This window comes from Hylobates moloch, unplaced genomic scaffold (assembly GCF_009828535.3).
Source record: "Hylobates moloch isolate HMO894 unplaced genomic scaffold, HMol_V3 SCAFFOLD_5, whole genome shotgun sequence".
In the NCBI taxonomy this organism is placed as follows: Eukaryota; Metazoa; Chordata; class Mammalia; order Primates; family Hylobatidae; genus Hylobates; species Hylobates moloch.
In genome coordinates, this window is record NW_026652280.1 from 102484076 (window position 1) to 102556164 (window position 72089).

Genomic DNA, 72089 nt, shown 5'->3' on the forward strand with positions numbered 1-72089 from the left:
CATGCAAGCAAAATGAAAACATATATCCACTTAAAAACTTGTACATGAATGTTTCAAAGCAGCACTATGCACAATAGCCAAAATGTGAAAACAACCTATGCATCCATCAACTGATGAATGGATAAACACAACATGGTTAACCTATATGAGGGAATATTAATTCACCATAAAGAAGAATAAAATTCTGTTACACGCTCCAACGTGGCTGAACCTTGAGAATGTTATGCTCAGTGAAGGAAGTCAGTCACAAAAGATCACATACTGTATGATCCCATTTATAAAAAATATCCAGAATAGGTAAATATGTAGAGATGGAAAATAGGACTTGGGGGAGTGGGGTGTGACTACTTTGGCTACAGGATTTCTTGGGGTGAGGAAAATATTCTAAAATTAGATTGTAGTGATGATAACACAGCTCTGAGAATACACTAAAAACATTGAGTTGTATACTTTAAACTGATATGTGAATTATCTCAATAAAGATTATATATGTGTGTATACATATGTGCATATACATATATGTTGTATGCATAAGTACATATATATCTACACACACACATATATACACACGTCTGTGGGAATATATCTATAAATCTTGGTGAAACCTAAATTACATTTATGAACCATAGAATCACAAACTCCTTGAGATCCAACCTCTCTGCCATACACAATTCCCTCTAAAAGATGGGATAAGCCTCTGTTTGAACCTCAGTTAGAAATCTTTCCCAGTCGTGCTGGGGATACTAATCACCTACATTGACATGTTCACAAGAGGTCAACCCATAATCCAGGAAAACTGTGTATTTCCTTTGGTGATTACTACATTTTAAAGGTCTTCCCTATTAATAGTCATTATCTCACACACTCTGCCTGGAATAGAAAAGATCTTAGTTAATATTTACAGATCACCTACCAGGTTCCTCACATTGGATTAAGAATAGTCACCATCATTTACTCCACAAGCACTCCCTGAGCACGTATTCACTGCATCTTCCCCAGGGATCTTACAGTCTAATCAGGAAAGCACAAAGATACACAGACAAGGCACTACCTTCCAAAGACTTTGCCATCCACTCTGGAGAAACAGCCAACCATGTCAAGCAGTGAGTGACAGGATGGGCTGTGAATCTCCAATTATGAAGTTGGGTAGCCCACAGCACAAAAAGGCCAATGTGTGGGGCAGGATTTCCAGATTTAGCAAATAAAAATACAATATTCAGATAAATTTGAATTTTAGGTAGACTACAAAATTTTTTAGTATATATGTGTCCATGGGACACGAAGAGTTAAGAAAGATATTTCAATACTAATAATGATGAAAGGATGATGGTGATAATGGTGAGGATACTGATTCAATCATTCATTCATTCATGCAAGTATTCACTCAACAAATATTTATTAAGCATTTACTAAGTAAGAAGCACCATGCTATGCCCTGTGGAGACAGTGGTAAGATATGCAAACTATTAAACACAATTCCAGTGCTGAATGAGCTTTTGGTCAGCAGGACAAACCCAAGGGTCACAGAGACAAATAGTCAATGATAACCTTGATCAATATTTGACAGGAGAGGTCCACAGAGCAGCAAAAGCTCCCTAGGGACAGGTGCACAGAACAGGGGAGAGCTAACTGGGCCAGGGAGGGCTTTCCTGAATAAGCAGCTATGGGGCTGAGATCTGAAGGATAAGTAGGAGCAAAAGAGTGGGAAGAGCATGCTAGAAAGGGAACTCCATGTGCAAGAGGAGTGTGTGGGGGGCAGGAGGGATCATGGCACCTTCACAAAACTGAAAGAGTGTGGTAACAGCAGGCGGAAGGGGCTAGTTGGTGCCTGGTTTTAAGAACCAGGTCTATGTCCTTAGACTGATAGCAAGTATTTTAGGTAGAGATGTGATAGGACCAGTCTCCAGGTGCCCTGTGAGGGATGGTGTTGGGAAGTTGAGCGGAAGCAGAGAGACAGGGATGGAGACTATTTGTTTCAACACAGGAAATGAATCGTTGACCCTATACTAGCACTAGGGATCATCAGACATAATACTCTCTTGTTTGAATCTCAAGAAGCGAAAACCGCAGTTAGGAGGCTGAGTGGCCCAAGGAAACAGCAAAGTCTCCAAGTCAGACACATCTGTGCTTACCCTGTTGTTTTCCTCCAGCAAACTGTGTGTCACACCAAGTCACGTGTTCTCTCTCAGCCTTTTTAATTTCATCATACATACAATGTAAACAATAGCTGCCTCATAGGTGGTTGTAAAGGCCAAAGAAAAGATATGTGAAGAGTCAAGCCATGAACAAGCCTTCAATAAAGGTAATTATCATTATTGCCATTATATTATTATTATTGCTTAATCATAGCCATTTTTGTTACATCATGATGCCACCTAGTGGAAAAATAATCATTTCCGAAACAGCTTACAATGAGCCAGAATTATTTGGAGTGTGAAATCACATAGGCTGATCATGTGACATGAGGTGTGATTGAAAGGGAAACAGACTGGAGCTTCAGGCTAAGGTTCCAGCTCTCATATGTACTCTCCAGGTGGGCACTCTGCATCTCTGTCTTCATCTCTCAATTCTGTTGGTTTTGTTTTTCTTGTTTATTTATCAAAGAATGCTATAAAAATAAAACGGAATAAATACTACAATTTTCTCTAAATTAATATGTCAACATAAGCATAGCAGTGTCTTCCCCTAGACACATGTGGCATTTCTAGTCCCTAACCCTGGGACTGGCAGAAGGGAAGCAGGTACTACTTCCAGATTACATGATGAGGTCACTCTGAGGTTGTCTGGACAAAGCAGTGTGTTTTCCGGGATGTCTGGAGACTGAGTTGGGCCACCTTCCCTGGAAAACACTAATCAGCTTGGAGGAGTGGGTTACTGGGGAGGCAGTGTGTGTGTGTGAGGATCAAAAACAAGGAGCAGGTGGTACTGGAAGAAGAAATTTTGTGTGATTTAGGATCTGATGTTCCACAGAGGGGTTTTGCAGGGGCATGGGGTTAGGAGCTCGGGGAGTTTGTACAGAACACAGGGTTGAGTCCTCTGAGAGGAGTTTGTCTTAGCATCTCTAGCACCACAAGAGAAGAAAGAATGTGAGGGGGCAAAAGCTCAGAAAGGGAGGTCCATGTTTAGTTGGGTCCTCCCATCACTGCTCCTCTGCAGAAAGGGCCCAGGTCAGCAGCAGCCCCTAGAGCTGTGGCAGCAGCCAGAGCCAGAGCCCTTAGTGGGCTCACACTCAATCTAGGTCTGGTGTCAGTGGAAGAGACGGCCTGTGGTGGCTCAGTCAGCAGTCACCAATCGGGGCTGCAGCGGCCCCCAGAGCTAGGGCCACAGCAGCCCCCAGAGCTGACACTGCAGCAGAAAAAGACTGGAGGGACACATGGGGCTGGGCACTGGGGTGCCTCACTCAGAAGTGAGGCATTTGGAGGGCACTTGAAAAGGGGCTGGCACTGCTGCTGGTTTTAATGGCAAGACATGTTGGGAAAGGTTCAGTCAACCTGAAAGAAAAAAAAGAAATCAGTGCACAATATCAAGAACTATTATTTTTTCTCCCGGATTTCATAGAAACCTACCCCCTACAAAAAGCTGGTTCATGAACCAACTTCTACAAAAGAATTTGGAAACTGACTTAGAGGAAAGTAAGCCTAATAAATACTCTCCCTGTCTTCAGTCCACTTTGCCTCAACTGAGGTATTCTGGCCTTCTCCCTCCATGCCCTTCAAAGTCAGCCCTACATAAGCCTTCTTGTCCCCAAGGGAAACAAGGTAGTTTAGTCATCTTCTGACTCCTAAACTCAGGGATTTCTGGTGGGAGGATGACATATCCAAGAACATTCATTTTCCAGTAAATAAATTGGAAAGAAGTACTACTAAAAACCACAATGCCTGTAGGTTTCAGCATCCTTCCCCTCCTCCCTGGCCCCCAGTGATGACTTCGTCTTTGCCTGCCTTCTTCTGTCTCTCTTTTCACACAGTCCTATTACCCCTGGAGCCGTCTTTGCCAAGCACTTACATGGCTCAGTGGAGGATGCAGGAGCTGTCAGTAATAATTGACAAGGTAAGGACTGAGAAGCCCTGCACTAGAGCCCTTCTGTCCTGGGCCTGGTGTCTCCCTGGGAGTGAGGCACAGCCTGTGTATGCAGAACAGTCACTTTCACAACTTGGGAGCAGGATGACTCTTGTCACACTCCTAGCCCTGAGGCTCCAGGATCTCCCTGGACAGAGGCCAAGAGGAATCCCAGGAACCAGAGATGGCCCAGGTATCTGCTCCACAGGCCTGCTGTGAGCCAGCCATTCCACCTTCATGCATTCACTCGTTCATTAATTCTGTAAATATGTATTATCTGTCTTGGGCTTTGGTTTTGTAAGATGCTCTTGTCATAAATATGAGCCAAGTTGCCTTGAGGACATAAATGTAAACAATGCACTGTGAAACATTCTATTGCGTGCTGTAAGAGGGCAACGTGACCCAGCGATGGGCTCCTAAAAACTTTTAACACCAGGACAATGTCATGTCCATTTGTATGTCTTTCTGCTCTTGCACATGGATAGCATGTTGAAGGCAGAATCTAGACCAGACTTTATTCATCTTCATGTCTCTAGGAATAACCATAAACACAGAGGGTAGCCTTGAAGAATAAATGAGTTAAAGGTTGACTGACTGAATAAAAGAACAAATGATTGGCTGCTTTATAGACACATGGGCAGAAGATGTGCATTAGGATAACATTCTTTGGGCTTCAGAAGTGCCCTGAAGACCGGCACACACTAGGTTAAATGAGACATGACCCTTGGATGTGATTATCTGTCGATGCCTCCGTAATATTCCATTAACAGTCCTACAGGGATACCATTCAGATGGGACATGAGGATGTACAAGCAGGTCAAGAAAGGGAGTGAAGCTCAAGTCACTGATTAGGGAAGAAAATCCAAGGGGCAGTGAAGCAGGGACTAGGAGACAGCCTAAGGCATTATACGGTCATGGTGGGACAGTGCTATGAGAAGCTGTGGGGGTGTAGAGGGGGAAGTAACAAATGCTGCCATTTGGTCACAGGAGATTCCATTGGACTTTGCTTTAAGGGAGGGTACAAGGGTAGAGAATACTGTGATACGTGAAAATCCATATTCTTGCCTTATTGATACATCTGAAGCTGGAGACAAAATGACTTAATTTGACAGATAATTTGTTCCACCTTGGCAGAGGCACTCTACTAAGTATTCAATATACAGGGATAATTATTCCTTTCTGGAAGGATTCACAGGCCAGTGTGGAAGACAGAGAATACACAGGTAATTTCTGTTAGATAAGCCCTGAGAGCCACTGGAGTGTGGAGGGTGCATAACTCTGCCTGGAGCATGACATAAGGACCTGGCTGATGTCAGGAGCAAGGAGGAGGGCACCACAGTCATTAGGACCAAAGAGGTCCCAGGAGCCCAGGCTTTCATAGTTAGAAGGCATGAACACTGCATAGAATGGTCAGCATTAGCCAAAGAGAAGGCAAATATTAAGGAAAAGTGGTGCATTGTTATGAAAGATAGAGAAAATTCTATGAAGCAGATGATCTCCATTGTCAAATGTTCCAGTAAGCCCACTCCATTTGGCTGTTTGGACATTAATTGTGACCTCAGAGAGTCTGATTTCAGAGAAGTAGAGCAAAAGTCATGATTTAATCTTTCTGTCAATGAATGGGCTTACACGATACAAAATCAAGAGTTAGAAGACAACTTTATAAGGACTTAGAAAGGACGAATATGAGAAAACCACCCCTGAGAATTAAGAAAACAAAAATCTATTGGGACACAAAGCAGTATTCAATTGAGTGTCAAAAATGTGGAACTTACTGAAAGAATTTCAGATGTTTACAAAGGAAGTGAATAATAGGGCTGGACCAGTTAAGGGAGGTTTGCTCAAAGGATCAAGGTCACTGATGGGAGTGGCCGTGATCACAGTGATGACGTTCTTGTTAGTGATGAAGGTAAATTTAACCATGATGGTGATGGCAAAAGAGCTTCACTGCATGAAATAAATGTATTCCTGAGGGCTTTGTGTTACAATGATGGCCATGGTATTATAAAAAATATGTATTTGGACTTTGTCCCTAGTTCCTGACGCACAGCTCCTAAAACCCTTGGCAGGGAAACCCTTTTTGTTTCTCATAACAAGCCTCTTTAGGCCACACCTGAGTTTATGCTAATGAGATGACTTGTGATGGACCCCCTAGATAGCTTCAAGATTGAGGGTTGGTCACCAGAAAGGCCAAACACATGATTAGAGAGTAGGAACTTTCAGCCTCACCAATAGCTGGTGATTTACTCAATCATGCCTACATATGGGACCTCCATGAACACCCCTGAAGGACAGGTTCCATAAGCTTCTGGCTACCAACCTAGAACATACTAATTTTCTGGAAGTAAAGTGTTCCCAGAGAGGACTTAGAAGCTCTGTGCCTCATATCCATACATACATTGCCTTATGCATCCCTTCCATTTGACTGCTACTGAGGTTCATTTGTTTTACAATAAACCAGTAATCATAGATAAAACACTTTTCTGAGTTCTATGAGTCAGTCTAGCAAATTATTGAGCCTGAGGAGGGGGTCATGGGAATCTCTGAGTTTGTAGTCATTTGGGCACCCCACCTGCAACTGGCATCTGAAGTGGGGGCACTCTTGTGAGACTGACTTCTTAACCTGGGGTGTCTGTGCTAGCTCTGGGAGTTAGTGTCAGAATTGATTTGAACTGTTGGACACTCAGTTGGTGTTGAAGAATGCAGAATTAGTGCAGAAAACAACCATGCATTCGATGTTGAAAGAAAACCATCCAGCTATCCTAAACTCATTTCATCCTCACAACAGCCCTATAGTTAAGGCAACAATTTTAGTCCTCTTTTTACAAAGTCTATACTAAAGCACAGAGAAGTTAATAACTTACTTCAAGGTCACACAACCAGAATTTTATTGAGATAATATATAGATTTCTAATTCATTTGTATCACCAATGAAAAATCATTCTCAATGATGTCATAAAACACCTAAAATGACCTGTGTAAGTAAAAATAATTATTCATTTATATAAAAATATTCTTAGGCAGTGGCCTGAGTGTCATTTGGTTTAATGAAATTTCAGCCTCTTCTTGGCCTAAGCACACCCACGGAGACAGAACTAACCATACAGAAAGATGCCCAAAGCACAGGCAGAGCCTGAGAAGTCCTGCAGTGAGGAGACACAGCTAGAATTACAGCCATAATGACAACTGTTTGATATCACTTTATATCTCCCTTGCAATGCAAATAAAATCTCCTTCTTCTGGAAGAGAAGCCTGTGGTTATTTATTTATTTATTAGGAAGGCTTAAGCAACATTGCTCCCAGGGAGAAGAAGAGCTCTATCACCATGGGTCAAAGACTTTGTTAAGGACTGCAGGCTGCTGTCCTATGTTTCTCCCATAGGGGCTTCTTGGCTCTCCTCTTGGGGCATCTTCATAAGGAGCTGACATATAAGCTGTGTGTCTGGTGCTTGTCCCCTTCAGATATTCTCAGTTATGTCCAGTGGGACCTCTAAATCTCCAAGCGAGAGCATATAACACAGCACAGGAGTTGATCACATTGTGGTCACTAGGGTTCCCAATATTTCTCTGATTTTTTAATGAGAGGAATATGATTAAGTGGAAAAGTATTGAACTCCAAATATTCCCTGGGGAGCAGCAATGAGTCACAAAGAACACCCAGAGATCCTGACACTGGAGCAATAGAGGATGCAAGGTCTGGGACTGACGAGTTTAAACTTGCATTTTGGAAATGTTATGAAGGTTGCATTGTGAAGAGCAGATTGGAAAAATGTAGGACTAGGCCAGGACTAGGACAGTTAAGACTTGGACTCAGATAGTAACAACGAAGATGGAGAAAAGTAGAGGGATATAAGACATAGCATCAGTAGCATTTGGTGTTTGATTGTTTAGATTAGGGATGGGTTACAAGACATTAAAAAAAAAAATAGGGTGTTTTTGAGTTCAAAAACGAGCAGATAATGATGCTATTTACTAAGTTGGAAATCAACAGGAGGTTTGTTGAATGGGGGGCTGGGTGTTGAATTTCATTTTGTAAGCTTTGAATTTGAGATTAGAACGGAATCTTTGGTGAAATCCAACAGACAGCTAAATATATCAATCAGGAGCTCAGGAAACACACACGGACTTCATATGTTGACTTGGAAGTCACTCAGCAAAAAATAGCTCTTGAGAATCCACAGTAAGCCCATTCTAGGTACTGGAGAAACAGCAGCTGGCAAGAGGAGAGCAAGGTCCCTCATCTCATGAAGTTTATGTTAAAGTGGAGAGAGCTGAACAAAGGAAAAGTAAATAAATAAAAGACCATTTGTCAGTGATAAAATAAAGCCAAGTGAAGTGATTGAGAGTGACACAGGGCTATTTTAATTTAAATGATCACTGAGGCCTCTCTGAGAAGGTGCTCCTTGGCCATCAACATGGTGATGTTAACTGATGCCAGGGAGTAGAAGAGATTGCCCAGGAGAAAGAGGGAAAAGAGAAGACACGGGGCAGGTGGCGAAAGGCTCAGACACTGACAGGGACCTAGTCTTGCTCTTACTGTGTGAACTTGGGGAAATTATTTAACTTCTGAATCTCAATTACCTAATCTATAAAATTAATAGAGGATCAAAATAATATAGAGAGTTGTGAGAATTAGCAAAGTAGACATTGTATGCTAATGCATATAACACACTGTTTGAAAAAAAAAAATAGGACCTTAGATGTTTAGTATTGGAGAAATAAGAATATTTGGACCAGGACACATGGTTATCACTGCTCCAGGCATGATCTCCTTAATTGCTAAGTTGGTTGATCTACCAATATGTGGATTCACTCATTCGTTTGAAAATTTTAACAACGTACAAAGAACAGAAATCCACCAAAATGAAAGCCAGGATCTTGACAATAACCTACCTCCAACCACATGGCCCAGCTCCCCCTCCCACCCCCTGCTCCTCTCTACCCAAAGGATGGGTGATTCTAAAACAAGGTTTCATCCATACCTTTCTTTTCATACAGTTTATTTGTAACCATATGTATACCAAGCCTAAAAGAATATGCTTTGCTGTTTTGAAATTTATGAATAGGCTATTATGTTGTAGATAATCTTTTTGGAATTTCTTTTTTCATTTACTCATATATTGTTTTGTGTTGATTTAGTTCATTCATTTTGAATTTAGAATCTCAGCACACTGAGTGACTATCTAATAATGAACCATGTACCTTTCATGTAGGAGGCATTTGGCTTGTCCCCAGATTTTACTATTTTGAGGAGTGCTAGCAGTTTTAAATTTTTCACTTCATATCAGCTGTTAGAAATATTATCATGGTTGTTATATTGAGAAAAGTATAGCAGGATAATAGATATAACACCAGAGAAAATGCACAAGCACCCAGAAGAGAATGGGCGCCCCAACTGGCAACTAGAAAGCCAAACTGAATCTGACTGCAGGAAAGGTCAACCCAGAGTTTTCTACCACACCCTGTGAAGGGAGACTGGCCACATGGCCTGCACTCTTGAGCCAGCCTTCTGCCCCCAGCCAACAGGGCTGGGCCCCACATAGCTAACACTGACCTATGGGGGGATACAGTGAGAGGCTGGTGAGGCTTAGTAGGGAGGAATTTATTATGTTGAAGAAGAGTGAGCCTGCCCATCTGGAGTAATACTCAGAACCTTCCTCATGAAGGTTTCAGCATCTCAGAGTCCAGGACCAGGAAGACAAGAAAAGGAGGGAGGAGCAGCAGCAGGGCTGGGTAGGTCTTCCACGTCTTACTTCCTCCAGTACTGCTTGTATGAGGTCTTCATGGCCCAGGTCAGCAGCAGCCCCAGAGCAGCAGCAGGAGCCCCCAGAGCTGTGGCAGCAGCCAGAGCCCCCAGACAGCTGGCTGCTGCCACTGCCACAGCAGTTAGAGCTCTGAGGTTAGTGTCAAAGGGACCAGTGGGGCTTGTGGTGGCTCAAGCAGCAGCCACCACCTACAGAGTTGCAGCAGCCCCCAGAGCTGGAAACACAGCAGCCCCTGCAGCTAACATTGCAGCAGGAAGAGACTGGAGGTGGGCATGAGGCTGGGCACTTAGGGGGACATTTTGGGGGACACTTGGGAGGACACTTAGAAGTACACTTGGGAGGGCATTTGGAGATACACTTGGGAGGAGGCTGGCACTGCTGTTGGCTCTGCTGGCAGGACATTTAGAGAGGAAGTCAGGAAACCTAAGGAGAAATTTCATAAGCCATTAGCACAAATGTCAGGCAGATATGTATGTTGTAGACAATGAATTTTATTGAATCCTCACTCCCAAACAAGGTATTTTGTGAAAATGATCCATAAATTGAATTTGGAAACTGATATGAAATGAAATTGAGTGCAAGAAAAGCTTTCCGTCTTGTGTTTCTTTCTTTGTTTTTTCCCCAGTGAAAAATGCTGACCATCTTTCTACATGCGCTCCAAAATCAACCCCATAGAAGGCTTCCTAACTTGGAAACACAGCTGGCCACATGTTTCAAAACAATCCTTTAATGGATCAATCATTCTTCTGCAAGTCAGATGGGTGTCTCTGAGAACATTTTTTGGAAGAGGATTAGAAGGAAAGAGATCAGAGGCGTAAACTTGAGCCCCTCAATTCCTGTGACTACTCTTGCTTTGTTCCTTCTCCTCTTCCTCTACCCCACTGTTCATGATGCATTTCTTCTTGTTACTCTCCTTCCCTAAGTTAGACATTCACAGCCCCATGGTCTGCTTCTGGCACATATTTAGCAAACCAAGAGAAGTGGAGGGAGGTTGTCACTAACAAGGATACATAAAAACAAGCCCAGACCTAGGTCAACTGAAGGTTGAAGAATTCTCACACTTGTCCCTCCAAACCCAAGTGACTTCTTCCTCTCTCCCTGCCTTTTTCTGCCCTCTCTCCATGCAGTCCTGTCTGGTACCCATGAATCACCATCCAGAGGCTTCTTTGCAAAGCACTGGCCTGGTTAGTGGAGGAGCAAGGCTGTCACTAACAAGGCTAAGGACTGAGGACCTTGGCACTGGAGGCCTTTTATCCTGGGACTGGTGTCTCCCTGGGAGTGAGGCACATCCTGTGTATGCAGAACAATCACTTTCATTGCCTTAGAGGAGGATGAACTCTTCTCACACTCCCAGTCCCAGGGCTCCAGGATTTCCCTGGACAGGAGCCAAGAGGAATCCCACAGGCTAGAGACTACTCCATAGAGGCTCCATAGATCTGCTGCAGGCCAGCCGTTCCACCTTCATACCGTCACTCATTCATTATTCCAATAAATATGTATAATCTATCTTGGGCCCATAATTTTGCCAGATATCAATGACACAGATGATGTAGATTGCTCTGAGGACGTTATGGTCCCAGAGTACAAATGTGTAAACAATGATTTGTAAGTTTTGTACCATGTGATCTTGAACTCTTGTTCAGGTCTCACACAGCATTTCCCCAAGGGAAATTGTACATGTCTGTCCAATCTATGAACAGTATGAAAGTACGGCATGTTTTGTTAGCCTCCATATCCCATGCGCTTTGTACAGTATCTGGCACAATAAACAGAGAAAAAAGATTAAACATCAGGAAAGAGGAAGGCAGATGTTTAGAAAGCACTGAGGCAGATACTCAGGCCATAATGGTGCAGCCTCTTGGCTCTTAGAATCCCTTGTATGAAGATAGATTCCCAGGAAGGTATAGTGTTATTTCACTAACACAGAATACTCATTTCTGAGAGATAAGTTATTTCAGAGCATAGCTCTCTGGAAATGAGACCAGGTTGGCAGAAGGTGGACCTAGAGGAATCCACGTGAGCACGGAAGTAAAGGCTTTGGGGAGCCTAATGGCCCCTAGAGGGCAGTGGGCACATGCAGGGCTGGTGTTGCCATCAGAGGAGGGAAGGGGCTTGAAATGTGAATAAGTTAGAATAGAGACAGATATCATGTTGAACTTGGAAGTTCTAACAGACTTTTTATTTGGGGGTTGAAGGTAAGGGCTGAAAGTGCTTGAGAATTAGAATAATTGCATTATTGAGCATGTCTATAGGTAGATATCTTACAGAGATGGGAAATAAAATAAGACATAAGTGGATTTAAGCTGACGTTGATTGCACCTACTAGTTAGTAAACACATGGTTAAATTGCTGTGAATAAGGAGTTAGCACTAACTTAAAGAGCTCCTACTGTAGTTAAGGTGCTTTTTTTTTTTTTTTTAATAGAACAGAGCAATCCTGTAATAGGGTTTTGCCAGGGCTCAATATAATAGGCAGATAGAGGAGAGTGTCACCTAACACAAACTGGATTGCCTCCTTGGTAATTAAATAACCACCGAAGACATGCAAGTGGAGAAGTTTACTAAAAAAGAGTATGCATGCTGAGAGAAAAAAAAAAAAAAGACAAAAAAGAGAACCAGGCACAGAAACTTAAGGGTATTCCAACTTTTAGTGGGTAGGCAAAGGAGATGTAAAAATTAAGGAGTCTAAGAAAGAAAGTTGAGGCACATAGCTGGAAAAGTAAAGAGAAAATTGTGGTATTTTGAAAAGAAATGGGAAAAGAAATTTCAATAAAGGACATTATCTTACATTATCAAATGCTAGGGAGACAGAATCCATAGCGACATTAGAAACTGTAGTTTCATAGTGAGGGCTAAAACTGCCTTATAATAATTTTGGAAAGAAACAGGAGAGACAAGCAGAGATCACTATTTCAAAGAGTTTAAGAGATAGATAAACAATGAATTTTTTAAAGATGGAGAAATCACAATTTCTATATGTAGAAGTAAGGTCACAATGGCAAATTGTCCATGTGATGTGTGATGTTGATTTAAAGAACTACAGCAGTTCAGAGAGATTGATTTTTAAGAAAAATCCTTGAATTTTTAAATAAAAAGCTCTAATTTGAGGGCGGGGGTTTTAAAGAAAGAGCCACTTAAAAGCCAATGACAATTGATGAAAGTGATGATGATACTGACCCTAATTATGCCTCTGGTGAAGAGAAGCTTGAGCTGACATTAGAGACACAGAAGGTTGAAAGAAAAGCGGGAGCAGGGCACAGTGGCTCACTCCTGTAATCCCAGCACTTTAGGAGGCCGAGGTGGACAGATCCCAAGGTCAGGAGTTCGAGACCAGCCTGGCCAACGTGGTGAAACCTTGTCTCTACTAAAAATACAAAAATTAGCGGAGCTTGGTGGCAGGTGCCTGTAATCCCAGCTGTTGGGGAGGAAGAGGCAGGATAATGGCTTGAACCCAGGAGGCAGAGGTTGCAGTGAGCTGAGATCATGCCACTGCACTCCAGCCCGGGTGGCAGAGCAAGATTCCAACTCAAAAAAAAAAGAGAGAGAGAGAGAAAAGAGAGGGAGGTGACTAAAACAAATGGGAGGTATTTCAGAGTATTCATATAAAAGGATAGTTTTGGGGTCAGTGAGACAGTGAGACTTAAATTGGCATTCCTGCTTCTTGAGAAAGTTGTGCAAACTTAAGCAAGTTACAGTTAGGGTACTGTTTCATTGTCTTCAAAATAGTGATCATAGTTCTGCTCATTTGTAAGCATTAAGTGAAATATTACCTATAAAGCACGAGTGCAGGACCACGCAGGTAGCTAGAACTCCAAAGGTGGTGCCAACTTCTACGGCTACTATTCTTACTACTCTACTGATTATTATTCTTTCACCTGCTTTGGTATTTTAATAGGCATTATTCTGCCTACTAAGGCTCCTTTGTCACAAAGAAATGATATTACCTGATATAGTTAGAACTGTTGATTTTGTTCTGTTTTTCTTACTGGACTCAACTAAGGCCATATGTGAATATTTATGAAGGTACATATGGCCAAAAAAAATGAAGGTTAGGTGTGTCTCATTCTATGTCACTTATTAAACATATTTAATGTGCAAAGTATTGCAGCAGGTAATATGGAAGATTCAGAGAGACTTGGAAACCACACTTATCTTCAAAGATGTTCTTATAAAGTTTACCATCTAGAAGACCAAACAGAGAAGTAGTCCACTATTCTCTACAAAATCAAGATGTGACTGGAGATAGAATCTTAGCAATGAAAATAAACAGGCGAATGTAGAGATGTAGAGCTCTACACTGATAGCTGCAGTGTGCAAGAATGAGACACAGAGAGGTGCAAAATAAGAGGATTCTGGCAGGAAAAACTTCTCCATAACTGGAGAAATAATAATTTGAGAACAATGAAGAAGAGATGGTTGTATAAGGTAATTCAGAAAGAGATATACATCTCCTTGCACTTAACATAGAACTAAAGGACCACACATTATGCTGTAATTGAATCAATGACTCTAAATGTTGCAAAATTTCAGAAAATAAAGTTTTTCTTATGGGCTGAAAAAATTAAAAGTTGTTTTTAGCAGAATTATAACTACTGAATATTACAATGAGATTGATACCAGTGTTGGTTGCATGATCTTAATTCAGTGGACACAACCATTGACAATGACTGAGTCAAATAAATCTATTTTCACCTGAGTATTCCCCATTATTTCTTATAATACTAAGAACTACCTTCTTCCTAAACTATGTATTTGCCAACCTCACAATTAAAAGTAGAATAGTTTATCTAAAAGAGTGATTTTAAAAGTTAACTATGATAAAAGTCTTCTAGTTATAATAAATGAATTTGGTTTTCTTTTACATAGTGAGGCCCAACTTACTCTTCTTAAGATTTTGAGTTCATGCCTGTAATCTCAGCACTTTGGGAGGTGGAGGCAGGCAGATCACCTGAGGTCAAGAGTTTGAGACCAGGCTGACCAACATGGAGAAATCACATCTCTACTAAAAATACAAAATTAGCTGGGCGTGGTGGCACATGCCTGTAATCCCAGCTACTTGGGAGGCTGAGTCAAGAGAATCACTTGAACCCAGGAGACAGAGGTCCAGTGAGCCAAGATCGTGCCATTGCACTCGAGCCTTCCAGCCTGCTGGGTGACAAGAGTGAAACTCAATCTAAAAAAAAAAAAAAAAGCTGGGTGCGGTGGCTCACACCTGTAATCCCAGGGCTTTGGGAGGCCGAGGCGGGCAGATCACGAGGTCAGGAGATCGAGACCATCCTGGCTAACGCAGTGAAACCCCGTCTCTGCTAAAAATACAAAAAAATTAGCCGGGCGTGGTGGCAGGCACCTGTAGTCCCAGCTACTCCAGAGGCTGAGGCAGGAGAATGGCATGAACCCGGGAGGTGGAGCTTGCAGTGAGCCGAGATTGCACCACTGCACTCCAGCCTGGGCGACAGAGCAAAGACTCCACCATGGAATACTATGCAGCCATAAAAAATGATGAGTTCATGTCCTTTGTAAGGACATGGATGAAACTGGAAACCATCATTCTCAGCAAACTATCGCAAGGACAAAGAATCAAACACCATGTGTTCTCATAGGTGGGAATTGAACAATGAGAACACTTGGACACAGGAAGGGGAACATCACACACTGGGGCCTGTTGTGGGGTGGGGGGAGGGGGAGGGATAGCATTAGGAGATATACCTAATGTTAAATGACGAGTTAATGGGTGCAGCACACCAACATGGCACATGTATATATATGTAACAAACCTGCACATTGTGCACACGTACCCTAAAACTTAAAGTATAATAATAATAAAATTTAAAAAAGAAAAGAAAAAGATTTTGAGTATGTCTTAAAGAAGTGTTGAGAATTCTTCTCCTCACCTCGCTCTCTTTTCAAGATGCCTGCAGGCATATGGATTTGTATTAGGGCACGGACATAAGGACTCAGGGGAATGAGGGAAGGGCACAGGGCAACATTTTTACTTTGTCCTTGTTCCAGAGGAAGATAGAGGTTTGTCCTTGCTGAGGAGATGTGGTCAGATATTTCCACCTGGAAATAAAGAATACAGATTCCTTTTCCATAGATCTCTTCATTCATGGCCACACACTTTCCAGGAAATATGCAACACTTTCTGATCTGTTAGGGTAGGCAGCAAGTCTAAGAATTGACTTATAATAGGAAAGAACACAGCTCTATTCATACCTGCTTTGCAGAGAAGCTGGGTCTGAGAGAGAGGTGAATAGAGAGATAAATAGGTTAAGGGCAAAGGTAGGTACTCAGTTACTTCTGAGCTCTTCTCCACTTCTGTATCCATACTGGATGACTGGATTGAATGGACTCTTAGCATTTTGTTCCAAAGGCCTGACCCACTCTTTTCCTCAGTTTTAGGCAGTAATAATTAAAGATAATATCTATGGAACATCTACTGTGCACTAGAGACTCTGTAATCATTTTATGTACCACATCTCATCTAGTCTCTACAGAAGCCTATATGCTAAATAGTGATAATAATTATTATCATCAGCTTTGTTTGCTTGTTTGTTTGTTTGTTTGCTGAGATGGGGGGTCTCACTCTGTTGACCAGATGGGAGTGCAGTGGCATAATTATAGCTTGTTGCAACCCCTGACTCCTGAACTCAAGAAGTCCTCCTCTATCAGCCTCCCAAGTAGCTGGGACAACAGGTGTTCATCGCCATGCCCAGCTAATTTTTGTATATTTTGTAGAGATGGGACCTCACTATGATGCCCAGGCTGATCTCGAACTCATGGGCTCAAGTGATCCTCCAATCTCAGCATCCCAAAGTGCTAGGATTACAGGCATAAACCACCACATCCAGCCTATTATTCAGACTGGGGACATGTGAAGACTGAGGCAAAAAGAAGTTAAATAACTCGCCCAAAGTTTGAGAGTTATTAGTGGACTAGTGACTTAAACCCAGGTATTCTAACTCCAAAACCATAAAACATTACCACCCTGACTCTTTTCCTGAAGTTTTTCTTATTAGTTCATTTTCTGCTACTATAACTGAATATCTTAGACTTTGTGATTTATAAAGAACAGAAGTTTCTTTGGCTCATATTTTTAGAGGCTGGGAAGTCCAAGAGCACAGCATCGGCATCTGACAAGGGTCATCCCATGGTGGAAGATGGAAGGCAGAAGAGAGCACATGAGACAGAGTCACTAGGGGCTGGACCAGCTTGATTTTCATTTTGAGACACGGTCTTGCTCTGTCACCCAGTCTGGAGTGCAGTGTCATAATCACAGCTCACTGCAGCCCTAATACCCTGGACTCAAGTGATCCTCCTGCCTCAGTCTCCCAAGTAGCTGGGACCACAGGTGTGCATCACCACACCTGGCTAATATTTTTAAATGTTTTGTACAGAAGAGGTTTCACTATGTTGCCTAGACAGGTCTCAAACAATCCTCCTGCCTCGGCCTTTCAATGTGCTGGAATTACAGGCGTGAGCCACCACGCCTGGCCCAGATTCACTTTATAACAACCCACTCTTGAAATAATTAACCCACTCCCATGATAACAACATAATCCATTCATGAGGGCTCTGCCATTCACGAGCCCTCATGACCCAATTTCCTCTTGTTAGGCCCTACCGCTCAACACTGTTGCATTAGGGATTAAGTTTCCTATACACAAACTTTTTGGGAACACATTGAAATCATAGGGCCTTTCTTCAAAATTTGGCTTTAGGAAAGAAGGCTGATTCACTAGACACAACTATTTTTCATAATCAAGTACATGGGCCCTTTGTATTCTGAAGGAATGTGCAGCCATCAGAGTGCTGTAGAAATCACACACAATATACAAGGCACAAAAACCCAAGAAATTCCCATGAGAAGAGTTCCTGTGCTTCATGAAATGTAAATTAATTTCTATCTTTCTTCCTCCAACTCCCAGTCTCAGATACCTGAGCAAGCTCCTCTCCCCCAACTCCCTTCCCCTGTCACACAGCCTGTATTTTAATCTTTAAATTGTGGAGTGAAGCTCACCTCACCCATAAAGCATATATATATATACAGACATACACTCCAGGAGAAGCACCACCCCGGGGCCCGCACCTGCAGAGCAGATGTCCTGACTGGTGATGGCCAAGGAATGGCCAGGCCATGGCAGGAAAAGCATGAGTATGAGAGCAGAGAGCATCACCCCCACCCCACAGAGCAGCAGGACCACCCCAGCCGATGCCCACTTCTAGGGTACTCCTCTCTAGTGAGCCTGGGACCCTAGGGACCTGGGGTAACAATGAGAACGTTGATAGGTCTGCATAGTTTAAATCTTAGAATTCTGTGCTTCTTTTCTGACTGCCGACTCACTTTCATTTTTGTAGTGAGTTTAATGTATGGCACTCTCCAACAATACTCAGAGGCTAACGATAATGATGCACAAGTTAGACACATTGTGACATTTACTACATTTTTGAAACCTTTTTCAAGAAAACATTATTTGAAATAATGTCCACAATAGCTCAGATAGTCTACAATTATTAATGTCATTCAGTCCTTAAAATAACACTACAAGGCTGATAACAATATTTGTCTTTCACAAGTGAAAAAATTAAAACTCAAAGAAGTTAAAATATCTTGTCTCAGTGCAGTAAACTAGTAGGTGGTAGAAGTAAAGTTATAATTTAGAGGCATTTGACTCCAAAGCTTGCGTTCTTTTCACTCTGTCACACTGAGAATTTAGAAGGATAAACTTTATACAATATATCTTATACTACGAAGGGATTGGCATTAGGATTGCTGGCACTGGAAATATGCCTGTCAGTTGCCTTCTGTGGAGATGTTGATTATAATTGAGTTAAAAGGTGGGAAAGCATGTAGCCAATGTCCAACACATATTAGATCCTCAATGGTTTTTACGGGCATCTATGATAAACATCAATAAATATTCTCATAGGTGTGTCATGAGATGGCTCCATCAAACACCCAATGGCCCAGAACTAGCCCAGGAATGTGGAACTGCATAATAATTAGAAGGGCATAGACACTGGAAATATGTAGATTCTTTTTCTTATCTCCATGAGAAAGTAGCTCAGATCTTTAAAGATACAGTGCTTCCTGATGCCTACTTTCTTAATGATATGAAAGATGAAACTGATGGAAATGGAAATGTTCTTTTTAAAAAATATACTCCATAGTTGGTGTATATATTTAACATAGCATTTCTGTAAAACCAGCTCTTTTGTGTGTGTGCAACTGTCTATTTGCATGTGTGTGTGCATTTACACACACTCACACTAGTTAGGAATAGGAATTACCAGGGAAAAACTAAAGAGAAAATGAGAGAAAACAGCAACTACAGAAGAGTAATTTGCTTTTGCTCTAAAGATAGAATCAACATAATCAGCCTTCCTTTTGGTCACCTCACTTGATGAGGACAGAAGTCAGAGCCCAGTCCCCTGACGGTGTGTAAAATTGAATAGCAGACCACCATGGAGTCAGCTGGACTCACTCTCAGGGGAGGCTGAGCCTGGAGAAACCGACTGCAAAGGCTTGCTGCTGTGCTCCAGACACCCCCAGCTGTGGACTTTGTCACAGGTGGTCCTAGAAGAGGAGACCCTCTGGCCTCTGGCAAAAGCAAAAACAAATCATCCCTGGTGGGAGGCACTTGTGTCCTAGGCAAGTTGTTTCCACAAGTACATTTTCAGGTCAGTGACCCCTCACTCACTGTCCTCTCTTTGGCTGAGGAGCTTCTCATCTCTTAAATGTTGTAATAGACTTTTCATAGGTTGTCCTGACCTCCCGCAGACGTTGAGCATCTTTCCTCTCTTTCATAATGTCTGTTTTTGTTATCTGACATGCTGGTTCAGCCAGGAGACTGTGAGCTCCTCAAAGGCAGAGACCATGCCTTCTTCATGTTGGTGTTCCCCGCACCCAGCACTGAGTTCAATACCTGTTACCAAGTGAATATATAAGCACTTCCTGAGGGTCTGGGTGAGGAGTGGTCCTGTGTGTGAACAGGCAGGTAACTTCTGAGATGTGTGGCCACACCCACCTCAACCTGGGCTTTCCAGAGCCCTCTTGGATTATCCCCAGGACCTAAGTCTCCAATCATGGGGATGATGCCTATCATGCCTTCAGGAAGTCTGTCATAAAGGGAGCAGCTTATTCTGAAGAGCTTTTGCGATATGCAAGGAGGAACATAAGGCTCCAGGGGGACAAGGAAGAGAAGGATGAGGAAAAGAGGGATGCAGTGGAACCAAGGGGCACCAGCTGTCGCAGACACAAGAATGGGATCTGTGTACAAAACTCCTGTTCTGGGTTTTGTCCTACCACATACTAGTGACCTGGATCAATTCACTTAACTTCTCTGAACCTCTGTTTCCTCACCTGTTATAATGGAGCAGTTATAAATATTTACTATTGCATATGGCTGCTTTTTAAATGAAACAATGGATTTTAGATTGCTCTATAACACAAAAAGAGCATGTGAAGTAGATTTTACCTTGCAGTTTTTTGTTTGATTTTTGTTTGTTTGAGATGAAGTCTTGCTCTGTCGCTCAGGCTGGAGGGCAGTGGCGTGATCTCGGCTCACTGTAACTTCTGCCTCCTGGATTCAAGAGATTCCTGCCTCAGCCTTCCTAGTAGCTGAGACTACAGGTGCTCAACACCACACCTGGCTAATTTTTGCATTTTTAGTAGAGATGGGTTTTCGCCATGTTGGCCAGGCTGGTCTCAAACTCCTGACCTCAGGTGATCTGCCCACCTCAGCCTCCAAAGTGCTGGGATTACAGGCGTGAGCCACCTCACCTGGCCTACCCTGTAGTTTTTAGTTATCATTACTAGTAGTATTTAAAAGGAGACCTGGAGAGAAAAGGATGCACAAAATGAAGAGAGGTTGAAGATAAAAGACTTTGTTCCTTTGATAGGAAGCAGATTCTCAAATGTCATGAAGGCACAGAAGCCTTAGGCAAGTTAGTTAACCCTAGGAGGCTATCCTTAGCTATAAAATGAGGATAAAGCTTATATTAACTTCTTGGATTATGAATGAGAATCCATCACTCTTCCAATAAGCATGCAATAACTGTTTTATGTTATGATGTTATGTTAATGCCAGACATTGCTCTTGGCATGAGGATACAAATGGTGAATAAGATACACAGGACCCTTGACTTCAAGTTGCTTCCATCCTAACAGGAAAGGAAAAACAATAAACAAATGAATATATAATGTATCAGGCAATAAAACAGTCTAGGAAGAAAAATAAAACAGGGTAGGGTGAGGAATTGGACCATGTACTCTCTGAGACAGGGTGGTCAGAGGACTTGGCACTGTGACAGGCTCAATGAACAGTAGGTAGTATTTAGCTGACATTTTCCAGTCTGAGAAATCCACAGAAGCCAAACTCATGAGTCCTTTCTGATGCTCCCTGAGTAATTAGACTGGATTTACACAATACAGGAAATCTCCATAGGATAAACACATACAGGGGAAAATTTATTCCTTTATTTGACAAGAATATATTGAGTGCCATCGTGTGCTTGGCTCTGGGGACATCAAAGCAAATGAGGCAGGGTGCCCAGTCTAGTAGGTTAAGACAAACAGGTCTCCCAGCAGAACGTCCATGTAAGCTGAGCAAGAGCGCTGGCCATGAGGAGCTCTGAGAATATTACTCACTGCCCGCCTTTCTCAGCCCTTTGGTGCTGCACATACTATCCTGCCTCCTCTTTTTCCCCCATGGCCCAGCCCGCCCCAACACCCATTTGTTTCACACAGCAGACATGCTAAATCAGGCCATACACTGCCATCAGCTGGGTGGAGATCCTTACACAGATGACAAAGAAACATATCTGATCATGACATTTTCTCCAGCCAACTTCTGTCTGAAGACCTGGTAGAGATTTTCCTTTTTTTCTCAAGCTTTGGCTCCAATCCAGAAGCTATTATCTGCATGCCCCACTTCTCATGCTCCATTACGGGGTACAAGTGGTAATCTCTAAGACCACTGCCCCATTTCTAGTATCTTAGGGAGATACTCTCTCTGGACTTTGAGGAAGATTCAAAGAATGGGAGCTACAGAGTATCAGAGGTAGAAAAGGCTCTTAGTGATGGTCGCACCCAAATTCCCCATTTTACAGAGGAGGAAACTGAGGCCCAAATAGGTAAAGTGGCTTATTTAATGTTACAAAAAGAATTTGTGGCAGAATTGGGAGAAGAACGGAGGTAGGAGAAGCTGGGAGACAACAGTCACTTTTGACATCAGGTTACACATTTTCATAACTTTGTCTGTAATGAAAACCTTCTCTCATTACATTTTGCCATAGAGCTAAAAATTCAAACCATAAAAACCCCTTTAATACTTTTCATATAATGTGACTGTCACCCTCTTAGCCTCTAAGTTGCCTTTCATATTTACTGCCAGAGCCCCTCCAACCAGGAATAGGAAAATGGCTTAACATATTCTGCACCTACTATGAGGAAGGCATTATCTTAGGCAGTTTTATCAGACACGATCTCTCTGAGCAGAGAGACCACTCACTTGTCTGGAGTTATAGGGTCAGTAAATACATGTGTCTGACTCAAAAGTCCAGATCTTACCACAACACTGGCCTTCTCCCAAAACCTGCCGGCAAATTCAGATCAGTGTTCCCATTGCTCAGATAAGGGGAATATCACATGCAGAGTGACTAACACAGTGCCTGGCACACATAGTAGGCCCTCAATAAATAAAGGGCAATTCTCTGTCTTTTCCTTTAGGTGTCAAGAATAAATAGATTTGAGTCATTTTTCTTATGGGTCTTTACTAATATTGGCTGTACTTTCACAGTATATGTATAATATACGTGTAATTGGACACAGGGTAGGGAACATCACACACCGGGGCCTGTCGTGCGGTGGGGAGAAGGGGGAGGGACAGCATTAGGAGATATACCCAATGTAAATGACGAGTTAATGGGTGCAGCACACAAACATGGCACATGCATACATATGTAACAAACCTGCACGTTGTGCACATGTACCCTAGAACTTAAAGTATAATAAAAAAACCTAAATCTTAAAAATATAATAATAATAATAAATATGTGTAAGATACAACATTTAGATGTACATGACTATATTTTATTTCTTAATTTTGGGAAATATTACAAAGTCTCTCTGCAGGTATTAGCCTTACTTGTCGGGAAATTTGGCAGTATTTTCCTGCAAGAGAAATCATCATAAAAACTATCTTACCCAGGCAAGTGGGGTTAGGATTCTACTCAGTAGACTTTTCTTCTCCAGAAAAATTATGGGAAAGAAGATTCATAAGAGATCCCAGGATAGCAGCATCTCGGCCTGTTCAAGGAATCTCTGTCCAATTTCCCCAGGGTTTCGTTCCATGTTTTAGACTTGCCATTCTCTCTAAATCGTTTATAGTTAAATCTCCAATAAATATTGTAGAGGTATTAAGAGCCAGGAAATTGGCCGGGCGTGGTGGCTCACGCCTGTAATCCCAGCACTTTGGGAGGCTGAGGTGGGCGGATCACGAGGTCAGGAGATCGAGACCATCCTGGCTAACACGGTAAAACCCCATCTCTACTAAAAATACAAAAAATTAGTCGGGCGCGGTGGTGGGCGCCTGTAGTCCCAGCTACTCAGGAGGCTGAAGCAGGAGAATGGCGTGAACCCAGGAGGCAGAGCTTGCAGTGAGCCGAGATCGCGCCACTGCACTCCAGGCTGGGTGACAGAGCAAGACTCCATCTCAAAAAAAAAAAAAAAGCCAGGAAATTTGGATTATCTTACATTAGAAACAGTGGACCAAGATTTTTTAAGTTATGAAAAACACAATATAGTAGAACTTTTGGTTACAAAAAATGTCTTGAAACTGAATATTCTGAAGGCCACATTTGTAACTCATCGGTTTTAAAATGAGACCCTGAAGTCCCTGTACCAGGAGGCAAAGATCACCTGATGCTGGTGCTGAAATGCACCCTACTCATCTTATGGCCCAAGCTGCCATCTTACAGACATGAAAACCAGACCCAAAGAGGGGAGTTATGCATGGCAGGGCTAGGAGAGAACCAGGTACACTAATGCTATTGGGCAATTGTTTTAGATTCTCCTTTATATGCTCTAAAAGTATATCTACTTTTTTTCTGCAGAGAAAATTAAACTTTAAAAGGCACAAATCACATGACCTGCTTGCAACCTGTCAATGACTGCTGGGATGCCCCACACTGAGGCTGCCCTTAGCCCCCAGGCCCTTTTTCCCCTTTCTGCTTTAATTCTCACTGTCCCACCACTAGCCCCTTACACTTTTTGTTCTCCGCCCCTGCCCCTCCCCCTCCCCCCAACAGAGCCCTGCCTGTGCTCTTGCTTCTGCATGCAAAAGTCTTCCTTCACTGTTCTGTTATTAACTCCTACTCAACCTTGGGGTCAAGCTACACTTTCTCAGGGAAGTCTTTTCTGATCTTCCTGACCATGTAAAATGTGCATATTACAGAGTATTTGAAACACTTTCTTTATAACTCTAGTCCTAGATGCAGCTTACATTTGTTTATTGAATTACTTGATTTTTTAAATTCTCCCTCTCTGCTGTAAACTCCAAAACAATAGAGATGGTGCCTGGAATGACATAGAAGTTCAATAACTGTGTATAAGATAAATGAATTATAATCTGACAGAAAAGTTGTTATAGACCCTTCGCACTGGCCAGGTTACTGAGGATTTCTCAAGCACAGGTGTCAGGCTGCTCAGTGTCCTCTGCTTTGTGTAAGAGCAAGGTCACACTGCTGTGTGGTGGCATCACCGGTAGGTGCTCTCAGAACTCACCTGGATGCCTGGAGGACCTAGACCCCAGGGTTGATGCTTCTCTTTACATTGTCTTTTGTACATATCTACCTAACACACAATCAGGGCTCCTGAGAAGATTTGGGGTTATATAAAGCTATTTCTGCTCTAATCCATTTCATATCTCCAAATTCAGTCTCCTAGTTCATGGTAATCAGGGACTTTATTTGTTTTCAATATGACATTAGCTTTCTGGGGTCCAGATGGTGGTTATACATGTGTGTTTAGTGAGTAGTACACTTCTAATTTGTATACTTTTCTAGAAGTATGTTCCATCTCAATAGAAAATTTGAAAACATTTGAAAAAGGCCTTAACAGAAACATATAGTAATAATAAGAGACAAACAGAGACAGAGAGAAAAACAGAAGAGAAAAAGAGAAATCAAAAAGGGCAGTCCTAGGGGGTGGTTAGATAAATCATTGAGCAGGCACACTAAGGAAATATTAAAAACCAAACAACAAAAGGAAAGAAGATACAACTATATGCACTAACCAAAATTTACGTTCAACATTCACGTATTAAATGAAAACAGCTACTCATAGGGCAACATGTATTATGATCCTATATAATAAAACAGAAAAGTCTAAGATATGTAATCAATTGAGATGTATTAATATGTAGATTTTTGCTCCTTGATTTTTTCTTCCACTCACATGCCCTATTAAAGAAAATTATATTTTTGCCCTTTGAGCTTTATACTTCTGATACTGAACTAGATGTGTGCTGCCTGTGCACTGTAAGCCAGGGCAGCCAACAGATCTCAAATGCACCTTTCCAAAGATATGGTTTCAGAGACATTTATGGGATAGAAGAGCAAGGTAGTTCAGTGCCTGGGGAAAGGCAGTTGGAGGCAAGGAACAGTGAGGCAAGTGGCTATTTGCACATGCATAGTCAAGCTTCACGGCTCTTCGTAAGAAACATGTTCAGAAAATGGTGGTATTAGCATGCTCTGAGGGAGGAGCTTTTGACCCTCTGACATGAAAAGGTCACCTCTCAGCCATTCTTGCAGGCCCAGTTGAAGGGTCTGGTTTCAGCTTGGACTAGAAAACAGCCAACACCAAGTTCTTAAAAAACAGCAAGGAACCATCAGCATGGTAACTTATATGTCGGGGATGTTCTCTAAAAGGAAGCTAGCAGATTGCTTAGCTGTGTGACTTTTAGCTACAAGGGTTTTAAGATTAACTAGAAGTAAGTGACTAAAAGCAAGCAAGGCAGGTTGAGTTTGGTGAGCTTTGTCAGGTTAGCTCTTGGTTTCAACTACTTTCCTCCCTTCTGTACAAAATCAATAGAGTGGGTTAGAGAGAGCATTAGAACAGCTGGAGAAAAGAGGAGAGGTTTTATTCCTAGGTTAATTCCTATGGAGCAGAGAATACTAAGATTGGGTAAGTATAGAGAAAATTAACAAGGGATACAGAAAAACTCAAACCATCTACATAACCAGGACCAGAACCAGGTGGGATTGAGGAGGAGAGTGAGCAAGGAGAGAAAGAGATGAAAGAAGCCACAATGTCTGGATGTTAGGAGCATTTGGGGGAGTTAAGTGAGAGGCTGATGAACAGCTATGGAATATGAAGGAACTGAAAAGGATAGAAATAGGATTTTTAGAAGTATGCATTGGGTTTTAAAGAGGATTCCCTACAATATTTTCAGTGCTGGGTTGGGCTTTGTAGATACCATTCTCTAAAGACACTAGACCACAGGGAAATTTAGCACCCCATCCTCCAACATTGCGGGACCCAGTTGGTGGTACAAGAGGAAAGTGTGGCCCTGGCCAAGGCAGTTCCATCCCTGAGTGGGTTTCCACTGACTGGGCTGCAAGTTTAGGGAGTTTGGATGAAGGGATGGTGTGCTGTTTGTGGAGCTACAGGTGTTTAGACATTCAAAAGCAGCAGAGTAGCCAAGATGACCTTCTGCTAGTGTCCAGGGTTAATCCACAGAGATGGTTTAGAAACAAACACACAATTCCCTGCTCTTTTTCATTCATTCCTTTATGTATTCATTTATACATCACCAACCATATTGTCTCCTATGCACCAGGCCTTGTGGGATTGTTTTGAACACTTTTTACTCCTCTATTTTTTTAATGTGTGTATTTTGGAATCTCTAGTTACAAAAGTCCACCCCAAATTCTCTAGAGCTAGCTAAGCAATATAGAAGAAAGAGCTAACTAGGATGAGGGGCCCAGAAGGGGGCCCAGAAGCCCCTCGCACAAGATTCACCTTCCTTTGGAGATGGCTCACTTACTACCAGGACTGACCTGGAGAATAGCTACCCACTTCAGGGGGTTCCTAGCCTCTTCCCTCAGGCCTTCAACCTATAGTTTCAATAGGGCAAGCCTGTCAGATAAGAAAATGTAATTCATAAATTCCTGCACGGGTTCAAGCCCTCTGCACAGTGGTGGGGACATGGTCCAGTGATACTCCTGAGCAGATACAATTTCACAATCCCTCCAACACCTAGGAAGATGAGGGTGTCATCATGGTCAACCCTGCTCTGAGACTCATCAAAGGGCAGCACAGAAACAGCCCTAACCCTCAAATCTCCATTATCAGATGCTTCTAACTTGCATGGGAAAGTTTATTCAGAGCATTCTAGAAGGCATGGGGCTCCAGGCTGGGATTTCACCAGCTCAGTCTGCTTGTTCATGTTCGTGCAGATCTTTCCTCTAGCTGAGAAACAAGAGTAAGAAGAGAGAGACGCAGAAGAGTACCTGATAGAAAAGCATAAATATTGGACCAAACAGACAGAAATTACCATGAATTGTATTCAGAGCTTTATTCATGCCAAAGTTTGGGGATTGCACTAACTCTGGCAGGCTGCCTTGGTAGAGAAGCAAAGCACAGAGGCGAAGTGATGAGGTTCTACCTCACTGGCAATAACAGAGAGGGGGCTAGAAGCTGGTGCATGTTCCAGAAGGGGTATTGGGGCAGTGCATTCTGGAGTTGAGCTGTCGTGTGTTTAGCAGCAGCAGTCATCCTCATGGTCACAGCATGCAGGACCTCGTGACCTCATGGGGATAATTCCCAAACAGCAGCACCCAGAGCTGCCACATCCACAGCCCCCAGAACCACAACATCCAGAGCTTCCCGAATTCTCACAGCAGCCAGACGATCCTGTGTTGCAGTCCTGGGGCCGCTGAATCCAACGTCTCAGGGGACTCACCCCAAAGGTCCGGGGAGCCAGACAGCAGTAGCTGGTGGAACAGGGAGCAGAGCATGGGTCAGGGACACAGTACTGGGAGGTTGAGCCACTTGCAGGAGTTTGAACATAATAGCTCTGGCAAGGAGAAGCACCCTGGACATAGCACGTCTGGGTCTGGCAGGGAGCTGAATTTTTTATGTAGGTCATCTGGCAGGGAGGTGGACACTTCACGTAGGTTTGGCAGGGAGTTGGGCACTTTACATAGGTGGTCTGGTAGGGAGCTGGGCACTTCACGTAGGTTTGGAAGGGAGTTGGGTATTTCACATAGGTTCTCTGGCAGGGAGCTGGGCACTTCACGTAGGTTTGAGTCTGGCATGGAACTTGGTACTTCACATAGGTTTGAGTGGGGCATGGAGCAGGGCCTGTCACACAGACAGTTTGGGTCTGGCATGGAACTGGGCATTTCACAGAGGCACCATTGGCACCCTGCCCAGCCCCTAGTCCTGAACCTTTCACACAAGATGGAGGGAACTGTGGCTGCTTCTGCTGGTCACACATGGTTCTGTGGCTTTGCAAAATCTGAAAAGAAAGGTTTCATTAGAACTGTAAAACTAGGAAAGTTTCTAGGGTAAACCTTCAACATCCCCTTGGAACACAGTGACTTGCAAGCAGGGCTTTCTTGAGAAGGTTGCAGACATCCAGAGGCTGTATACTTGGCAGGAGGTGGATTCAGAGCCAGGGACTCTCAGCTCAGCTTCTGTGCCTGTACCTGGCTATGTGGCTTGGTACAAGTCACCGCTTACCTCTGGGCTTCAGTCTCTATTTTGGGAAATGGAGACTTGAAATGGTGCTGCCTGTGTTTCTACCCAACTCTCCAAGCCTCCTCTCCTCTTACTTCAGTGTCTGCATTGTGAATTACCCTTTGGAAATTGCTGCTCCCAGATGATTGCCCCCTGCCACCAGTTCTCTCCAGGGTGACTGCCCTTCTTCCTTCTGCCCAGACAAAGAATACCCAGCAAAGAGAAATTTGTGTCCATGGACCCTGAGCCAACATGAGCCTCAAGCTGTGCCCGGTAGTGAGCAAAGAACAAGGCTAAATTTGACCAGGTTTCCACCATGTGCACCTCGAACCAGCTGTGACTATCAGTTGGCCTCATTAGCACATGGACCCAAGAGAGGACTGCACAACTGCACTCAGATAAGGGGATGGGGAGCCAGTTCTCTAAAGTCTCTTCTTACACAGGAATACCAGCTCATCGTGCCCCCCTCCCTCTCCTCTCATGCCCCACACTCCAAATTTCCCTCCAGCATTGCCTTCAGCCTCCTTCAGCAGATTTCCTCAGCGTCTAGTCCTCATTCACCCTTCATCCCACAGCTCTCATCCCACCCCAGCTTCCCCAAAGCTCTGTTTCTCACCATGTCCTTATCCCATATAGAGACTTACCCTCTTTGCTGATAGGAGCAAGACTGGAAGAAGCCAGTGATCTGAAAAACTGGCAGGTGGGGAGATCTTTTATAGGGCAGCAATGAGGCAATTTAATGGCATCTGAATGAAGCACCAGAGATCACAAGGAGGAGGGCTGGGGTTGCATTGGCAAGATTCCTCCCCAGTATGCCTGGCTCCTCAGTCAGAGGCAGGGCATGTCTGTGCTTGAATTGGGTTTTCCCAAACACTAGATAAATGATTCCTGTTCCCTTCTTCAGGAAACAAGTCAGTCTCCCTTTCCTAGAAGTTATGAGTGATGCCTATGTGATCTGTTTCTAATGAAGCTGTTTCCAGGTCACTTGAGTCTTCAAGGACTTATCCAAGGTATAGTTAGATTCTCAGTTTTTCATACACTGTGCCAAAAGCTAAGTGTAGCTTAGAGAATCTAACTAAAATTGAGAATCTAATCTAAAGCTAAGTGTAGCTTTTGGCACAGTGTATGAAAAATTGAGAATCTAACAATAGATTCACCTCACTTCACTCAGCCTGAGTGTTCTGTGGGCTTCCAAGGTAACTTCTGCTGGTCTAGGTTGCTGAGCACAGTTTGGCCCAGTGGTCTCTTGCCCAATATGATGCAAAACTTCCAAAAAACGGTTTGTTTCATGGAACATCAGGTTATTCTAGGTTCATTTGGAAACTGGGTGGGTGCTTGATGATCCTAGGCCCCAGGCTGGGGTCTAGACTGCCTCCCCTCAGCCTTCTCATGCCCCTTAGGCTCCCCCATTCTTACCTTTCAGGACCTCACTACCAGGCTTCAATTCCAAACAACCCTGAGCAGGGAAAATTCCAGTCAGATGAGCACTGTGTGATAACAACAACAACAACAATAATAGAATCTAAAGTTTATTTGCATACTTTATATATAACAAACAATTCATGAGGCAGTACATTTACAAATGGACACAACTGAGGCCCTGAAAGATCAAGGGAGTTACCCATCATCACAAAGCAGGTAAGTAAGGAAGCCAGGCCTCAGATGCAGGAGTCTGCTTGCATAGATCATGATCTTTATCACTACAATATGTTGCCTTTTATTTCTGAACATGGCATTGTCCTTGAATCCCTGCCTCTTTTCTTTTCCACAATGCAGAAGATGTAGAAAGAGAGGTGGGAATATCATCTACTGAGCACTTACTATGTGGTGGATACTGTCCTAGGCTCTTTGCCTGTGTTATTTCATTTGATTTTGAAATAACTCTGTGAGACAGGCTTCATTAGCCCCGATTTTACACAAGAGAAAACTGAGACCCAGAGGTCTATTTCGCCAAGGTCATCCCATCAGTAGGTAATGGAGTGACATTGGAACCCAAACCTATCCAGCTCCAGAGCCCATGCTACCCCCACTGAGCTGTATTGGGTCGCCCACTGAAGAAAGTTGTCTTGAGCCTAAGCCTAGCACTGGTCCAAATGTCAATTCCTTAGATAAACAAGTGCAGGCTCCACTGTGGCCCCTATGGCCTCTCAGGTAAATCATTCTACTGTATTTGTACATAATAGATCTCCACATTTCCCAGGACCCATAAGCTTTAAGGCTTCTACATTTCCTAAACAAAGAGGATGCAAAGACCCACTAATTCACAGCCCCTCTCCCACGTCAATCCAGGTCCTGCAAAGTCTTCCCCTGAATACTTTAAAAATCTCCCCAATTCAACTTAACCAGCCACCCCAACCTCTGGTAACCAGCACTCTGCTCTCTATTTCTATGAGATCAACATTTCTAGATTCCACATATAAATTAGATCATGCAGTATGTCTATCTATCCCTGGCTTATTTTGCTTAGCATAATATCTTCCAGGTTCATTCACCTTCTCACAAATGACAAGATTTCCTTCTTTTTGTGACTGAATAGTATTGTTTGTGTATATATAGCATTTTTAAACATCCATTTATCCTTTGATTTACACTTAGGTTGATTCCTTTTATTGCCTATTGTGAATAGTGCTGCAATAAACGTGGGAATGCAGATATCTCTTCAACATTACTGACTTCAATATCTTTGGATATATACCTACTAGTGTGATTGATGGATTATATACCAGTTCTATTTTTAATTTTTGAAGACCCTCCATACTGTTTTCCACATGGCTGTACTAAATTGCACTCCCACCAATGGTGTGTTAGATTTTATTTTCTCCACATTCTTGCCAACACGTTATCTTTTATCTTCCTAATTTCACTTAACATAATGACCTCCAGTTCCATCCACGTTGCTGGAAATGACAGGATTTCATTCCTTTTTGTGGCGGGATAGTATTCCATTGTGTGTTCATACTCCATTTTCTTTATTCATTTATTCACTGATGGACACTTAGGTTGATTCTGTATCTTTGCCATTTATTGTAAATAGCACTGCAATAAACATAGGAATACAGTTATCCCTTTGGTATACTAATTTTCTTTCATTTGGACAAATACCTAGTAGTGAGATTGCTGGATAATGTGATAGTTCCATTTGCAGTTTCTTGAGACACCTCCATACTGTTTCTCATAATGGCTGCACTAACTTACATTCTTGCCAATGGTGTATAAGTTCCCTTTTCTGTACATCTTTGTTGTTATTTTCGTTTGTTTTTTGGTAATAGCCATTATTACAGGAGTGAGGTGTTATTTCACTGTGGTTTTGATTTGCATTTCCCTGGTGATAAGTGATATTGAACATTTTTTCTAGACATGCTGGCTATTTGTACGTCTTCTTTGAAGAAATGTATATTCAGATTCTCTGCCCATTTTTAATTGGGATATTTGTGTTCTTTCTATTGGGTTGTTTGAGTTCCTTATACATTTTGGATATCAACTCCTTATCAGATGTATAGTTTGCAAATGTTTTCTCATTTTGTAGGTTGTCTCTTTACTCTGTTGCTTATTTCCTTTTCTGTACAGAAGCATTTTAACTTGATTTAATCTTATTTGTCTGTTTCAGCTTTTGCTGTCTATGTGTTTGAGGTCATATTCAAAAAGTCATTGCCCAGACCAATGTCATGGAGCTTTTCCCCTGTTTTTTTTTCCTAGTAGTTTCATAGTTTTGAATTGTAAATTTACATTTTTAATTCATTTTTTCAGTTGATTTTTGTATACAGTATGAGATAAGCATCTTATTTCATTCTTCTTCATGAGGATACCCAGTTTTTTCAGTACCACGTATTCAAGAGACTTTCCTTTCCCTATTGTGTGTTCTTGGCACCTTTGTCAAAGATCAGTTGATAGTAAATACATGGATTAATTTCTGGGTTCTCCATTCTGTTCCATTGGTCTATGTGTCTGTTTTTATGCCAGTACCATGCTGTTTCAGTTACTATAGCTTTGTAGTATATTTTAAAGTCAGGTAGCATGATGCCTGTCTGCTCTTGAACATTTTGGAAGAAGCAAGACAGGAGACTCTGCCTCAGGCTTGGTGTCCTGGCTTGGAGTCCTCAGGCATGGTGTCTTGCTTCCTCCTGTCATTCCTGCCTCTGAAGGGCTTGTCTTACTGCACAGCTTCCACCATGAAGCCCACCAGTCAGTCCCTCTCCTCAAAGGGAGGGGTAAATGAGGAGGGATGTGGTTCCAGGCCATTCCACTTCTACTCTCCTAAGTGTCCCACCTCAGTGCATACCCAGACCTGATGTTTTATGGAGTAAAAGGAAGAGGAACAATCTCTTTTTGAGGTTAGACACCACACGGGATAGCTCATGAAATTTGATTCTCACAATAGTGTCCCAAACAAAAAATAACTTGCCCAAGCTCACACAGTTAGAAGTGATAGAGCCAGAATTTGAACCCAGGTAAAAGAGACTTCAAATTTTGTTTTTCTACCAAAGCATGCTGCTTCTGTTGTTACAATCCATGATGCTTCAGGAACCATACCTTTCAGTCACCCAACATACAAGCAGTCATTAAGAAGCCTTCTGCATTATATGTAGGATGGGATATCCCCATTTGACAGAGAAGAAAATGCCCTAGAAGACCAGCCATTTTAAGATGTGCCAACAAAACTGGAGACAGACATTTCAAGGCACAAATAGAAAGACCTGGACCCTTATCCTAATTGTGCCACCACCCCACCCTGTGATTCCACAGTGCCCTGGTGTCTCTAGGCCTTTTCTCTTCCAATCTAAAGCAAACAGGCTAGATGAGACCCCTTCTGGCTATGATATTCTGTGGTTGTAGGAGCCTGTTCTACAAGGGAAATGTATACTTCCACAACCTAGCCTTCCATGGAGTTATTCCCAAGAGACTGATTTTCAAGAATTGTTAACTGTGGACATATATCATCACCATATATCATCATAGGACCTGGGAAACATTGACTAAACAAATGAATGAGTGAATGAATGAATGGGGGTGCTTTACACTGACAGCACAGCCCAGACTGACCTCCTTCCTCCACGTGGTCAGTGCCATCCTGTCATTAGCCAATCTGTGCATCTCATGCCATCTGTGAGCTCTGATTGGCTCACTTCCTGCTATATGGAGTCAAGCTCTCACTAATGGGTTTGACATCTGCAAGCAGTACTAGCATACCTGGTGAGAGACACCTTATCTATGTGCCACCAAAACAGGTGGGTGGGTTGTGCCCCACCCACTGTATAGGCTGGGAAGGCAAGGCATGGAGAAGTCAGATAACTGGTGCAAGTGCCAGGGTGACTCACAGGGTTATCCCAAAAATCTGCTCCCAGAAACTCCCTTACATTTATCTCTTTGGATACAAGCTGATAGAATGAGGGACTTGTGGAAAACTAGTCCAGAGAAGTAGGCGGAGAGAATTATCTCCAAGGCAGAAAGTACTAAAATAGGTCATGGGGTCTGGCCCCTGCCAGAATGCAATTGAATACCTGTGTCATACAGCCTAATGGGCTGCTATTCTTAGAAAGATAGGCTAATCTTTAAAAGTTCTCTGTAAGGTAGGCACAGTGGCTCGTGTAATTCTAGTTACTCCAGAGGCTGAGGCAAGAAGATTGCTTGAGCCCATGAGTTCAAGCCTGCGGTGAGCTATGATCATGCCACTGCACTGGAGACCCTGTCTCTAGAAAATAAAATAAAATAAAATAATACAAGTCCTCTGTAGTGCCCCTGGTTAGCTTGTTTTGGGATTTACCATCAGGATAGTCAGCAACTGTATACTAGATTATCTCTCAGATCCCTTACAGCACCAATATCCATGAATCCTAACATTCACTATACATTTGAAGCTGGGCCCCTTATTGTGTGAACCAGACTCAGATTTTAACCCAGATCAGGGGATTAAACAGGGAGGTGCCCAAAAAGACATGTTACTCTCCAACATCATGTTCTGGGTCTCCTCTCATCCTAGGAACTTTTCCTGATCAGGGACTGGGGACAATCTAAAGGTCAAATCTGGGTCCCTCCCCTTATGGGGACAAGAAGTAGGAAGAAATGAGAAGCCACACACTGAAGAGAGGGAGGGCACAGGAATGTTGGTACACAGTGAGAAATCTCTCTACTGTGTCTGAGACCAGAGATCTCCACTCTAAGATTTTATGTCTATGTGTGTCTGTTTCAGGCTTAGCTCCAAGGCTTGCACCAGAGATCCTGTGCGATATTCCTGTGATAATTGGGGGTTCCTCCTAGACTATCAGGGGATTCTGTTGTAGAACCACAGAATGAAGGACAGAGGGCAGCCCCTATATTGTAACTGAGGCCCACAGAGAAGGGAAGAAACTTGTTTGAGGTCACACAGCCAGGCAGGAGCTGACTCTAGACAGGAATTTCTCAATCTGATCTAGGACATGTTCCGTAACCACACGTGGACACTAAGCTGCCTTGCTAGGGAGTTCCCTCACCTGTTTTCCTCCTTACCTCCATTCCTACTCACCACTTCCACCCAGACTACCACAAGAAAGCCAAGGAACATCTTGTAAAGGACATCCTCTATGGAGCAGAGAGGGTTTTCACATATGGAGGGGAAAAGTCATGCAGGACTCCCACTGTGTGCACATGTGTGGGTCATCCAAACATGAGAATGCAAGCCCCACCTAGCTCAGAGTCACATGGGCTGTTTGTGCCGGGGACACAGCAAGACAGCACCGAAGCTGTCTTGATCACAGAGGTCAGTGAATATCAATGTCCGGATACTTCTCTTTCTTCTGGAATGCCCCACTAGTGCTGGTTTCCTGGAATGTCCACCACCCTTTCCCTAACCCATTTATTCCCTTATAACATACACCAGGCAACTAGTCCCTCAGATTTTCTTAGAGCGTTGTAGAACTGTTTCATTGCATTTGATCTTACAACCATCTCCCTGATTTTCAATGGAAGTTGTCTCTTCATCTTTTCATTTCAAGATGTAAAGGGATACAGAAAACTTTTACAGATAGAACCCACTGGATTATGTCCCCTCTTGGACCCCTGTCAACTAGTTTATCCATCCTCTCTGGGCAAATGGCCTATTCTGACCTTTATTCCAACCTCTTCAAGACCTTCACCCAAAGAGCCAGCTGAACTTTTCACATCTCCTTTCAGACAGTCCCAGTCCTAGTCGTAGCTCTGCCAATTCCTAGATGTGTGACCTTAGATAATTAGCTGTACATTCTGAAGCTGTCTTCTCATCTATAAAAATGAAGACATTAATAGTCAGAGCATGTCATTCCTCTGCTCAGAAATATTCAAATGACTTCTCATTCTGCTCATGGTAAAAGCCAAAGTCCTTACAAAGGCTTTCAAAAGGGATGCGCAGACTGGACCCTACACCCTGTACTTCACTGATCTCGTGTCCTATCCTCTCCCCTCACTCTGACCCTACACCATTCTGCTTGCAGTTTGTCTGATGCTCAGGCACACTCCCACTGCAGGCCCTTTGCTGTTGCTTCTTCTCTACCCACAGTGTTTCCCCAGATGCCCACGTGGCTGACTTTCTCACTCTAGTCTTTGCTCAAATGTGGCTCTTGTGAAGGCTTCACTGTGACCCCATTTAGCATTATAATCCATACCTACTTGCCCCCCCATCCCTCTTCCAAGCTTATTTCTCTCCTTAGAGTTTATCCTCATCTAATACTTATATATTTTATGTATGCATGTATTTTTCATTTTGTCCCATCAGAATGTGAACCCTATTGGGTGAGACCTTTCATTGCTTTTGTTCACTGCTCTGTCCACAGTGCCTTACTGTAGGGAAAAGAGAGATCAGACTGTCACTGTGTCTATGTAGAAAGGGAAGACATAAGAGACTCCATTCTGAAAAAGACCTGTACTTTAAACAATTGCTTTGCTGAGATGTTGTTAATTTGTAGTTTTGTCCCAGCTACTTTGACCCAGCCAGCAGTTCACAAAAACATGTGTTGTATAAAATCAAGTGCTGTGCAGGACGTGCCTTCTTAACAAAGTGTTTACAAGCAGTATACTTGATAAAGGTCATCGCTATTCTCTAGTCTCAATAAACCAGGGGCACAATGCACTGTGGAAAGCCGCAGGGACCTCTGCCCTTGAAAGTGGGCTATTGTCTAAGGTTTCTCCCCATGTGATAGTCTGAAATATGGCCTCGTGGAATGAGAAAGACCTAACTGTCCCCCAGCCCGACACCTGTAAAGGGTCTGTGCTGAGGTGGATTAGTAAAAGATGAAAGCCTCTTGCAGTTGAGATAGAGGAAGGCCACTGTCTCCTGCCTGCCCCTGGGAACTGAATGTCTCAGTATAAAACCTGATTGTACATTTGTTCAATTCTGAGACAGGAGAAAAACCACCCTATGGTGGGAGGCGAGACATGTTTGCAGCAATGCTGCCTTGTTATTCTTTACTCCACTGAGATGTTTGGGTGGAGAGAAACATAAATCTGGCCTACGTGCACGTCTAGGCATAGTACCTTCCCTTGAACCTAATTATAACATAGATTCTTTTGCTCACATGTTTTTTGCTGACCTTCTCCTTATTATCACCCTGCTCTCGTTCTACATTCCTTTGCTGAAATAATGAAAATAATAATCAATAAAAACTGAGGGAACTCAGAGGCCAGTGCTAGTGCAGGTCCTTGGTGTACTGAGTACCAGTCCCCTGGACCCACTGTTGTTTCTCTATACTTTGTCTCTGTGTCTTATTTCTTATCTCAGCCCCTCGTCCCACCCGACTAGAAATACCCACAGATGTGGAGGCTCAGGCCACCCCTTCACCTTACTATATGTAGTGCTTGGTACACTCAAAACATATTTGTCGGTTGTGTGAATAATACACATTTTTCTTATTCATTTTGTTTGTCACCTGCTTTCTTTTCTTAGAATAAGTTTAATAAGGAAGAAATTTTTGGCTGTTTTGTTCACAAGTCTATTCTCAAATCTTAAAACTGCACTTGATACATAGTAGGCACTTAATAAATATCTTTAGAATAAACAGTCCAAGCAAATGTCAATGTGAGATAAAGCATGTGCCTAACATGAGTAAACGCTAACTGAATATTGGTTAGTTTTGCTGGTGTTGCTATTTCTTATCCCCCGTCAACCGTATGTAATCATTACAGTTGCATTTGGTTCTGAACAGCGACCAGAGCAGGGGAACAGGGTGAGGAACAGAGCTCTTCCTTCACTTCAGATGGGCTATGTCCCAGAAAGCCTGTGACCTGCCACACCAGCCCCTGACTTCCAAAGCCACTGGCCTCCACCCTTTCCCCCATCCCAATACATCATTCTGGGGACTGGTGAACCAGAATTTCAAAGAGTGATCTTGGAGCTGTCACACCTGGGTGCTCTCTGTGAGAGTACAGCAAGGATGACAGTTTTGTTTCCAGTGCTCTCCTGAGCCAGCACAGCCATTTGGCAAGTCCTACGTCCTGCCCCAAATTTTTCTAGATCTCTGGGTAATCCCTAAGTACCATGTTCATTTATTCAGCCCCTCTAAGACTTTTCTAACAAATTCCCTGCATTAAATCTTTCTGTGTCTAAACTAGCTAGAATGTGGCTAGAATGGTCTCTGTTTTCATGACCAGACATTGACATCCTGAAGCACATACATTATATACATTACATATAATAAATAGTTTATAGTATAATCTTCTTCAGGGATAAGGTGAGAGGCATTTAACAATCAAAGAGAAATAAATATGTAATTTCAATTAGCAGTAAGTGCAAGAACAACAGCAGGAAAAACAACAAACCAAATTTATTTCAACAGCAGTTTGCAAAGGCCCAGGGGTGCATGCTAGTGCCCACCTCAGTTTGCACCTTCTCCCAGTGAAATCATTTGAACTTCCTGCATGACCACAAGGCTAAGACAGGTCTGCAACTTGTGACCTATCATTACTAATGCGTCTGCCTCAAAGAAAGTCCTAAGTCAGCAGAGCTGTGTAACAAGCGGCTCCTTACCTTTGGGACAGAGTGGAGAGGACAAGGGAAATAGTACTTCATTGAATTCCAGTTCTGACTTTTGGATACTGTAAATAGGCTTCTTAAAGAAAGAAACCTGGGTTTCAATAGGACTTTATTTAACCAGACTCTTGTATGTGCACAGCACAATTAATAGGAACAGCTACAAAAATTAGTGCACTTTTCTACATGGTTCCCAAGTGGAGTGATGCTATTCTGCTTTCTTAATATTAATCTTTTAAACACACACACACACACACACACACACACACACACACGGGGGAGAGAGAGAGAGAGAGAGAAAGACAGGCAGAGACAGAGACAGAGAGAAAGAGAATATTGCTTTAGAAAATGTATGGAGCAGTAAGTACATTTTTTTAACTTAAGTAAATTAGATTTTTCTGTCCAAACAACTTTACTGACTTGGCTATTTCACCACTAATTTTTTTTTAATTTAAGTTAGGTTTATCTTGGAATTCTAATCAATCTTTATTTATTGTTTTCACAAATACTGCAGAATTTTAGATTTTCGTGAAGGTACGTGTACACAAATAAGTAATTCATTAAAGTTTAATTGGTTGATTTTTCTCTATTCCAGTAAAAGCTATAAATCTATCTTTCTATCTAGCAAAAAGGATTGGGAGTTAGGTAAAAGTGAAGAAAAGTGAAATAAAAACCACCATCAAACTGGGACTTGAAAATTACTTGAAAGTAAATTTACTGTTGCAAAGCACGTCAGACAATTTTTCAATAATCTGAGAAATATAGATATTCACATAAAGCTAAAATAATGCAAATCCAAGGCCTGAAGTTGATGAGAAGCAAACCTGCATGCTTATTCAATTGATGGGGCTACAGAAAGGAAAGGCAAGATTGTGAAGCAGGTAAAACACCAGGCTGCAATGGGTCCTTCGGCCACTAATTCCTTCAGTGCTGCTCCTGGTCCAGGTCAGCAACAGCCCCCTCCGGAGCAGCAGCCAGAACCCCCAGACTGCTGGCCACTGCCACAGCAATTGGAGCTCTGGGGTCTGTGGCAGTGGGACCTATGGTATCTGTGGTGGCTCAGGCAGCAGCTACCTCCCCCAGAGCTGCAGCAACCACAACCCCCAGAGCTGCAGCAGCCCCCAGAGCTGGAGCCACAGCAGGAAGAGATTGGAGGTGGGCATGAGGATGCACACTTTGAGGGGCATTTTGGGGGATACTTGGGGTAGGACACTTGGGAGGGGGCTGGCACTGCTGCTGGTTCTGCTGGCAGGACATCTTGGTGGGATTTCGATAAATCTGAATGACAAAATAGAAGCATATACAGAAACTTAATATCAAGAGCCATTACATTTTTTCTATTTTAAAATCCTCCCCCAAGGTGATGAAGAGGAATATCTAAAATATGGACATGTATAGAAACCTCTTTGAGCCAAAGAGTATATCTTCATTACTTTTGTACCCCTAGAGCTTCCAAAAATTCTTAGTATTTGTTAGGTGGTTAATAGGTGACTTCTGAACTAATAATGCCAGCAAAATTTGAATGCCATCTCAAAGACATGTTAAATACATTGCAATTCTACCCACATGAATCTATCTAGAAATGGAATTCAGAAATTCGTAGAAAATCTGTTTAATAAATAATAATAAATTTGAGATCTGCACAGTTAGAGAAAATCTTCCTTCAGAGCAATGGGCTTAGGACCAGCAGGCCAACCATTGGTAGGGCTGCAGCAGGTCATTCATCATCTCCCTGTCTGATCACAGGGATAATCCTTCCCAGGTTGGTTCCTGCTTTGTCCAGAACCAACTACTACTTCTGGCCTTCTGGCCTTGTCCTCCGTTTCATCCTCCTCCTCCTCCACACTTCACTGTTCCCCTTCCGGAACTACTCTCCATCTCCATCTTCATCTAGCTAGCGCCCCCCTCTGGATTCCTGTAGAAACACTGACCCTGGGCTCAGACGCAGCCACAGATACGTCCCTTAGGAAGCAGAGCAGATGAGGAGCCAGCAGCAGGAACACACTTTGTATGGATCCTGGGGCTGGGCCTCGGATGAGCCATGCTAATGGCAGGAGCAGGACGTGGCTGTTGCACAAATGTGGGGTCATGCCTGACATTCTCCTGCCTCCTGGTTTCATCTCTTCCTGAGCTGGATGATGAGCTTCCCAGATAGCCTCTTCGGCACTAGTGGGAGAGAGGGTGACTATATGAGACTTTCTGTAAATCAGACCCTTTTCCCAGGCTAAGGTATCAATGTAGGGCAAGCGGAGGGGTTTAAGGCTATAGGTACTTACCTTTCAAGCCTCCCTCTGAACACGCTTTGCTCAGTCCCTCAGGAAGAACTTTGGCACCAAAGGCTCCAAGACTGCCCCAGATTTAGCCCCTAACATATTCCAGCCAAATTTCAGCCAGAGGCTCTGGGCCTTTCCCAGGTCAGTCAATCCTGAGAGGCTGGTCTGGTGCCATAGGCCTCCTTACTCTTTTAGAGAGTATCTCCCATGCTTTTAGACCAGGCCAAGTCCCCAGTCCTAACTGTGGAGAGAGATGCCCCCTGGTCAGCCACTCTTCTCTTTAGAATTTCTCTTCTACAAACCCTTCAGCCTGGAATTCAAAGGCTATCATATTTGTCTGCTTCTATTTGAGTTACCAAGGAATGTGTCACCATCAAGGGGCCTTTTGAGTAGGAGTTTCTGAGCTTTTCTGCTGTGTGTTGTGTATGTGATTCTGCTGCATTTAAGTAGCTCATGAGCACAAGTCAGAGACTTGAGACTTCTACCAATTCAGGAACTTTTTGTGGAAGTATCTGTCTGTCCACTACACACACCCGCATACAAGTTGCACTTATTGCAACTATTTTTTTAAAAAAGGACTGATTTTTTTTCTTCAACAAACACATAAGAAGGTCATTATGAGGAAAATATTCTTCCCATCATAGAAAAAACTCTTCCCTCTTACCCATCAAAACACTCTAAACCAACAAGTAAAAGAAATTTGGTGTGTGTTGCTCTAATTCTCAAAAGGTTGATATAGGATACAATTCTTCATGCAACCCATTAAGATTGATTTATTTCTCCTTATGTATATCATATATGATGTATGTATATACACATACAATCACGAGGTACTTCTGGAAATACATACTATGTAAAATAGATGTCTAACAATGACAAAAGTTAGCTGATATTAATGAACATGAAGACATTGATAATGATGACAAGGAAGATGACTAAATCCCCAGCCTATATTTCCTCTCTGTAAAGACAGAAATTACCTACTTTTGTAGTAACTTCTGCTATTACTAACTCAGAAAATGAGTATTAGACAGCAGGAATAGAATTGTTGTGGAGGGCAGATTTTCTGGCAAGTATTATTGTAGGAATGCCCTCCCATTTTCCATCTCTCTCCCAATCCAGTGCCCCATGTTAATGGTGTTTATGGCAAGCGAATCATCAACTACAGAGGGCTGTGGTAACAAGCAACAACCTACCACATTGAGCTCTTAATCTGTGACCAGCACTGCCTCAGTTATGTGAGAAATACAATGAATTAACCTTGTTCCTGTCCTCAGGACCTCACAGTAGAACTGGAGAAACAGAAACACCTGAGAAGTTAGATAGTGATGCTGAACCTCAACACAAGAGAAATATGGTGTGATTAAAGGAAAATTTCAGGGTTGACACCAGTGGTCCTAGTAGGCAGTCCTAAAACAAAAGATGCCAGGACTCAACTGTAGACAAATTAATTCAGAATTTCTGGGAATAGGGCCCCAGCATTGGTGTTTTTTAAAAGGTCACCAGTTGAATGTGTTGCGCAAACAGAGATGAAAGCTATTGGTGTAGCCCTACTCTGTCCAATACAGTAGCCACTAACCACATGAGACGATAAAGCCCTTGAAATATAACTTGTCTGAATTGAGATGTGCCATGGCATAACACTGAGTTTGAAGACATAAAATTGTTTTAAATGTAAAATATCTCACTAATATTTTAGATTGATTACATGCTGAAATGCAAAATTATGGATATGCTAGCCTAAATAAAATATAGTATTAAAATTATTTTTACCTAAATGACCTATAAATCAAAGAGGAAGTCATAAAAAAAACTAGAAAATAGTTTTATTTGAATAAAAATGAAAACACAGACCATCAAAGCTTGTGGGATGCAGCTAAAGCAGTACTTCCATCACACTCAGAACAAAATCCATATCCTTACTGTGGTGTACAAGGCCCCATCCAATCCTGCTTACATACTTGGACAATATTGCCTAATTCACTTTATCTCAACCACTAGGCTCTGGCAGCTCTGCCCCACCTGCTAATCTTCTAATATACCAAGCATACTTGTTACTCACAGCCTTTACACTTGTTCTTCCAGCTACCTGGAAGAATTCTCTTCATCTAAATAGTAAATTCGTCAACTCTCTCATTTCACTAAGCCCTCTGCTTAAGTGCCACCTCTCAACCCACCTTGACTACAATAGAAAACAAAACATAAACACCATTATTCTCCATCTCTACTCTGCTTATTTACTTCATACCTGTCAACACATTACAATTTATCTATTTGTAGTCGTCCTTTTCAAATAGAATGAAGGCTCCATGAAAGCTGAGATTTAATCAGTTTTCGTCATTGCTCCACTCTCTTAATATGTTAATATAAAGAAATATATTTTCTAGTGATAAACAAATCTTACATTCCTAGCTTAATCAGTAATTGGACAAAATATATTCTTCTTTTCATACTGCTGATCTAATTACTTAGCATTTAGTTTGTGACTTTCATATATTTGTTTATAATTAATGTTAGTTTATCATTCTTTTGAGAAATTCGAGTTTAGATGTGGTATAAATGTTGTATCTTCCAATCATTTATATGATTTGTAAGATTTTGTAAAGAAAATTGATATGGTTTGGATATTTGTCCCCTCCAAATCTCATGTTGAAATGTGACTCTAAATGTTGGAAGTGGGGACTGGCGGGAGGTGATGGATTATGGGGTCAGATCCCTCATGAATGGTGCTCTCCACAAGGTAATGAGTGGTAATGAGATCTGGTTCATGGGATATCTGTTTTTTTAAAGAGTATGACAACCCCTGCCCACCTTGCTCCCCTCTCTCATCATGTGATATGCCAGCTTCCCTTTTGCCTTCCACCATGAGTGGGAGCTTTCTGAGACTTCACCAGGAGCAGATGCCAGCACCATGCTTCTTGTGCAGCCTGCAAAACCATGAGCCAAATAAAACCCTTTTCTCTATAAATTACCCAGCCTCAGGTATTCCTTTATATCAATGCAGAACAGGCTAACACAATGATAATTATTTGTTCATTGAGTTGGTATTAAAACTCTTAATTCCTCTTAGTTTGATAATTACTAAGGAATGGCTTTTTAATTCTCTGTTAATACAAAATGGAAATCAATAAAGACAACAAAAAAATCTCTAAACATATGGAAATTAAATAATATACTCCTAGTCTATGAGTTAAAGAGGAAGTCTCAAAGAAAATTCTTAAAAATACTTAGAAATGAATAAAGACAAATATATAATATATAAATATGTGATTATTTATGGACTGAATGTGTCCCTCACAAAAAAATGTCATATATTGAAATTCTAGTCCCCAGTGTGATGTTATTAAGAGGGGGACCTTTGGGAGATGATTAGATTATGAGGGTGGAGCCTTCATGAATGAGATTAGTGCCCTTATAAGAAGAAGCAGGAGAGAATTTTTCCCTGGCCAAGTGAATATACAATGAGAAGGTGGATATCTGCAAGCCAGAAAGAGTGCCCTCACCAGACACTGGATCTGCTGTCACTTTGATTATGAACTTCCTAGCCTCCAGCACTATAAGAAATAAATGTGTGTTGTTTAAGCCTCCCAGTCTATGATCCTTTGCTATTGTAACCAAAACTAACTAAGACAGAGAAAACCCAAAGCAGTGTTAAGAGGGAAATTTTTAGCCCTAAGTGTTCACTAGAAACAAATTCCACAAAACAGTAATCTAAGTCTCTGGCTCAAGATACAAGAAGAAGAGCAAGATACACCTGAAACAGGTAGAAGAAAAAGTAAAGATGAAACAAAAATCAGCCTAATTTTAAACTAGAAAATAAAAAAAGAAAGAAAATAATGCAAAAATAAAATTTATGAACCTCTAGGAAGGTTCATAAAAATAAAAAGAGAGAAGACAAAAATCACCAATACCAGGAATAAAATGTTTAGTATCACTACAGATCCTGCAGCCATTAAAAAGATAAGGGAATGCTACAAACACGTCTCTGCTCATAAATGCAACAGCTTAGAAAAAATGAGCCAATTTCTCTAAAACCACAAACTACCAAAACTTAGCTAAGATGAAATAAGTGATCTAGATAGTCCCACAGCCATTTAAGAAATTGAATTTATTACTTAAAAGCTCTTGAAAAATTATGTAAGCCCAGATGGATTCACTGGGGAATTCTACCAAACATGTTTAAAAATTAACATTTCTTTTCCACAATTTCTTTCAGAAATTTCCACAATTTCTTTCAGAAAATAGAAACAGGCAGAACATTCTCAACTCATTTAATGAGGCCCATGATTTCTCTGATATTATAATCAGATAAATACAGTCCAAAACTAAAGAAAACTACAGTATGCATTATAAACTTAGACACTAAAATCTTCAACAAAATACCAGCAAATCTAGTCCAATAATATGTAAAAATAATTATACATAATGATCAACTGAGATTTGTTTCAGGCATGCAAAGCAGGGTCAACTTTTGAAAATTTATGAAATCCATTATATCAACAAGCTAAAACAGAAAAATCACACAATCATATTAATTGGTACAGTTAAACACTTGATAAAATTCATTACCCATTCATAATACAATCTCTTAGCAAGTTAAAAATAGAGGGGAATTAGCTCCAATCAACAAAGACCATCTACAAAAATTCTACAGCTAACATCATACTTAAATATGAAAACCAATGCTTTCTCTCAAGATTGAAAACAAGGCAAAAATGTCAGGTGTTCACTATCTCCATTTGCTGATGGCATATCTCAAGAAGTCTAAGAAAAACCAAAAACTCTAGAACTAATAAATGAGTTAAAAAATGTTGTAAAGTACAAGATCAACAAAAGTAAACAAAGCACATTTCTACAGGTTAACAGTGAGCATGCCAAAAGTCTAATAGCACTTATAATCCTTCCAAAAAATTTTAAATGCTTAGGTATACACTGAACAAAACATGGACAGAATTGATATACTGAAAATCAGAAAACAATGATGAAAGAAATCAGAGAAGACCTAAATAAATGGAAAGATACACTGTGTTCAAGGATTGGAAGACAATAATAAAGATGTCAATTTTCACCAAATTGAGCTAAAGGTTTAATACAATTCCCAACAAAATCTCAGCAAAGTTTTGTTTTCAAATTAAACTTGTTTAAAAATTTATATTAAAAGGCATAGGCCCTAAAGTAGATCAAATGACTATGCTAAATAAGAATAATTCTACCCAATATTATGTCTACAGTAACCAAGATAGTATGGTACTGGTGTAGGGACAGACAGAGAGATCAATGGAATGGAATAGAGAACTCATAAATAGACCTACACAAATATGTTCAATTCATCTTTGACAAAAGTGCAAAAGAAATTAAATGGAAGAATATCTTTTTCAACAAATGGTGTTGGAGCAATTGGACATCAACAGGTAAAATGGAATTTTGAGCTAAACTCTACACTTTATGCAAATGAACTCAAGTGGAAATGTAATGGCATTAAATAACTAAAGTAATCACTGAGTGGCAAAAGATATTTGCATTACACATAACAAATAAAATCTAGTACCCAAAATACAGAAATAAAATGCCTACCCATCTTTACAAAATAGAAACACATAATAGAAATGTGAGCAAAGGGCTTGAAAATAAATCTAACAAAAGGGGAGGTTCAAATGGCCAATGAAAGGTGCTCAACTTCACAAATAATCTAGAAGATGCAAATCAAAAAGATCATAATAGATACTGACACTCACCCGATTAGCAAAATTAAAATGGTGTGCGAGTACCACTAATGGTGAGGATGTAGAGCAACAGAAATTATCATACAATACTGGTCAGGATAAATATTAATGCAGTCCCTCTGGAAAACATTTTGTTATTATCCAGATAGTTGAAAATATGTCTACCCAGTAATCGTACTTCTGGGGAAAAATAAAAACTTCCCAGATATGTCCCAGGAGACATATATAAGAATTTTCATAACAGAATTAGAATTATTCCTCAAAAACTAGACACAAACTAAATCACCATCATCAGTAGAATAGACAAACATGTTTTGGTGTAATTGTAAAATGTAATATACTATTCAATAATGAAAATGAATAAAGTACAGATCAACATACAATAGGGTTTACCTTCTCAACTGGACATTGAATAAAGAGAAAAAAATTATATAAAAATGTGACTCCTTGTTTATAAAGCTTAAAAACTCAACTGGGAAGCATACATCGATGGTAAAACTACAATGAAAATTAAAAATTGTGACATGCTTACCTTTGGCTGGGGTGGAGAAGTGTCTTGTGATTGGGTGACATGGGGCACAATGTCTTCTCTTTCTTATCCTCATTGTGGTTGGTATTATTTGTGTTTCTTTTTAAAGTACATAAATATATTTTATTTATTCTTTTGTATATAGGTTATATCTCACAATAAAAATGAATATACTAACAAATTGGGAAGTGAAACAGCAAGCAAATAAAACCTTAGCAGAAAGTCTTGAAGACTATGTGTATAATTTAAGAACATGAAAAAAAATCTCTTAACCGAGAAGTCTAAAACTTTCAAGATAAAATAAAATTTAAAATGTCTTATAGCAAACAATGTTACTATAAGCCAATATGGCTCATTAAAATATAAGGAGGAAGGAGAGAAGTATGCTGGCTAATTTTATGGAGACTTGACTGGGCCATAAGGTGCCCAGACATTTGGTCAAACATTACTCGGGCTGTTTCTGTGAGGATGTTTTTGGATGAAATTAACATTTGAATTTGTAGACCGATTAAAGTAGATTACTCTTCCCTACGTGAGTGGGCTTCATCCAATCAATTGATGACCAGAATAGAACAATAGGGCTGAGTAAGAGGAAAGTTCTTCTGCCTGACTGCTTTGTGCTGGGATACTGATTTTCTCATGTGCTCAGACTGCAATTTCCACCATCAGCTCTCCTGGTTCCCAGGCCTTCAGACTCAGACGAGAACTAGCAGCTCCTCTAGGTTTCCAGTTTTCCAACTACAGATCTTGAGATTTCTCAGCCTTCATAATCATAAATCCATTTCCAATTTTTTATCATAAATTTGTATCTCCACCTATATCTATATCTATATTTCTGTCGAGACCGATATCTCCTATTGATTCTGTTTCTTTGGAGAACCCTGACTAATGCAGACAGAAAATACTTAAGATAGACCAGAAAAAAAAAACAAAACAAGGAGTAGGCTGAAAAATAAGTCAGAGTATATGAATATGTAGTTCGCAGAAAAACAAAAAAGAAAAAGTGTGGGCAATACATGTATGAACATAGACTCAGAATTAGTACTATGAGAATTTCAAATTAAACTAACAATGACATATAATTACCTATAGGAGTTGCAATAATTACAAAAAGGAGCAAAGAAAGAAGCCTCAAGCATGATAGAGAGGGACTACAGTGGAAAAACACAGGTGGAGATGTTAATTGGTACCCATCCGTGTCATGCAGAAGAAGGGACAGGATGCTTTATTAGCCCATGTTCAGCAGGGCTTGCTCTAAACTGAGCCCATCATCTCACCACAAGCACCTCACAGCCTGCTGATAGACTACTATTTTTAATTCCCCTAGTGGTGCCCTCACTCTTCTTCACACTTCCTCCCCAAGGCACAGAGCCCCAGTCATCCAGACAAGTTGCTTCTCTGTCCTAAAATTCTTTTAATATGAGTGCTGAGCTGAGGAGACCTGAACCTAGGGAGGGCTAGACCCAGGCTGGGCTATATGCAGCTTATTTTACAGCTACATAAGAGTGGTTTTTCTTTTTTTGTTTATTTTGGTTTATGCTTTGTTTCATATATATTGTTTGAGAGTGGTATTTCTCATAATTTTCCTTCACACCCTCCAGGCCTGATCCTTTGCAGTGAGGCAGGTGCAGCAATAAAAGTGGGACATGGCCCGGACCCCCGTTCCATACTCTGCCTCACTTAGCCATAAATTGAGTCACAGGAACTGAGCAGGCCCATACTGAGGTGTTCCTTCAGCCTTATACTGCTTAAGTATTTATTTAACAGTTGTTTCGTGGAGAGGCTGGAACATGAAAGAAAGCAAGAACTGGACAGACTCTTCCTCCCTGGAGAGTAATTAAGTGGCAATGAGTTGTCATTTAAACTTGCCCCTAAGGGTTCTGATTCTCATGCCAAGCATTTTAAATCAGATGAAAAGAATTCTGTTAAATATACCTTTTTGCTTGGAGTACCAAAGATTTTTCTAACTTTGTCATCATGGCGTGAAGAGAAAATGAAAATAAGTTACATTCAGCATGGTGAGTTAAACTGAGCAAGCAGCACATGGCCAGCGGTGCTCAGCCCTGGGGCTGTCAGTCCCTTCAGGCCCCCGCCTGGGCTGAGAGGGTCCACATCTCACAGTCTCCAAGTGCACACAGGCAGTCCCATTGAGAAGCCCTACTGTGAGGCTGCTCTTTCAGGATTGCCCCTCTGGAGACTGCTTCAAGCATACCTCTTTCTCACACTCCACGCTTACCAAAGCATCCTTAAAAGTGTACGGCTGGGGCACTGGACTTTAAGGGATTTGAAAAGAATAGAAGAATTGACAATGGCCAGGATACTTCACGAAGAGGCAAAAGAGATTTATGGTTGTATGAGGTAAAGTGGGAAGGTAAGATCAGGATGCAAGATGGGCTCTTGGGCCATGACAACAGACAAAACACTTCACAAGGTGTGTTAGCCCAAGGAAAGGAGAAAAAGGGGCAGGAGAAGCATCACTCTGGGACAGGTCCCGGTTGCAAGTTTCTCCTTAAGGGTTGCTCTGTGATGTTTGAGGTCTGGTCAGCAGCAGCCCCCAGAGCTGTGGCAGCAGCCAGAGCCCCCAGAAGGTTCACATTCCCCTGCCTCCTTGTCCCTACAATTGGGGCTCTGGTGCCGGTGCCGGTGGAAGAGACGGGGCCTGTGGTGGCTCAGGCAGCAGCTGCCACCCCCAGAGTTGCAGCAGCCCCCAGAGCTGGACCACAGCAGTCCCCAGAGCTGGGACCACAGCAGGAAGAGACTGGAGGTGGGCATGGGGCTGGGCACTGAGGTCAGCACTTTGGAGGACACTTGGGTGGGCATTTTGGGGGGCACTTGGGTGGGGGCTGGCACTGCTGCTGGTTTTGCTGGCAGGACATCTCAGTGCGACTTTTTCAAGCTGAAATTTGAAATAATCAAACCCTTTAGCTGTGAAAAACCAAGGATGGCAATTTTATCTCTTTTAAAACTAAATCATATGGTGATGGTGAATAATATTCAGTGTGTGTATATATATACACATACAGACATATATATCAACAAGTGAAAGAAAACAACTTAAATCCTGCTGAATGAAAATATATACTTGAAAATCAGATATAATAAGAAGCTTCTTATTCTATCTTTTAGTAGATAGGCAGTATCTTCTAATCTTCATGAGCTTGAATAAAGTATTCACACCCAACAAAGTATCCATTTTTGAAATATAAGAACAAGCCCTTGATGAAACTGTCAGATACACATTTCTCACAGCCCAAGGCAAGAAACTCAAGTCAGACTGTATCTCTTTTCTGCACATAATAGCACAGAATCAAATAACTCTCTGAAGCCTCCCTTAATCTTCCCATTCCCCTGTGCCCTCTGGTCTCCCAGGTTGCTACTCACCCTGGTCACACACAGGAGCACAGACACGTCCTGGGGGAGTCAGAGCACATGAGGTGCTGGAGCTGAATATGTCTTTGATAGGCTCAGGCTTGGCTCTGGGAAGAGCGGGAGGTGGTTCTTGCACAACCAGGCACGTGCTGGGTCATTCCTGACATTCCCCTGCCTCCTTGTCCCTACAATCCAAGGAAGCACTGGGAGCTCCCAAGACCTCCCTCTGGGACGGGGATCTAAAGGAGCTTTAACCAATCACAGCCTCCCCCAGGCTGGGTTCCCGTGGAGCTGCCAGGAGATTCTTAAGGAGCTCATGCCTGCACAAAGGCTCGAAGAGTGACTTCTGAGAACACCAGAGATCCTTGCCATAGCTTCCCTGTGGAAGTATGCTATTCCAGCTTCTTCCCATCCCCAAGTATAGTTTTCCAAGCCCTGCTTCCACAGCTAGGCAGGTTTCTTTGTGGCATTGAGTCAGAGACCATTTCCTTCCTAGGATACACTCCTCCCCTTCTGCTCAGACCCTCATTCCTGACTCCATGTCCCTGTGTAGCCCACAGAACCCTGCTAAGAGGATTAATAAGTGAATCAAGATGGTTTCCTCAGATTTGGTGGTGATGATCATTGTGACTAAACTTCTTCACTTAGAAATTAAAATGTCTACTGTGTAACAAGGCAGTTTTTAAAATAAGGCAATAGTTTTTTGAATTGGAATCAGAAGAGCTCTGTGTTTATGAGCCCAGTGACCTCAAAGACTATATATAGACAATCTAAATCCTCAACTGTAAAACAGGCCTATTAGCACCTTCCTCTCTGAATTGTTGGTTCCATCAAGTGAGGCTTTTGCACATGATAAGGCACAAGGAAGACACTTAAACAATGCCATTTTTTAAAAGAACAAGGGCAGTGTGTGAGACAGAAAAATGGACAATATTCAGTTCCTATCTTTGAAAATTTTATTTAAAAATATAGGTAGGCTAGCGAAGGCTCTCTTAGGAATGTACAGTGTACATTCAGGATTTTGAGAAGTTAATTATTTCTTGTCAAGAAGGTGATGGGAATCAAATAATTTATTTAATCTTGTTGTTAGTGAATGACAGGAGAGTAAGGAATCTGATACAATGTTGGATTAGATACATTCATCCATTAATCAATTTATTTCATCCATCCACCAAACATTTACTGAAAACCTACTGTATGGCATAAGTTAGAATACAGCTTTTGAAAAAGATATCCCTTCTTTCATATACCCTTGGTCTAGAAGGTAGGAGTATATGGTCTTTACATTTCTGTCATACTAAGAGATGCCCCATCTCCAATAGTTTTATTTTCTAGTCTCAGATGTAGTTCCCTACCCTCGAGGGTGTTCATATCAAGAGTGAAAAATGTTGATATCCAAACATAGCAGTTAATCAAAAAGATACTGTTCTGTCAGCTCCTAGGTATTCAGTGATCTTCTATCCAAACACTTATGTTTATAGAAGCAAATACCATGTGTGTTGTGTGACCTCTAGGAATTCACAATTCAGTGGATATTCTGAAGACCTCTGTGAAATTTATGTGCATACCAAATGAGTCTATTTTCCAATGAGATTTTTGGGACACTGGATCACCCGATAATGCCTGAGGGAATGTGATGCTAGGTTCCTCATTCTCCTTGACAAAGATGATAGTAACCATGAAGGAAGAGAATGGGATGGGCTGTGCCTTTATGAATGTGCGTGTATGTGTGTGTGGGCAGCATGGGCATGAAGGTGTGCTTGCCAGGCCAGGGACAAGCACGGCAGTGTGGCCAAGGGTTGGAGAGAAGACCCCAAAGCTGATATGTGCCTCATTCACAGGAAGCCAGTCTCAGCAGACAAAATGTCCTTCCACATTTTTTGTGATAAAAGATGATGAATCACTCTTAGAGATCAGGCTCACAGCCTTTGACACCAGTAAGAATTCTAGATAATCTTGGCTCTATGTCCACAGATATTAAGTCACCAGAGCATGAGCTCAGAATCAGGTCTTACCCCTTGTTTCTTTTCCTGGGGAGTCTAGCAGTTGACCATAGACTATTGATTAGATGGATGAATGAATAAATTAAATGTTATTAGAAGAATTACTTGGGAGTTATTTAAAATACTTCCTTTAAGCCACCTCCACTTTGCCTGGAAAGTCACTGACCTTCAGTTTGATCCTCCCAAATGTCTTCTAAGAGGCAAGTATTTTTGCTGTGACCTCAAGCTAACTCTATCACAAAACCTACTGATCTCCAAAACATGCTCTCTCTTTGTGGTATTTCCTCTCTTATTCACCAGGCATGGGACCTTACCAATGTCACTCATCCCTCTCCTTCAGCTTCTGCAACTAGTAGGTTGATTATTTTATAGTTTCTTGTTGTAAAATGCATCTCTTAGCTCATTTTAACCTCTCCTTCCCGCTGAAAACAGATAACCCCAGTCCTAAGCCACCAGCTTATAGAGCAGACCTGGAGGTGAGGTGAGGAGCAAGTTTCCTAACAAGGGATGACTACATAGTGACCTGGGTCCCTGAAACTATTGCCCAGTGGCTAGATTCCTGCTGAAGCCATTTATAACTTTTGGGCAGAAGAAACTGGTGGGGTATCCTGGAATCTCCCATGATTTTCCAAAGAGATAAAAGAAGAGAAAAGAATATCAAGAATATCTAGGCATGCACATTTAATGTGTAAGAATCACACCTGCTCCTCCCAGAGCCAGAATAAACCCTACAACCTGCTCCAGGACCCTCTATATGAGGCATCCTTGGCCCTGGTCCTGGTCCCTCATCTGTTTTTACTTCTCAGGTACCTGTCTTCTTCTTGGTCTATCATTATTGTGAGTTTATCCAGAGAAGCCAAGGAAGGGGCCCCAATCAGGAGTGGGGCAGACAAATAGAGAGCCCCTTTGGGAAAATGGATCTTCAGAAAGGACAGAAGGACATGGGGGGAGAGAAGAGCACGAGGAATAGAGGGTTATTTGTGCAGTGTGGGAACTAGCCCAGAAACATTAGTATGTCAGACAAGAAAATTAGGGAATACCTGCTTTACGTCTAGCTTGTTGAGAAGAACTTACTATAAGCTGTGTGAATTTCACACAGTAAGTAGTGCAGGCCTTCCCAGTTTAACTCTAGAGAACTGCTTGAGATCACAGACTCTGTAGGTAAATCACCTAGATTTGGATTCTGAGAAACAAGTACTTACTGTAGAACCTTAAAAATGTTCCCAGAATCGTCTGTGACTCTGTTTTCTCATCTATGAAGTGTGTAAAATAACTATAATTACCTAATAGCAATATTGTATAAATTAAAGAGCGCATATCTTATAACAAGTAAAAAAGTTTAGAATTACATACTTCTACAATTACTGTACATAGTTCTGAATTAGGTGTGAAGATGGAGCAATCCAACCAGGATGGTGGTTGACTAGGACTGAAATCTCACCTAGCAAGGCCAAAGATCAACCATGAAATAGTAACATGGGGAATGTCTTTCTGAATATTAATGGCTTTGTCAGTTATTTACAAGCAGAGCAAGAATTGTTTAGAAAAAGAAAAGTATCCTTATTCTAGGTTTACACACGTGTTCTACTGCTGAATTCACTTTCAGCTGAACTCACGGTGAGATATCCTGCCAACTGAGCCAGCAACAGTAAGAGTCCCTCTCAGGAGCCAGCCAATATGCTCGTCCCTCGGTCTCCTGAGTTCTTTTTAGCACTGGGGGTAGTGTTGGTCCTGCTCCGGGAGCAGCTGCTTCTGAAGTTAGCACAGGCAAAACACAGTCAGCTGACCTTGGCTTCAGAGCTGCTGCAGCAGCAGTGACAGAGCCTGGGGAGTCAGTGAGAGAGCAGCGTCGCAGCTCTCGGCACTGCGTGGATCTCAGAGGGTCCGAGCTGAGATAACCACACACACGAGAATCCATCCTGGCCCCAAACTCCTTTCTATTCTCCCCTCTTCCTGGGCTGACCCTTTGGGGATAAAAGAGGCTGACCAGGTAGAATTTTCACTCGATGTGGAGGTAAAAGTGCTCTCTGGGGATTCTGGCCCAGGTGAAAATCCATCGACCTTTTCCTTTTCACAATGTGTTCTGGTTACTGTTGACTCTCCTCACTTGGGTCATATTTCCAATAACCCAACGCAGAGTTAATCATCTGCCATTTTCCCCTCTAGATATCTTTGAAAGAGATGAAGCCACAACACCAAATAAGTTTTCTGCTTGTACACTTCTTCTCAGAGCCTCACCCTCTTACTGCCCTTGAGAGATGATCCAGATCCCAGGTCCTTGGCCCACCTCTGGATGATGGGTGGATTAGAGGTGGGGAGACAGGCAGAAGTAACCTGGAGCCTCCCCTAGGCATCCATAAGCCAGGTCTTGTGCGGGTCTCCAGGGAGCTCCCCACAGCACTCCAGATCTCAGCTGTAGATGGTGAATTCCCCTGCCTAATCAACCTTCCACGCAGGCTTGCCTCAGCGCATATAGCAGAGCCCATGGAGGTGGAACTGTGGGTGGGACATTCCTCAATGTGTTAAGAGGTAAGTGAAGTGCACCCAAAGAGTCTGTGTCACTATTTCCAGAAACCCAGCAATCCAGTTGTCTTTTCTCAGCATGTCAAACTATATCAAGAACTACTTGATTGGATGTGTGCCCAATATACATGCCCCCTTCATTCTTAACTTACATCTTCAAATTCTGCCCAGAACCAAACCACGTCTAGATATTAAAATTTACACTTCTTCATCCTCCTTGTACATACAAGCAGCCAGTGAGATTTAGGAAGTCGTTGGGGCTTTAGGAAAGCTCAGGTAAGAGGCTTTACAGGAGTCAGGGCCTTTTACCCACCCTTTCTCCTTCTTCCTAGCTGAAGCACAGCCTTGCAGAACAGAAATGTATCAGGCACCTAGAGATCAACTGCCTCCCAGGAAACAACCACTAAAAATGAAATAATGAGACAGAGGTGTATCCATCTCTGAAGACTCTGTGGAACCACAACAGCCATGGACTACCAAATTCTGACTTCATTATATATGAGTGGAAATAGGCTTCCTTCTTTTTTAAATTGCTGTAATTTTGAGTTCCTGTGATAGCAGAAGAAAATGACTTCTAACACACATGCACACATGCCAAACGCAAGGTAAGATGAAATGAAAAACAAATAGACTGGAAATTATCCTGGGTATGGAAGGTTAGACAGAGAAAGAATTATGCTCACCATGAAAGGAGCACACGGAGGCCCAGATAGTAGGCCCACTGGGGGTCGCTCCCACTTAAGGCAGAGGTCCCTGAAAGCAGACTCAGTGCCCACCTCTCTGCAGGTCAGCCTTCACCTATCCCATGCAACCTTAGGTCCCCTGCTTGATGTTCCATTTTGTACTGTTTGGGCTTTTTTTTTCTAGTCTCTAATAAAACAGACTTTTAAAAATTTTATTATTATACTTTAGGTTTAAAGGTACATGTGCACAATGTGCAGGTTTGTTACATATGTATCCATGTGCCATGTTGGTTTGCTGCACCCATTAACTTGTCATTTAGCATTAGGTATATCTCCTAATGCTGTCCCTGCCCCCTCCCCCCACTCCACAACAGTCCCCGGAGTGTGATGTTCCCCTTCCTGTGTCCATGAGTTCTCATTGTTCAATTCCCACTTTTTTGTTTGTTTTGTTTGCTGACATGTAAACACTAAGGACAAGGGAAAACTTCGTAACCAACTCAAGAAACCCTGAAGCTATAAAAGCAAAGAAAGTCATATTTGAGTATATAAAAACTAAAAATGTTTCCATAGCAAAAGTTATTACAAGCAGAGTCCATTAAATCTGATGCATTAAATTTTTTTATTATCCTTTGCGTTTTAGGGTACATGTGCACAACGTGCAGGTTAGTTACATATGTATACATGTGCCATGTTGATGTGCTGCACCCATTAACTCGTCATTTAACATTAGGTATATCTCCTAATGCTATCCCTCCCCACTCCCCCCACCCCACAACAGGCCCCGGTGTGTGATGTTCCCCTTCTGGCCTCCATGTGTTCTCATTGTTCAAATCCCACCTATGAGTGAGAACATGCAGTGTTTTGTTTTTTGTCCTTGCCATAGTTTGCTGAGAATGATGGTTTCCAGCTTCATCCATGTCCCTACAAAGGACATGAACTCACCATTTTTTATGGCTGCATAGTATTCCATGGTGTATATGTGCCACATTTTCTTAATCCAGTCTATCCTTATTGGACATTTGGCTTGGTTCCAAGTCTTTGCTATTGTGAATAGTGCCACCATAAACATACGTGTGCATGTATCTTTATAGCAGCATGATTTATAATCCTTTGGGTATATAGCCAGTAATGGGATGGCTGGGTCAAATGGTATTTCTGGTTCTAGATCCCTGAGGAATCACCACACTGAATTCCACAATGGTTGAACTAGTTTACATTCCCACCAACAGTGTAAAAGTGTTCCTATTTCTCCACATCCTCTCCAGCACCTGTTGTTTCCTGACTTTTTAATGATTCCCGTTCTAACTGGTATGAGATGGTATCTCATTGTGTTTTTGATTTGCATTTCTCTGATGGCCAGTGATGATAAGCATTTTTTTATGTGTGTTTTGGCTGCATAAATGTCTTCTTTTGAGAAGTGTCTATTCACATCCTTTGCCCACTTTTTGATGGGATTGTTTTTTTCTTGTAAATTTGTTTGAGTTCATTATAGATTCTGGATATTAGCCCTGTGTTAGATGAGTAGATTGCAAAAATTTTCTCCCATTCTGTAGGTTGCCTGTTCACTCTGATGGTAGTTTGTTTTGCTGTGCAGAAGCTCTTTAGTTTAATTAGATCCCATTTGTCAATTTTGGCTTCTGTTGCCATTGCTTTTGGTGTTTTAGACATAAACTCCTTCATGGCTATGTCTATGAATATGTCCTGAATGGTATTGTCTAGGGTTTTTATGGTTTTAGGTCTGACATTTAAGTCTTTAATCCATCTTGAATTAATTTTTGTATAAGGTGTAAGCAAGGGATCCAGTTTCAGCTTTCTACATATGGCTAGCCAGTTTTCCCAGCACCATTTATTAAATAGGGAATCCTTTCCCCATTGCTTGTTTTTGTCAGGTTTGTTAAAGACCAGATAGTTGTAGATATGCGGCATTATTTCCGAGGGCTCTGTTCTGTTCCATTGGTCTATATCTCTGTTTTGGTACCAGTACCATGCTGTTTTGGTTACTGTAGCCTTGTAGTATAGTTTGAAGTCAGGTAGCGTGATGCCTCCAGCTTTGTTCTTTTGGCTTAGGATTGTCTTGGCAATGCAGGCTCTTTTTTGGTTCCATACGAACTTTAAAGTAGTTTTTTTTCCAATTCTGTGAAGAAAGTCATTGGTAGCTTGATGGGGATGGCATTGAATCTATAAATTACCTTGGGCAGTATGGCCATTTTCACGATATTGATTCTTCCTACCCATGAGCATGGAATGTTCTTCCATTTGTTTGTATCCTCTTTTATTTCATTGAGCAGTGGTTTGTAGTTCTCCTTGAAGAGGTCCTTCAGGTCCCTTGTAAGTTGGATTCCTAGGTATTTTATTCCTTTGAAGCAATTGTGAATGGGAATTCACTCATGATTTGGCTCTCTGTTATTGGTGTATAAGAATACTTGTTATTTTTGCACATTGATTTTGTATCCTGAGACTTTGCTGAAGTTGCCTATCAGCTTAAGGAGATTTTGGGCTGAGACCATGGGGTTTTCTAGATATACAATCATGTCATCTGCAAACAGGGACAATTTGACTTCCTCTTTTCCTAATTGAATACTCTTTCTTTCTTTCTCCTGCCTGATTGCCCTGGCCAGAACTTCCAACACTATGTTGAATAGGAGTGGTGAGAGAGGGCATCCCTGTCTTGTGCCAGTTTTCAGAGGGAATGCTTCCAGTTTTTGCCAGTTCAGTATGATATTGGCTCTGAGTTTTTCATAGATAGCTCTTATTATTTTGAGATACATCCCATCAATACCTAATTTATTGAGAGTTTTTAGCATGAAGGGTTGTTGAGTTTTGTCAAAGCCCTTTTCTGCATCTATTGAGGTAATCATATGGTTTCTGTTCTTGGTTCTGTTTATATGCTGGATTACGTTTATTGATTTGTGTATGTTGAACCAGACTTGCATCCCAGGGATGAAGCCCACTTGATCATGGTGGATAAGCTTTTTGATGTGCTGCTAGATTCAGTTTGCCAGTATTTTATTGAGGATTTTTGCATCGATGTTCATCAGTGATATTGGTCTAAAATTCTCTTTTTTTGTTGTGTCTCTGCCAGGCTTTGGTATCAGGATGATGCTGGCCTCATAAAATGAGTTAGGGAGGATTCCCTCTTTTTCTATTGATTGGAATAGTTTCAGAAGGAATGGTACCAGCTCCTCCTTATACCTCTGGTAGAATTCAGCTGTGAATCCATCTGGTGCTAGACTTCTTTTGGTTGGTAAGCTATTAATTATGGCCTGAATTTCAGAGCCTGTTGTTGGTGTATTCAGAGATTCAACTTCTTCCTGGTTTAGTCTTGGGAGGATGTATGTGCCCAGGAATTTATCCATTTCTTCTAGATTTTCTAGTGTATTTGCATAGAGGTGTTTATAGTATTCTCTGATGGTAGTTTGTATTTCTGTGGGATCGGTGGTGATATCCCCTTTATCATTTTTTATTGTGTCTATTTGATTCTTCTTTCTTTTCTTCTTAATTAGCGTTGCTAGCGGTCTATCAATTTTGTTGATCTTTTCAAAAAACCAGCTCCTGGATTCATTGATTTTTTGAAGGGTTTTTTGTGTCTCTATTTCCTTCAATTCTGCTCTGATCTTAGTGTCCCAGAGATTCTGGTATGTTGTGTCCTTGTTCTCGTTGGTTTCAAGAACATCTTTATTTCTGCCTTCATTTCATAATGTACCCAGTAGTCAGGAGCAGGTTGTTCAGTTTCCATGTAGTTGAGTGGTTTTGAGTGAGTTTCTTAATCCTGAGTTCTAGTTTGATTGCACTGTGGTCTGAGAGACAGTTTGTTATAATTTCTGTTCTTTTACATTTGCTGAGGAGTGCTTTACTTCCCACTATGTGGTCAATTATGGAATAAGTGCTGTGTGGTGCTGAGAAGAATGAATATTCTGTTGATTTGGGGTGGAGAATTCTGTAGATGTCTATTAGGTCCACTTGGTGCAGAGCTGAGTTCAATTCCTGGATATCCTTGTGAACCTTCTGTCTTGTTGATCTGTCTAATGTTGACAGTGGAGTGTTAAAGTCTCCCATTATTGTTGTGTGGGAGTCTAAGTCTCTTTGTAGGTCTCTAAGGACTTGCCTTATGAATCTGCATGCTCCTGTATTGGGTGCATATATATTTAGGATAGTTAGCTCTTCTTGTTGAATTGATCCCTTTACCATTATGTAATGGCCTTCTTTGTCTCTTTGTTGGTTTAAAGTCTGTTTTATCAGAGACTAGGATTGCAGCCCCTGCCTTTTTTTGTTTTCCATTTGCTTGGTAGATCTTCCTCCATCCCTTTATTTTGAGCCTATGGGTGTCTCTGCACGTGAGATGGGTTTCCTGAATACAGCACACTGATGGGTCTTGACTCCTTATCCAATTTGCCAGTCTGTGTCTTTTAATTGGGGCATTTAGCCCATTTACATTTAAGTTTAGTATTGTTTTGTGTGAATTTGATCCTGTCATTATGATGTCAGCTGGTTATTTTGCTCATTAGTTGATGCAGTTTCTTCCTAGCCTTGATGGTCTTTACAATTTTGCATGTTTTTGCAGTGGCTGATACCAGTTGTTCCTTTCCATCTTTAGTGCTTCCTTCAGGAGCTCTTTTAGGGCAGGCCTGGTGGTGACAAAATCTCTCAACATTTGCTTGTCTGTAAAGGATTTTATTTCTCCTTCACTTATGAAGCTTAGTTTGGCTGGATATGAAATTCTGGATTGAAAATTCTTTTCTTTAAGAATGTTGAATGTTGGTCCCCAGTCTCTTCTGGCTTGTAGAGTTTCTGCCGAGAGATCAGCTGTTAGTCTGATGGGTTTCCCTTTTTGGGTAACCTGACCTTTCTCTCTGGCTGCCCTTAACATTTTTTCCTTCATTTCAACTTTGGTGAATCTGACAATTATGTGTCTGGGAGTTGCTCTTCTAGAGGAGTATCTTTGTGACATTCTCTGTATTTCCTGAATTTTAATGTTGGCCTGTCTTGCTAGATTGGGGAAATTCTCCTGGATGATATCCTGCAGAGTGTTTTCCAACTTGGTTCCATTCTCTCCATCACTTTCAGGTGCACCAATCAGACGTAGATTCAGTCTTTTCACATAGTCCCATATTTCTTGGAGGCTTTGTTCATTTCTTTTTATTCTTTTTTCTCTAAACTTCTCTTCTCACTTCATTTCATTCATTTGATCTTCCATCACTGATACCTTTTCTTCCAGTTGATCGAATCGGCTACTGAGGCTTGTGCATTTGTCAAGTAGTACTCGTGCCTTGGTTTTCAGCTCCATCAGGTCCTTTAAGGACTTCTCTGCATTGGTTATTCTAGTTAGCCATTCATCTAATTTTTTTTCAAGTTTTTAACTTCTTTGCCGTGGGTTCGAACTTCCTCCTTTAGCTCAGAGTAGTTTGATCATCTGAAGCCTTCTTCTCTCAACTTGTCAAAGTCATTCTCCATCCAGCTTTGTTCCATTGCTAGTGAGGAGCTGCGTTCCTTTGGAGGAGGAGAGGCACTTTGATTTTTAGAGTTTCCAGTTTTTCTGCTCTGTTTTTTCCCCATCTTTGTGGTTTTGTCTATCTTTGGTCTTTGATGATGGTGACATACAGATGGCGTTTTGGTGTGGATGTCTTTTCTGTTTGTTAGTTTTCCTTCTAACAGTCAGGACCCTCAGCTGCAGGTCTGTTGGAGTTTGCTGGAGGTCCATTCCAGACTGTTTGCCTGGGTATCAGCAGCGGAGGCTGCAGAACAGTGGATATTGGTGAGCTGCAAATGTTGCTGCCTGATTGTTCCTCTGGAAGTTTTGTCTCAGAGGAGTACCCGGCCATGTGAGGTGTCAGTCTGCCCCTACTGGGGGGTGCCTCCCAGTTAGGCTACTCGGGGGTCAGGGACCCGCAGACTGCCTCCTCAAGTGGGTCCCTCCATTAAATATTTTAGTAAGGCAGATCAAGGTTAATATCTGTGATATATCAAGAGCTCTTGAAAATTGAAAAGAAAATTTGAAATCATATTATGAAATTTGTAGAAATGGCCAATCTACATGTTTTTAGAAGAACAAAATTACTACTGTTCAGGGACTTGAAATTTCAGTTACTAATGAGACTGGCTGAGCTCTTTAGTTTAATTAGATCCCATTTGTCAACTTTGGCTTTTGTTGCAATTGCTTTTGCTGTTTTAGTCATGAGGTTTTTGCCCATGCCTATGTCCTGAATGGTATTGCCTAGGTTTTCTTCTAGGGTTTTTATACTTTCAGGTTTTATGTTTAAGTCTTTAACACCCATTTTGAGTTAATTTTTGTATAAAGTGTAAGGAAGGGGTAGAGTTTCTGTTTTCCACATATGGCTAGCCAATTTTCCCAGCACCATTTATTAAATAGGGAATCCTTTCCCCATTGCTTTTTTGGTCAGATTTGTTGAAGATCAGATGGTTGTAGAGGTGTGGTGTTATTTCTGGGGCCTCTGTTTTGTTCCATTGGTCTATATATCTGTTTTGGTACCAGTATCATGCTGTTTTGGTTACTGTAGCCCTGTAGTACAGTTTGAAGTCAGGTAGCGTGATGCTTCCAGCTTTGTTCTTTTTGCTTAGGACTGTCTTGACTATACAGGCTCTTCTTTGGTTCCAAATGAAATTTAAAGTAGTTTTTTTGTAGTTCTGTGAAGGAAGTCAGTGGTAGCTTGATGGGGATAGCTTGAATCTATAAATTACTTTGGGCAGTATGGCCATTTTCAAGATATTGATTCTTCCTATCCATGAGCGTGGAATGTTTTTCCATTTGTTTGTATCCTCTCTTATTTCCTTGAGCAGTGGCTTGTAGTTCTCCTTGAAGAATTCCTTCACCTCCCTTGTAAGTTATATTCCTAGGTATTTTATTTTCTTTGTAGCAATTGCGAATGGGAGTGTACTCATGATTTGGCTCTTTACTTGTCTATTATTGGTGTATAGGAATGCTTGTAATTTTTGCACATTGATTTTGTATCCTGAGACTTTGCTGAAGTTGCTTATCAGCTTAAGGAGTTTTTGGGCTGAGACGATGGGGTTTTCTAGATATACAATCATGTCATCTGCAAAAAGATACGATTTGATATCCTCTCTTCCTATTTGAATACGCTTTACTTCCTTCTCTTCCCTGATTGCTCTGGCCAGAACTTCCGATACTATGTTGAATAGGAGTGGTGAGAGAGGGCATCTTTGTCTTGTGCCGGTTTTCAAAGGGAATGCTTCCAGCTTTTGTATGATATTGGCTATGGGATTGTCATAAATAGCTCTTATTATTTTGAGATATGTTCCATCAATACCTAGTTTATTGAGAGTTTTTAGCATGAAGCGGTGTTGAATTTTATCAAAGGCCTTTTCTGCATCTATTGAGATAAACGTGTGGTTTTTGTCATTGGTTCTGTTTATATGATGGATTATGTTTATTGATTTGTGTATGTTGAACCAGCCTTGCATCTCAGGGATGAAGCTGACTTGAATGTGGTGGATAAGCTCTTTGATGTGCTGCTGGAATCAGTTTGCCAGTATTTTATTGAGGATTTTTGCATCGATGTTCATCAGGGATATTGGCCTGAAATTTTCTTTTTTTGTTGTGTCTCTGCCAGATTTTAAAATCAGGATGATGCTGGCCTCATAAAATGAGTTAGGGAGGAGTACCTCTTTTTCTATTGTTTGGAATAGTTTCAGAAGGAATGGTACCATCTCCTCTTTGTACCTCTGGTAGAATTTGGCTGTGAATCTCTCTATTCCTGGTTTTTTTTGGTTGGTAGGCTATTAATTACTGCCTCAATTTCAGAACTTGTTATTGGTCTATTCAGGGATTCGATTTCTTCCTAGTTTAGTGTTGGGAGGGTTTCTGTGTCCAGAAATTTATCCATTTCTTCTAGATTTTCTAGTTTATTTGCATAGAGGAGTTTGTAGTATTCTTTGATGGTAATTTGTTTGTATTTCTGTGTTATCAGTGGTGATATACCCTTTGTCATTTTTTATTGTGTCTATTTGATTCTTCTCTCATTTCTTCTTTATTAGTCTGGCTAGTGGTCTATTTTGTTAATCTTTTCAAAAAACAATATCATCAGAGTGAACAGGCAACCTACAGAATGGGAGAAAATTTTTGCAATCTATCCATCTGACAAAGGTCTAATATCCAGAATCTACAAGGTACTTAAATAAATTTTCAAGAAAAAAACAAACAACCCCATCAATAAGTGGGCAAAAGATATGAACAGACACTTCTCAAAAGAAGACATTTATGCGGCCAACAAACGTATGAAAAAAAGCTCATAATCACTGGTCATTAGAGCAATGCAAATCAAAACCAAAATGAGATACCATCTCACACCAGTTAGAATGACGATCATTAAAAAGTCTTGAAACAACAGATGCTCAAGAGAATGGGGAGAAATAGGAATGCTTTTACACTGTTGGTGGGACTGTAAATTAGTTCACCCATTGTGGAAGACAGTGTGGTGATTCCTCAAGGATACAGAACCAGAAATACTATTTGACCCAGCAATCCCATTACTGGGTATATACCCAAAGGATTATAAATCATGCTACTATAAAGACACATGCATACTTATGTTTATAGCACAACTATTTACAATAGCAGACTTAGAACCAACCCAAATGCCCATCAATGATAGAGTGGATAAAGAAAATGTGGCACATACACACCATGGAATACTAAGCAGCCATAAAAAGAATGAGTTTAGGTCCTTTACAGGCATATGGATGAAGCTGGAAACCATCATCTTCAGCAAACTAACACAGGAACAGAAAACCAAACACCGCATGTTCTCACTAATAAGTGGGAGCTGAACAATGAGAAGGCATGGACACAGGGCAGGGAGCATCACATATCGGGGCATATTGGGGGTGGAGGTAAGAGGAGGGAGAGCATTAGGACAAATACATAATGCAAGTGGAGCTTAAAACCTAGATGACGGGTTCATAGACACAGAAAACTACCATGGCACATGTATACCTATGTAACAAACCTGCACATTCAGCACATGTATCCCAGAACTTAAATTTAAAAAAAATTAAATAAAATGAGACTGGCAAAAATAATAAAGAGCATTAAATCAAATAAAATGACTCAGTGCAAAGGGTAATTTAAAACACAGAGAGTAGAGAATCTCAGACTGGTTAAAGAGCTAGGTGTTTTTCTTAGCAGCAGTAAGAATGAGGAGGCAGCTGAACATCTTAATAACAGACTACATCTCTGTCAGATTCTCTCTTTGCTGAATCCATTATCTTCATGTTGACACCTGTCAGCCTGAACCTAAGAAGCACTAGTCCTTATTTCCCCTGCTATTTCCCTGCTTCCCTCCCCTTCTGCCATTAATACTAAAGATCCCCCAACCATCCTGGCACTTCTCCCCCTCACATCTGAGGGTGACTGGACAAAGAAGGTAACTATTGAAGGAGGAAATGTCTAATCTTCCCTACAGCGTCTTGTACCATTTATTCATTGTATTTTCAAAGTGGGACCTCCGTTTTTTTTCTGATAAACATCTCCGTCACTCATCACTCACCTGCCCAGCACATGGGCCAAGTGGCATGACGGCATCCTGGGACTCCGATCTAACACTGTGAGGAACTGAAGCCAGGTGTCCAAGGCAGCAACTCAATGGGCTGATCTTAACCAGACTCACCCTCCCTGAAAAGGAGTTCAGTGACTACGGGCTGTACTTTGCAGAAGGAAGGGTCTCAACATGCATTTCAAGCATTTTATCCAACTATTGATTCTAACAGCAGGGAAGTTGTGCTTCATAGAACTGTGTTCTTCTCCCTAAAGAAGAACCAGTCTGCAGAGCTTCCCAACCTTCCCAACATCTGCAATACACAGAAAATTAGAACATGTGTCTGGCTTAGTGGAGAGAAAGGCAAAGCTGCCATAACCAGAGGTGACCTTCTTCAAGCTCCATCCACCCTGCATTTGGGGGAATCAGTTCCTCGGAGCAGCTTTTCATGTATCACCTACTCAGGTCCTGTCCTTTACCCATGAAGAGAATTTCTCTGAGGCCCTGACCTTTGGAGGACATTTCAAATCTCAGAAGCGAAGAGAATGACCAAGACAATTTGTGAGTCAGAAATCAGAGCTTTATTATAACATGAGGTGAAGGAGGAAAAGAAAACCTGCAATTGAGGTGCTCCATCAAGTGCAAAGTTCTCCCAGGGAAGCCCCATGAGTCTTTGTGGTCCCTGTCCACTCATGAATGGAATGAGAGGAAATGGAAAGAGTTAAGCATCAGGCTGTAGCAGGTTCTTAAACATTCTGTCCCAAGAGCTCTTCTGTAGCCCAGGTCAGCAGCAGCCCCCAGAGCTGTGGCAGCAACCAGAGCCACCAGAAGGTTCACTCTCACAGCAATCAGGGCTCTGATGCCGGCGCCGGTGGAAGAGACGGGGCCTGTGGTGGCTCAGGCAGCAGCCACCAGCCCCAGAGCTGCAGCAGCCCCCAGAGCTGGGACCACAGCAGCCCCCAGAGCTTGGACCACAGCAGGAAGAGACTGCAGAGGAACATGGAGCTGGGCACTGTGGTGGGCATTTGGGGGGACACTTAGGTGAACATTTTGGGATACACTTGGGAGGACACTTGGGAGGGGGCTGGCACTGCTGCTGGTTTTGCTGGCAAGACATGCTGGCAGGAGTTTAGTCAACCTAAAAGATAATAATGAAACTCTTTAAATATTTAAAACCAAGGATCATATTATACCTCTTCTAAAATTAATGCATGTGTAGAAGAAGAATGATATTTAGATCATACAGTCACATCAGTAACCTGAAAGAAACAACTTGAATCTTTCCTCCAAATAAAAGCACATACATTAAAAAATCAACAGAATGAGCTTCATATTCTTCCTTGCAGGGGAAGCTGGGATTACTCTATCCTCACAAGCCTGAATAGAGTATTCACAGCTCCATGAAGTACCTGTTCTCTTAATACAAGCCCTAAGGACCAGCTAGGTGTTGCAGGACACACCAGGAGGTCCTCTGGAAAAAGATTTTGCAATGAAACCTCCAGATAAAAGAGCCTGGCTTGAAATATTTGCCAGTTTCCATGGTGTAAATATGCCCAACATGGCAGTTTTGAAGTTACCAACATGAAGTCACTGAACCCAGAATTGGAAAAGATGTGCACAGTTAGCTTTCCCCACCTATATGAGCTCCAGTAGGCCTCAGAGCCTCAACAGATTCGAGGCAGACTGAGTTCCATTCCTGCTCAGTATGGCAGAACACAAGCACACAACTCTTTCTCCAGCCTACCTCCATCCTCCCCATCCCTCTGCCTTGCTCATACCCTCTGATGGCTTTGTTGTTTCCATTGCATGGTTGCTGTATAGGGACTGTGGACTATGTATTTACATGTGATTTTGTGGTAGCACATGTTGTTCTTTCATTTCTGTGTTTATAAATCTCTTAAGGATCTTTTTTAAGGCTGGTCTAGTGGTAACAAATTAGTGGTTGCTTGTTTGGAAAAGTTTTCATTTCTCCTTGCTTATGAAGTTTAGTTCGATGGGATATAAAATTCTTGCATGGAATTTCTTTCCTTTATGAATGCTGTAAATAGATGCCCAATTTCTTCTGGCTTGTAAGGTTTCTCATGAGCAATCCTCTGTTAGCCTGATGGGCTTCCCTTTGTACATGATTTGACCTTTTTCTCTAACTGCCTTTAAGATTTTTTTCTTTAGCATTGACCTTTGACAGTCTGTGGCTATATGCCTTGGTGATGTTCATTTTGTATAGTATCTGTGACGTGTTCTCTGGTTTTCCTATATCTGGATGTCTATCCCTCTAGCAACATTAAGAAAATTTTCTTGAATTAATCCCTCATATACGTTTTCCAAATTGTTTACTCCTCCTTCTCTCTCAGAAATGCCAATAATTCATAGGTTTGGTCACTTTACAAAGTTCCATATTTCTCAAAACCTTTGTTAATTTTTTTAAATTCTTTTTCTTCATATTCTTCATTCAGACTAACAGAGTCTGACTGGGTTAGTTTGAGCCAAGACGGCCGAATAAGAACAGCTCCAGTCTACAGCTCCCAGCGTGCGCAACGCAGAAGACAAATGATTTCTGCATTTCCAACTGAGGTACTGGGTGCATCTCACTGGGGATTGTTGGACAGTGGTGCAGGACAGTGGGTGCAGTGCACCAAGCCTGAGCAGAAGCAGGGCGAGGCATCACCTCACCCGGGAAGTGCAAGGGGTAGGGGAATGCCCTTTCCTAGGGGTGACAGACGGCACCTGGAAAATTGGGTTACTCCCACACTAATACTGCACTTTTCCAATGGTCTCAGCAAATGGCACACCAGGAGACTGTATCCCGCACCTGGCTCGGAGGGTCCTACGCCCACAGAGCCTCGCTATTGCTAGCACAGCAGTCTGAGATCAAACTGAAAGGCAGCAGCGAGGCTTGGGGAGGGGCATCCGCCATTGCTGAGGCTTGAGTAGGTAAACAAAGCAGCCGGGAAGCTCGAACTGGGTGGAGCCCACTACAGCTCAAGGAAGCCGATCTGCCTCTGTAGACTTCACCTCAGGGGGCAGGGCATAGCCAAACAAAAGGCAGCAGAAACCTCTGCAGACTTAAATATCCCTGTCTGATAGCTTGGAAGACACTATTGGTTCTCCCAGCATGCAGCTTGAGATCTGAGAACGGACAGACTGCCTCCTCAAGTGGGTCCCTGACCCCCAAGTAGCCTAACTGGGAGGCACCCCCCAGTAGGGGCAGACTGACACCTCACATGGCCGGGTACTCCTCTGAGACAAAACTTCCAGAGGAACAATCAGGCAGCAACATTTGCTGATCACCAATATCCACTGTTCTGCAGCCTCCGCTGCTGATACCCAGGCAAACAGGGTCTGGAGTGGACCTCAGGCAAACTCCAACAGACCTGCAGCTGAGGGTCCTGACTGTTAGAAGGAAAACTAAAAAACAGAAAGGACATCCATACCAAAACCCCATCTGTACGTCACCATCATCAAAGACCAAAGGTAGATAAAACCACAAAAACGGGGATAAAACAGAGCAGAAAAACTGGAAACTCTAAAAATCAGAGTGCCTCTCCTCCTCCAAAGGAACGCAGCTCCTCACCAACAACAGAACAAAGCTGGATGGAGAATGACTTTGAAGAGTTGAGAGAAGAAGGCTTCAGATGATCAAACTACTCTGAGCTAAAGGAGGAAGTTTGAACCTATGGCAAAGAAGTTAAAAACTTGAAAAAAAATTAGATGAATGGCTAACTAGAATAACCAATGCAGAGAAGTCCTTAAAGGACCTGATGGAGCTGAAAACCAAGGCACGAGTACTACATGACAAATGCACAAGCCTCAGTAGCCGATTCGATCAACTGGAAGAAAGAGTATCAGTGATGGAAGATCAAATGAATGAAATGAAGCGAGAAGAGAAGTTTAGAGATAAAAGAATAAAAAGAAATGAACAAAGCCTCCAAGAAATATGGGACTACGTGAAAAGACTGAATCTACGTCTGATTGGTGTACCTGAAAGTGATGGAGAGAATGGAACCAAGTTGGAAAACACTCTGCAGGATATCATCCAGGGGAATTTCCCCAATCTAGCAAGACAGGCTAACATTCAAATTCAGGAAATACAGAGAACGCCACAAAGATACTCCTCTAGAAGAGCAACTCCCAGACACATAATTGTCAGATTCACCAAAGTTGAAATGAAGGAAAAAATGTTAAGGGCAGCCAGAGAGAAAGGTCTGGTTACCCAAGAAGGGAAGCCCATCAGACTAACAGCTGATCTCTTGGCAGAAACTCTACAAGCCAGAAGAGAGTTGGGGCCAATATTCAACATTCTTAAAGAAAAGAATTTTCAACCCAGAATTTCATTTCCAGCCAAACTAAGCTTCATAAGTGAAGGAGAAATAAAATCCTTTATAGACAAGCAAATGCTGAGAGATTTTGTCACCACCAGGCTTGCCCTAAAAGAGCTCCTGAAGGAAGCACTAAACATGGAAAGGAACAACCAGTACCAGCCACTGCAAAAACATGCCAAATTGTAAAGACCATCGAGGATAGGAAGAAACTGCATCAACTAACGAGCAAAATAACCAGCTAACATCACAATGACAGGATCAAATTCACACATAACAATATTAACCTTAAATGTAAATGGGCTAAATGCTCCAGTTAAAAGACACAGACTGGCAAATTGGATAAAGAGTCAAGACCCATCAGTGTGCTGTATTCAGGAAACCCATCTCATGTGCAGAGACACATATAGGCTCAAAATAAAGGCATGGAGGAAGATCTACCAAGCAAATGGAAAACAAAAAAAGGCAGGAGGTGCAGTCCTAGTCTCTGATAAAACAGACTTTAAACCAACAAAGATCAAAAGAGACAAAGAAAGCCATTACATAATGGTAAAGGGATCAATTCAACAAGATGAGCTAACTATCCTAAATATATATGCACCCAATACAGGAGCATGCAGATTCATAAGGCAAGTCCTTACAGACATACAAAGAGACTTAGACTCCCACACAATAATAATGGGAGACTTTAACACTCCACTGTCAACATTAGACAGATCAACAAGACAGAAGGTTCACAAGGATATCCAGGAATTGAACTCAGCTCTGCACCAAGTGGACCTCATAGACATCTACAGAACTCTCCACCCCAAATCAACAGAATATATATTCTTTTCAGCATCACACCACACCTATTCTAAAATTGACCACATAGTTGGAAGTACAGCTCTCCTCAGCAAATGTAAAAGAACAGAAATTATAACAAACTGTCTCTCAGACCACAGTGCAATCAAACTAGAACTCAGGAATTAAGAAACTCACTCAAAACCACTCAACTACATGGAAACTGAACAACCTGCTCCTGAATGACTACTGGGTACATAATGAAATAAAGGCAGAAATAAAGATGTTCTTTGAAACCAACGAGAACAAAGACACAACATACCAGAATCTCTGGGACACATTCAAAGCAGTGTGTGGAGGGAAATTTATAGTACTAAATGCCCACAAGGGAAAGCAGGAAAGATCTAAAATTGACACCCTAATATCACAATTAAAAGAATTAGAGAAGCAAGAGCAAACACATTCAAAAGCTAGCAGAAGGCAAGAAATAACTAAGGTCAGAGCAGAACTGAAGGAAATAGAGACACAAAAAACCCTTCAAAAAATCAATGAATCCAGGAGCTGGTTTTTTGAAAAGATCAACAAAATTGATAGACCGCTAGCAAGACTAATAAAGAAGAAAAGAGAGAAGAATCAAATGGACGCAATAAAAAATGATAAAGGGGGTATCACCACTCATCCCACAGAAATAAAACTACCATCAGAGAATACTTTAAACACTTCTACGCATATAAACTAGAAAATCTGAAAGAAATGGATAAATTCCTTGACACATACACTCTCCCAAGACTAAACCAGGAAGAAGTTGAATCTCTGAATAGACCAATAACAGGCTCTGAAATTGAGGCCATAATTAATAGCTTACTAACCAAAAAAAGTCTAGGACCAGATGGATTCACAGCCAAATTCTACCAGAGGTACAAGGAGGAGCTGGTACCATTCCTTCTGAAACTATTCCAATCAATAGAAAAAGAGGGAATCCTCACTAACTCATTTTATGAGGCCAGCATCATCCTGATACCAAAGCTTGGCAGAGACACAACAAAAAAAGAGAATTTTAGACCAATATCCCTGATGAACATCGATGCAAAAATCCTCAATAAACTACCGGCAAACTGAATCCAGCAGCACATCAAAAAGCTTATCCACCATGATCAAGTGGGCTTCATCCCTGGGATGCAAGGCTGGTTCAACATACACAAATCAATAAAGGTAATCCAGCATATAAACAGAACCAACAACAAAAACCACATGATTAACTCAATAGATGCAGAAAAGGCCTTTGACAAAATTCAACAACCCTGCATGCTAAGAACTTTCAATAAATAAGGTATTAATGGGATGTATCTCAAAATAATAAGAGCTATTTATGACAAACCCACAGCGAATATCATACTGAATGGGCAAAAACTGGAAGCATTCCCTTTGAAAACTGGCACAAGACAGGGATGCCCTCTCTCACCACTCCTATTCAACATAGTGTTGGAAGTTCTGGCCAGGGCAATCAGGCAGGAGAAAGAAATAAAGGATATTCAATTAGGAAAAGAGGAAGTCAGATTGTCCCTGTTTGCAGAGGACATGATTGTATATCTAGAAAACCCCATTGTCTCAGCTCAAAATAGCTGATAGGCAACTTCAGCAAAGCCTCCGGATACAAAACAATGTGCAAAAATCACAAGCATTCTTATACACCAAGAACAGACAAACAGAGAGCCAAATCATGAGTGAACTCCCATTCACAATTGCTTCAAAGAGAATAAAATACCTAGGAATCCAACTTACAAGGGATGTGAAGGACCTCTTCAAGGAGAACTACAAACCACTGCTCAGTGAAATCA

The 72089-nt window shown here is 41.7% G+C and overlaps 3 protein-coding genes across 3 annotated transcripts in view; all 3 read right to left on the bottom strand.

The window, feature by feature from the left end:
* Nucleotides 1-27387: 27387 nt before the first annotated feature.
* Nucleotides 27388-28322, bottom strand: KPLCE (KPRP N-terminal and LCE C-terminal like protein). The gene has a single exon (XM_032154591.2). It carries the CDS (start codon nt 28320-28322, stop codon nt 27582-27584), a length of 741 nt encoding a protein of 246 aa, XP_032010482.1. The 3' UTR covers nt 27388-27581.
* Nucleotides 28323-39424: 11102 nt separating this feature from the next.
* LOC131383574 (uncharacterized) lies at nt 39425-47106 on the bottom strand. Its single transcript, XM_058439726.1, has 3 exons — nt 47066-47106; nt 40469-40703; nt 39425-39815 (listed from the first exon to the last, which is right to left on the bottom strand). Exons 1-3 carry the CDS (start codon nt 47104-47106, stop codon nt 39597-39599), a joined length of 495 nt encoding a protein of 164 aa, XP_058295709.1. The 3' UTR covers nt 39425-39596.
* An 18608-nt stretch (nt 47107-65714) lies between these two features.
* Nucleotides 65715-72089, bottom strand: part of LOC116469414 (late cornified envelope protein 2D) — a 10726-nt gene continuing 4351 nt past the window's right edge. The window contains exon 2 of the mRNA XM_032154592.3: nt 65715-66290. Coding sequence (XP_032010483.1) covers nt 65937-66269 — 333 coding nt within the window. The 5' untranslated portion in view covers nt 66270-66290 and the 3' untranslated portion in view covers nt 65715-65936. The remainder of the gene's footprint in view (nt 66291-72089) is intronic.

What these genes read in the sequence shown, in the direction of transcription:
- KPLCE (XM_032154591.2), bottom strand. Translation starts at nt 28,322, where the DNA reads ATGTGTGACCAGCAGAAGCAGCCACAGTTCCCTCCATCTTGTGTGAAA.
- LOC131383574 (XM_058439726.1), bottom strand. Translation starts at nt 47,106, where the DNA reads ATGTCACCCAATCACAAGACACTTCTCCACCCCAGCCAAAG. An exon ending in CTTCTCCACCCCAGCCAAAG is followed by an intron (nt 40,704 to 47,065) that starts GTAAGCATGTCA and finishes CTCTCCCACTAG; the next exon opens with TGCCGAAGAGGCTATCTGGG. An exon ending in TGGCTGCGTCTGAGCCCAGG is followed by an intron (nt 39,816 to 40,468) that starts GTCAGTGTTTCT and finishes TTTGTCATTCAG; the next exon opens with ATTTATCGAAATCCCACCAA.